This window comes from Arachis hypogaea, chromosome 3, assembly GCF_003086295.3.
Source record: "Arachis hypogaea cultivar Tifrunner chromosome 3, arahy.Tifrunner.gnm2.J5K5, whole genome shotgun sequence".
In the NCBI taxonomy this organism is placed as follows: Eukaryota; Viridiplantae; Streptophyta; class Magnoliopsida; order Fabales; family Fabaceae; genus Arachis; species Arachis hypogaea.
In genome coordinates this window covers 138,133,942-138,205,591 of record NC_092038.1, presented here as the reverse complement: position 1 = coordinate 138,205,591, position 71,650 = coordinate 138,133,942, and the positions used below count along the sequence as shown (strand labels likewise).

The 71,650-nt window shown below is 31.0% G+C and overlaps 7 protein-coding genes across 22 annotated transcripts; 3 read left to right on the top strand and 4 right to left on the bottom strand.

The window, feature by feature from the left end:
- The first annotated feature begins 9,909 nt into the window (after positions 1–9,909).
- On the top strand, positions 9,910–15,006 carry LOC112734412 (ABC transporter G family member 1). Its single transcript, XM_025783716.2, has 8 exons — positions 9,910–10,346; positions 11,688–11,767; positions 11,848–12,318; positions 12,401–12,487; positions 12,563–12,700; positions 12,776–12,970; positions 13,938–14,024; positions 14,100–15,006. The coding sequence occupies exons 1-8, from the start codon at positions 10,022–10,024 to the stop codon at positions 14,784–14,786; spliced, it is 2,070 nt and encodes a 689-aa protein (XP_025639501.1). The 5' UTR covers positions 9,910–10,021; the 3' UTR covers positions 14,787–15,006.
- Positions 15,007–28,527: 13,521 nt separating this feature from the next.
- LOC112734408 (ABC transporter G family member 1) lies at positions 28,528–34,299 on the top strand. Its single transcript, XM_025783712.2, has 7 exons — positions 28,528–28,954; positions 31,310–31,389; positions 31,499–31,969; positions 32,045–32,131; positions 32,216–32,353; positions 32,433–32,627; positions 33,435–34,299. The coding sequence occupies exons 1-7, from the start codon at positions 28,627–28,629 to the stop codon at positions 34,200–34,202; spliced, it is 2,067 nt and encodes a 688-aa protein (XP_025639497.1). The 5' UTR covers positions 28,528–28,626; the 3' UTR covers positions 34,203–34,299.
- Positions 34,300–46,883: 12,584 nt separating this feature from the next.
- On the top strand, positions 46,884–51,347 carry LOC112734411 (ABC transporter G family member 1). The gene is made up of 7 exons (XM_025783715.3): positions 46,884–47,310; positions 48,613–48,692; positions 48,993–49,463; positions 49,545–49,631; positions 49,715–49,846; positions 49,929–50,213; positions 50,379–51,347. Exons 1-7 carry the CDS (start codon positions 47,049–47,051, stop codon positions 51,060–51,062), a joined length of 2,001 nt encoding a protein of 666 aa, XP_025639500.1. The 5' UTR covers positions 46,884–47,048; the 3' UTR covers positions 51,063–51,347.
- A 2-nt stretch (positions 51,348–51,349) lies between these two features.
- LOC112734407 (pentatricopeptide repeat-containing protein At4g13650) lies at positions 51,350–59,797 on the bottom strand. 16 transcript variants are annotated; one of them, XM_029291816.2, is made up of 9 exons: positions 59,338–59,797; positions 58,622–58,681; positions 57,367–58,148; positions 57,154–57,207; positions 53,155–56,142; positions 52,907–53,038; positions 52,628–52,819; positions 52,418–52,504; positions 51,350–52,170 (listed from the first exon to the last, which is right to left on the bottom strand). In XM_029291816.2, the coding sequence occupies exon 5, from the start codon at positions 55,796–55,798 to the stop codon at positions 53,648–53,650; it is 2,151 nt and encodes a 716-aa protein (XP_029147649.1). In that variant the 5' UTR covers positions 55,799–56,142; positions 57,154–57,207; positions 57,367–58,148; positions 58,622–58,681; positions 59,338–59,797; the 3' UTR covers positions 51,350–52,170; positions 52,418–52,504; positions 52,628–52,819; positions 52,907–53,038; positions 53,155–53,647. The 16 variants fall into 16 exon arrangements, with proteins under 16 accessions (XP_029147649.1, XP_072084641.1, XP_072084640.1 ...); XM_072228540.1 differs by lacking the exon at positions 57,367–58,148 and having other exon boundaries at positions 53,155–55,825; positions 56,062–56,142; XM_072228539.1 differs by lacking the exon at positions 57,367–58,148 and having other exon boundaries at positions 53,155–55,825; positions 56,086–56,142.
- Positions 51,490–52,666, bottom strand: LOC112735612 (ABC transporter G family member 1). The gene is made up of 3 exons (XM_025785139.1): positions 52,628–52,666; positions 52,418–52,504; positions 51,490–52,170 (listed from the first exon to the last, which is right to left on the bottom strand). Exons 1-3 carry the CDS (start codon positions 52,664–52,666, stop codon positions 51,490–51,492), a joined length of 807 nt encoding a protein of 268 aa, XP_025640924.1.
- A 514-nt stretch (positions 59,798–60,311) lies between the features above and the next one.
- On the bottom strand, positions 60,312–64,380 carry LOC112734409 (ABC transporter G family member 1). The gene is made up of 8 exons (XM_025783713.3): positions 63,956–64,380; positions 62,809–62,888; positions 62,216–62,686; positions 62,048–62,134; positions 61,801–61,932; positions 61,524–61,715; positions 61,360–61,446; positions 60,312–61,218 (listed from the first exon to the last, which is right to left on the bottom strand). The coding sequence occupies exons 1-8, from the start codon at positions 64,245–64,247 to the stop codon at positions 60,538–60,540; spliced, it is 2,022 nt and encodes a 673-aa protein (XP_025639498.1). The 5' UTR covers positions 64,248–64,380; the 3' UTR covers positions 60,312–60,537.
- Positions 64,381–66,557: 2,177 nt separating this feature from the next.
- LOC112734406 (ABC transporter G family member 1-like) lies at positions 66,558–69,579 on the bottom strand. Its single transcript, XM_025783705.3, has 8 exons — positions 69,345–69,579; positions 69,188–69,267; positions 68,312–68,782; positions 68,141–68,227; positions 67,892–68,017; positions 67,625–67,819; positions 67,448–67,537; positions 66,558–67,369 (listed from the first exon to the last, which is right to left on the bottom strand). The coding sequence occupies exons 1-8, from the start codon at positions 69,529–69,531 to the stop codon at positions 66,668–66,670; spliced, it is 1,938 nt and encodes a 645-aa protein (XP_025639490.1). The 5' UTR covers positions 69,532–69,579; the 3' UTR covers positions 66,558–66,667.
- Between the last annotated feature and the right edge of the window lie 2,071 nt (positions 69,580–71,650).

Sequence of the window (71,650 nt, the reverse complement as noted above, 5' to 3'; positions counted from 1 at the left end):
ATATGAAAAGTTGAATGCATTCATTTGCAACAACTATGTTCCATGTTCATACCTTGATGACGAATAAAGAGAGGCCGCGCCGAAATGATGTGTAGTGTAGGAGGTGCAAATTATTTCGAAGATAGACATGCATTACTTTATCGTACACCTAGTTGATGTCACAACAATTTGATTGGCCATATTATATTCGTGTCTCTGTAATCACTGATGATTACTTTCTCCAGCAGTGTTGTTGCCATTCATCTTAAATGTTCCAACTTTTAAAAATGTTATGAACACAGAAACCACTTAATTATATATTTGAAGTACCAGTTGTGCAATCTAAAAATATATTATTAGAGTCACTACTGTCTAATTCATTAAGCTTGCTTATGTCATTATAATTCAATAAGTGTGCCAGTAACCCTTAATTATTTATCAGCTAGTTTATGTCTATCTACTTGTGTATTAACTACATGCATGTCCCAGCATTCATGTTGATTATATTTATTGTTGAGCCCCACCCTGTACTATGTGATTGAATTTTCTGTTCACCGTGCTTGTCTCAATATTAATAGCTTTCTGAGCAATCAATCAATTGGTTTTAAGTTTTGATTGGTTTTAAGTTTTGTATATTTTTCTAAGAGAAAATGACAAATAGCTCCCTGATTTTTTTTCTGAGAATATTTTTGCTCTCAAAAATTGAAAAATACATTCATGTCCTTGATTCTTTAAAAATGTAGACAAATCTACCTCCCGTTAAACTCAGTTTGTAGCTAACGTCGAAAAACGTTAACGTGACGCTGACCTGACCGTTTCGGAATTGTGGGCTAGACCTGGCCTGGAGACTAATGCGTCCTCATCCCGTAACGATCAGGTCAGCGCCACGAGAGCCAGCGTTTTTCGACGGGGCTAACGAACTGAGTTTAACGGAGAGCCAGAGGCAGGGGCGGAGCTTAGTTCAGACAAGGGGGGCCATGGCCCCCCAAACTTTTTATAAAAAACTTAGTAGTATTTTTTCAAAAGAAAAAAATAGTTTAATTGACTTAAATACTTTACTATGACTTAAAGTACTCAATAAATTCAATAAGCAACACTCTTCTATCTTCAAGTTCAAATATAAAAGTTAGATATTTTTTATTTATTTAATTTAATATTATTTTATATTTTACTGTTTATTTAATTTAATTTTTTATATGATAAAAAATAATAGAATATTCAATAAGTATTAATATTATTGTATTTGTATAAATTGATAAAAAAAATCAATAAATATTATAAATTTTAATATTTGTCCTTCTAACTTCTTTATATATTTTACAGGATATATATTCAAATTTTATATAAAATAATAATAAAAAATAAAAAAATTGATGCATTTTTTAAGAAGAAGACTAATATTTAAGAAGGAGAACATATAACTTTTACAATATCAACACCTGTAGATAGTTCTTCTACCTTAATGAATCACGAAAAAAGTTAAATACAACCTTTAAAAGTTCAAAAATTTACATCTGATGAGTTTGACCTTAATTTTTTGGAACGAAGACCCTGGAAAATGACTTTAAATTTGGCAATATCACCCAAACTAGAGAGATGAGATTAGACAAGCTTATCTTAAATGAGGTCCATATCAAAAACATCTTGACAATTATCTTATATCTAGCCTCCAAAATTTTGTTTCAAGTTCTGCCACTTACAGAGGGTAGATTTATCCACATTTTTAAAGGGTCAGAGACATAAACGTATTTTCTAATTTTCAGAAACGAAAATATCCTTAAAAAAAAGTCAAAAATTTATTTATTTTTTTTTTAAATACTATTATTTAAGAGTATTTGTCTGCTATACCAAGAAGGTGCATTTTTCTAAATACTATTACTTTTAGAGTCGTCTTTAATCATACGGAAATCAGAGAACAAAAGTGCATTTTAGTTTGCAATGTCATGCCTACATTTACAAGAGTATTTTAATTTGGAAAACACATTCGGTGATTGAGCAAGCAAGAATTCAATTTTTCTTCTTCTTACTAGACTATTTCTGATTCAAGCTCTTCTAAAAAACCAAGATTGATAAAATAAAAAAAATAAGACTCCAATTACAAATTAATTAATGTGTAAGCTTTTACTTTTCACTTTATCTATCTTCTCAATTTATAATCTTTCTCCTGTAAAGATAAAATGCAAATTCTGCCAATTGCAGTGAAGTAGTTGCGCAATAGACTGTAAAATCTTTAATGCAAATCACGCGTATTGTTGGAGCCGTACGTTGACAGGTCTTATTACTTAATGTTGATTTTTAAGGAGTTAGGCTCCGGATTTAAATATATAATTAACTATGATGTATGTATAATTATATTATTCTCATCGTTGTTCATTATATATTGTCTTAACCCAAATTTTATCAAGAGATGTTGGTCTTGTGGAGATTTTTTTAAGAAAAAGTATCGGGGCAACTATACCATCAAACAATTTGAAAATTTTATTAAAAAAAATATTAAATAATTAAGATTAGTGCCATCAAATTAAAATTAGTAAAATAATTTTTTACTGACTATCATCGTGTAATTGCTGAGTAAAGTACTAATTCGGTCCTTGTCCATTTTCCAAAATGACAAGACGATCTTAACCAAAAACACGTTTCATTACGGTCCCTAACCCTGTACTTCGTTTGCCAATCCAGTTCTTCTGTCAATTTTTTGACGAAAACTTGACGGAAATTACTGACGTGTCAGGTTAAAAAATGGACAGGGACCTAGTTGTCTCTAAATTTAAATTGGTTAAGGGTTTATTTGTCCGTATTATTCTTTAAATAATATTTTTTAATTATTTTTTTATTCATTATATTAATATTTTTTTAATAAATAAGTACAAACTAATTAATAAATTATTCAAATTTAAAAATATCATTTATTATAAAACCAAATAAATAATTTTTAAATATATAAATAATAAACATTAAAATTCAGTTAATACATTAATAATAATAACCCTATGATATACTATTAGTATTATGATCTAGCTAATTTTTACAATAAAGTGAAAACTAATGAACACATTATTTAATATATAGTAAACTTTTTTTGACTAATAACAAATTTAATTTTTTATCTCTTTAAACTAAATTAATAATTCTATTTGATATCTTTACACTAAAATACACTATGAGTAGGCTACTAATACTAAATGAAATAAAACATAATAGAATTATTAATTTAGTTTAAAGAGATAAAAAATTAAATTTGTTACTAGTAAAAAAAAGTTTACTATATATCAAATAATGTGCTCATTATTTATAATACTAATAGTATATCATAGGGTTATTATCACCAATGGATCCACTCCTATAGGTGTGGGGGCAAGCGCCCCACTACAGTTTGAAATTTTATTGAGTAGTATATAATAATAATATTTATTTGCCTCCATTAAATTATTAAATTTGACCCCACAATAATTTTTTATTCAACTTTCGACACTTGATAATCAATTTGAGAACTTCATATTAGATTTCCATTATAATAATCAATTTTTAAATTTAAATAAGATTGGTGTTCTTTTTTAGAAATCGGCTCAAAAGAATATTATCTATCCATTTGTGTTTCTCCTTTTGAAATTAGCTTTAGTTTTTTTTCATAATAACTACACTAATTGAATGAATTTTTTCAACTATAAATATCATCAAGAGCTAATTGTATGAAAGTTGAGTTTTAAATGATTGTTTAACGACATATACAAAAAAGACAATTTTTTTTGTGACTAAAAAATGGACATTTTGATTATATTGTCAAGGTTTCAAAATATGAAATATAAAAAATTAAATTTTAAATTATGTGTTATTATTTAAATTACTATTTTCGTATTTTAATTTGTAATTAGATATCTTGAAACCTAATCATATTTTATAATAATAAAATATAATTATAACAACAATTATGCTACGTAAATATAAAATAATCACTTGTACAGAATAAATCTTAAAATACAAATTTTGAAATACAAAATACACATTAAAAATAAGTTAATATATTTATTTATACTCAAATTTATAGTAGATAATTTGATAGCTAATTTTTTTATGTAAACGTAATATTTTTATTATAAAAATTATTATCATGTTATATATATTTTGCCCTCACTATCAAATTTTTTTGGATCCGTCACTAGTTATTATTATTAATGTATTAACTGAATTTTAATGTTTATTATTTATATATTTAAAAATTATATTTAAAATTATTTATTTGGTTTCATAATAAATGATATTTTTAAATTTGAATAATTTATTAATTAGTTTGTACTTTTTTATTAAAAAAGAATATTAATATAATGAATAAAAATATAATTAAAAATATTGTTTAAAGAATAATAAAGACAAATAAACCCCTAACCAATTTAAATTTAGAGACAACTAGGTTCCTGTCCATTTTTTAACCTGACACGTCAGCAATTTCCGTCGAGTTTTCGCCGAAAAACTGACAGAAGGATCGGGTTGACAGACGGAGTACAGGGTTAGGGACCGTAATGGAACGTGTTTTTGGTTAAGGATCGTCTTGTCATTTTGGAAAATGGACAGGGACTGGGTTGGTACTTTACTCTGTAATTGCTTGTCAACGTAAAATTCCCTCTCATCGCGTCGCCGGTATCCCATTTTCAACCGTCTATCATGCTACCGTTGTGCCCTCCACTGCTACTTCTCTGTGTGTCGCGTTGGGTCGACCTACATCGAACAAAATAAACATTCTAAATATAAGAAAAGAAACATTCAAAGTTTAACAAAAAAAAAAACATCTCAAACTTAATAATAGAAACATTTCAAATTTTACAAAAGAAATATTTTGAAGGTTTTTGTTGGCCTAGAGAAGGGAGGTTGAATTTATGGCCTTCTTTTAAACTTGATTAATTTTGCCTCAAACCAAAAAATGTAACTTAGCTTCTGTTCTGTCTGCGAGATGAATTATGTAGGAGACAATTTCATTTTGTCTCATAAATCATGAAAATTAGAATCAATACAAGGAAAAAAAAGATGACACAGCCATGTATCCTGGTTCAGTTGCCTCGTGCAATACAACCTACATCCAGTCTCCACCACAACAGCAGTGGAATTTTCACGATCATATCAAATATTACATACACCAATTTCTTAGGATTTAACCTAATCCTATCTGGGATATATCAAGTTTCTACCTAAACTTCACTTGGCTAAGCAACTTCTTAGACTCTCAACATACTAAGTGCTTACCCAACTTAGTAAGGGATACAACTCAAATACCAGAAACAAAATAGAAATATAATCAAAGGAGATCTGAAATAAATCTTGACTTTTTTTTTTCTCCAAGTTCCTCTCTTTGTCTTTTCTCCTAATGCCTTTTTCTTATTGTCTCTCTTTTATGCCTTTTACCTCTAAATAGAAACAAAGAAAGACATAACATACAAACAGAATACTCAAAGATAAACCATGAAGGAGATTATGATTTACAGCTCAAACTCTATATGCTGAACCCAAATTCTGAACTCTTAAATGTTATTCTTCATCTTGGTGGAAATGCTCCCTTTAATGTAGGTGCAATGCTTCCAAAACTTCAAACTTAATTTGTGAGGTTTCATTCTTCTCTGTTTTCGATTTCTCTCTCCTTCACCAGAAATGAAGATTATTTTTCTTTTTATATAAGCTATATTTCCTCAGCTAGAGCTTGTTCACAATGTCAACTTCTTGAATTTTGAGCTAGCTGAAATTTTTCTTTCTTTTTCTGCCATCAATCCAAAAAATTAGGAATTAGACATCAGTGTTAAGCACGGCAGCAGAAAAAGGAGCAGCAGTGATTAGCTTTTTCAGAGAGCTTGACAAAATCCAAACCTTTAATCTTGTGCTTTGTCTCTAAGTTTCATCATCAATTGATTTACAGCAGAGCAAAATAGTCTCCACTTTTTTTAACTTACTCTAAATAGTGGTTCAGAGGAAAGGAGAAAATAGCAAGCAATTGACTTGCATGTAAATGAAAACAAATTATCTTTAACCCTTCTGATTGAGCTTAACTTGCTTTTATTAATATTGATTTGACATAGCCTCCTTGATTAATTTTTCTTTCTTCTTCTTTGGCTCTTAATAAGAGAAAACTGAACTTTCTTTTCTTCTCTAAGTATTTTCCGAAATAAACTTAGCAGAAGCTTATGATTGCTTTCTTTTTGCTTAAAAGGTAAAGAACTGGGTTATGGGTTCAATTTCCTTCAGCAGCTTTGGAAGAACTTTGTTCTCTCTAGTTAGGCTCCTTGGCTTCATTAATTGGGCTGCTTTATGAATCATGGACTTGCAACATCAAACACTTTATCAAAGCACACTTGGGTTATCAACCCAAATAATACTATGTTTGTCATCATCAAAATGTAATTATTTGTTTGCTAAACTTAACATATCTCATATTTAACAAAAGAAACTCTCTAAGTTTAATAAAAGAAACATCTGAATTTTAACAAAAGAAACATCTCACAGTTACCTTTAAATGTATTCATTGTAATCGACTGCGAGGAGTTCTTTGTCGACCTTTCACGACAATCGACTCACCGGGAAAGGGTCGGATTAGGGTTGATGGACGGTGTGGTTGGATACAGCACAGCGACGGACAACTGGAAGAGACGTGGTTATTGACACAAGTAAAGTGAGGAGACGTGAATAGTTGCTTCGTCGGGAGAACAGTCGTCACCGGGTCGAAGGTGAACAGTTGGATTGCGCGGGACAGCGATGGCGCGGGACTCTCTTCGTGGGGATTGTGATCGTTGTCATCGCCAGCGATATGACAAGCGGTCTTGCTGTTGCGGTCAGAGAGTTGTTGCCATCGGTTGGGAGGTGACGGTGCAATCGTACGAACGAGAGCGACAACATGAGTAGGAGTGAAAAGGAAGGAGAGTGGGTGTGTGGTTGTTTTTTGAATTTTATTGTGTGTAAAAGTAAAAAGTGAAACTAGAGTTAGGTTTGGGTAAGGGTATGGGATGTTTTTTCAAGTTATTGGGCTTTTTTTTAATTGCGGTCTATATGTAGTTGGTAGAGTTATCTGATATCTAAGTTGCTTACTTAGTAAAGTTATTTTTTTCAATAGAAATTAAAGTAAAACCAATTCCTAATTAACTTGGATTGGTTGAGTGATCAGCTCACTTGTCCACTTAAGCAAATGTTGGGGGTTCGAATTGCTTTGTGTATGCAGAAATTCATTGGCTAACGACAGACCCTTAAATGGAGCTCAGATCCGTAACGGATTAGTCTTTGATATGTCAGACTTGGAGATACCGTGGACAATAAAAAAAACAACAATTCTATTTTTTTTCATTAAATTAGTGTATTTTGTGTTTATCCTAACTGAAAAAATATAAAAACACTAACAAATAACACAATTTATTTTTTATTTATTTTTTTGTTATTTTTATTAATTATATTTTTATTATTTTTTTATTTTTAAATAAAAAATTTAAATTTTAATAATTTATTCTAATTATCACTAAATAAAATATAAAAATATTAATTTTTATTATTTATATCTTATTTTTAATATTTTATCTTATTCTATTGTGAAAATGAAAGGCAACCCTTCGCACGAATGCCGTCACAACTCACAACCATGTATGTAAAGTAATTTTTGTTTTTAATTCGTATAAATAATTAAATATCACTACTATCTGGTTGCTAGTTGCTACAGAATTATGTCATCCATATCTATATAATCTATATCTATATATATTTATATAAAAATGATTGAGAGTATAGTTTAAGATGATTACGATAAAGATATCGATAACCATTTAAAATTGTTTTATTTATTATTTAAAATTTTTATATATAATATTTTAGTTACATATCTATTGTATTTAATATTATCTAATTATTACATTGACAAATAAAGTGTTTAAAATAAGATAATTTTAAACTGTTTTAATTGATTTTTTTATTTTTAATTACTTTTTATTTTAATATTAAAAAATTATTTTAATTAATTTTATATTAATTGACCTTTTACATATATATACCACTTTATGTATGTCTTTTTATTTTAATATTTAAAATAAAAAATAAGAAGATATGGAATAAAATGAAAAAAAAAATTGTCTTTTTTTTGTAATAAATAAATACAGTATAAAATGATTACTAATTACTCACGTAAAAATATTTTTGCATAAAAATAATAACTATAATATAAAATTACTATATATGTTAAATAGTTAGTCAAATATATTTTAAATTATTCAATAAATATAAATACATGTCATATTAAAAAATTCAATCAAATATATTAAATTATCTAATAATATTGTCACTTGAGCCCGTACCCACTCTGTCCGTGAGTTATTGTTATAGTTGGTTAATGATGGTTATGTTGATGTGCGTATGTGACAGGGTTGTTAGTTTGTAGTGAAAGTTAGTTGGCTTGCCAAATTAGGAAATTAGTTCTGTTAGTGCTATTTATAGTTAGTTAGCACATGATTGTAATTTAAGCATTTAACAGATTCAACTTACTGAATTTATGATGACTTGGAGCAAGAAGTAACAAAACTTCAAGTCACATATTCTCCGTTCTTTCTCAGCTTCATGAAGCTCTTCTCCTTTGTCTCTCTAAACTCACTCATTTAACAAGTATAAACCAAAACGAAGGCAATAATGATAGTGGTTCGGTTAGAAATGATGGACGAATGACTTGTAATAAAAAATTCAAAAATACTATTTATATATTAAAATTAGGTGCTAAAATTAATTACTGTTTATTTATTTTTATATATATATATATATATAATTTAACTAATTTTTAATATGTAGCAAGAATGCAAAAGAGAGCCTCTTGGACGTTTCTATTCTTATTAACTAGTACAATTAGTGGCGGAGCTTAGTTGAGACAAATGGTCTCCCAAATTTTTGTTAAAAAAATTAGTAGTATTTTTTTAAAAAATAAAAAATAATTCAGTTGGCTCAAATATTTTATTATGACTTAAAATACCAAAGTTTAATTTTCATCTTTATTCAATAAGTAATACTCCTTCTACCTTTGAGTTCAAATATAAAAAATTAGGTCTTTTTTATTTATGTAATTTAATATTATTTTATATTTTACTGTTTATTTAATTTAATTTTTTATATGATAAAAAATATTAGAATATTCAATAAGTATTGATATTATTGTATTTGTATAAATTGATAAAAAAATTCAATAAATATTATAGATTTTAATATTTGTTCTTCTAACTTCTTTTTTACATATTTTACAGGATATATATTCAAATTTTTATATAAAATAATCGTGAAAAACTAAAGAATTGATATAATTTTTTAGAGGAAGTCTAATATTCAAGAAGGAGAATATATAACTTTTATATCAACACTTGTAGATAGTTCTTCTACTTTAATAAATCATGAACAAAGTGAGATATAACCTTCAAAAGTTTAAAGAGTTGCATCTGATGAGTTTGACCTTAATTCTTTGGAATGAGACCTTGAAAAATGGTTTTAAATTTGGCAATATCACCCAAATCAGAGAAATGAGATTAGACAAACTTATCTTCAATGGAATTCATATCAAAAGCATCTTAACAATTATCTTTTATCTGGCCCCTCCAAAATTTTGTTTCAAGATCCACCACTGAGCACAATAAATGTTATATGTGGCAACAAATTAGCAAATAACAATTGTAGTTGCAATAGTAAGAGCAATATAAATATTAAAAAAAAAAAAGAAAAAATATATAAAAGTACGAAAAAATTGAACAAACATATTTAATAAAGATGTTAGCATCTATTAATTAAAGTTTTCTTATTTTTATTTGCTATTTTAAGTAATTTGTTTTGCTGTAAGAATACCTGCGGTTCTTTCTTCTTAAGTAGTTGTCGTTATTGTCCGTCTTTATTACTCTTGAAACCCAGAGTAGTATATATATTGCACGACATTGATATGAAAAGAATAAAGAAGTACTAAAATGAATGGTTTAGGGTTAGTTGAATGAGTGAATAGTGAGGCATTATTCCTTCCACTTATTATCACCTATCCCTATCTTATTATTGTGACAAGCTAAAAATGGATTCCCATCATGAAGCAATTCCACATGCTTCTACTAGGAGTGATTCTGATGATGATGTCATAGAGATTAATAATGTTGATGAGAGCAACAGAGAAGGAGTAGTAGCGGTGATGGAAGGTTTGAACATTTCAAGAAGTAGTAATAGTGGTGGGAGAGAAGAAGAGGTTCCAATATACATGACATGGAAGGATGTATGGGTGGGAAAGAATGAGAGCAAATCGATCCTGGAGGGTCTGACTGGTTATGCCAAGCCAGGCCAGCTTTTGGCCATTATGGGTCCTTCTGGATCTGGCAAGTCTACTCTTCTTGATGCTTTGGGAGGTATCTATCTATATTTTTATGTATGTCTCCCTTCACATATCATCTCAATAATTTCTTTCGAAAAAAAGTTTTTAGTGATCAGTAGAGATGGTAATATCTACCCTATTTGTGGGTATATAACTCCAACCGATCAGGTAGAATTGCCAACTCAATTCGCAGCGGGTAGGGCAGGGTTTTTGTGCGGGTCGGGTAGAATGCGGGTTGACATTCAATCCTACTTACTAAAAGATCTCTCACTAAATGCAAAAGATTTGTAGTTATTAAAAGAAAATCATTAATTGATAATTTAAAAGTTTTTTATATAAAAGTCAACTCTATTTTAATTTATCATAAAGTTATATAATAATGTTATATTTTTTGTAACCCGCGGGTAAGATCGGATACCCGCGGGTTAAGATCGGGGCAGAGTTAGAGTTGGAATCTTCTCAACCTGCGAGTAAGGTAGGATTGAGTTTATATAAAAATCTCAACCCGCAGATAGGATTAGAATTAGATCCAAAACTTACCCTATCCTACCCATTGCCACCCCTAGGATATTCTTCTTAAGTCATGTTAAATGTACACTCAAATTCGTCCCTAAAATCAGTTAAAAATATACATTTAAAATAAAATAAATTATATATATTATTTTTTGAAGTATTATAATAATAAGTTATTTTTACTTTATTTATGTCACCATTTGTTACAACTCACAAGTTTTATTAAGTAGTTTTCTTTGTACTTCTACCATTTAAAAACACTAATTTTAAATTTTTATTAAATATGAGGAGACGAAATATATATATAGAGCGCTCTTTTACTTAAATTATAATAATAATATATTAATATTTTGTTAAAATTAAAATATACACTTTTTTTTTAATTGTATAAAGTATTTTAGATATTTTTATTAATAATTACTAATATATATTATTCTCAAGAATAAATTTATATATATAATATATAATTATATTCGGGTGTATTTATATCTATTCATTTACACATGAATTGAATAACCCCTAATCTTAGACATTACATGATATACTCACACTCACATTTAAAAATTCTATCTATTACTTGGTTATTGCCAAAATTTGAATGTGGGTGCAATGTATTAAGAGACAATATATTTAGACATTTAGTCACTCAACCAAAGTCTCAATTGCTATTTGTTTGAAAAAATATATTTGTAATTTTTTTTATTAAACCACGATACAGGAAACTAGAAAAACCCAAAACAAAACGTTTGTTGTATTTGAAATGTGAATGATATCCCGTCCAAAAAAAAAAGTGATCGATACGTGTACATCATATATGTGATTCATAGTAATCAAATTATGCCTATATGAACTCCAATTTCAGGGAGATTAAGTTCAAACACAAGACAAACAGGGAAGATTCTAATCAATGGTCGCAAGCAATCATTGGCTTATGGAACCACGGTACAAAATCTTATATAATCTTTATATCCTTTAACAAAAAATTCAAGTTCTAATTGTTATTTCCATGTATGTGACTGCAGGCATATGTGACACAAGATGATAGCTTAATAACATCATTAACAGTGAGAGAAGCAGTGTACTATTCAGCTCAGCTTCAGTTGCCTGATTCCATGTCAAAGGCAGAGAAGAAAGAGAGAGCAGAGTTCACAATTAGAGAGATGGGTTTGCAAGATGCCATCAACACTAGAATTGGTGGCTGGGGTTGCAAAGGAATCAGCGGTGGTCAGAAGAGACGTGTAAGCATCTGCATTGAGATATTAACACGCCCAAGGCTCTTGTTTCTTGATGAACCAACAAGTGGACTTGACAGTGCTGCCTCTTACTATGTCATGAAAAGAATTAAATCTCTTGATCATAAAGATGGTATTCAAAGGACTATCATAGCTTCAATTCATCAGCCAAGTGCTGAAGTTTTTCAATTCTTTGATAATCTCTGTTTGCTCTCTGCTGGCAAAACAGTTTACTTTGGACCTGCTTCTGATGCAATTCAGGTTACTAACTAACTAACTAGTTCATATTTTCAATGCCCATCAATTCTATAATACTATCATAAGAACATTATGTTGTATGTAGTTTTTCGCTTCCAATGGTTTTCCTTGTCCTGCTCTTCAAAACCCCTCAGATCATATGCTAAAAACTATAAACAAGGACTTCGATCAGGTAATAAGCTTTCCCATGCCTCTTTTCTTTTCTTTAACAATTCAGTTGTTCTAAATGAGAAACTTGTTGTGCAAGGAAAATGAGCTGGCTCCTGATGATGGTGGGAATGGAATCATACCAACAGAAGAAGTAATCCGGATTCTTGTAAACTCATATAACTCATCTGAGATGAACCAACAAGTTCAAGCTGAAGTAGCAATGCTTTCTGAAACGGTATAAATTATTTCATAACTTAAATGAGATATTCTTTGTTTTATGTACAAATGAGATTTGAATGAGTTGGTGCAGGAAAGTATTTGCCAAGACAAGAAGAGAAGTCATGGTGGGTTTATTAGTCAGTGCATTGTTCTGAGCAAAAGATCATTCCTAAACATGTCTCGTGATTTAGGCTATTACTGGATACGCCTTGTCGCATATATGGGGATGGCTATTTGTTTAGGAACTGTCTTCTATGATATAAGCACCACCAATAACTCAATTAAGGTAACATTATTTCTCTCTTTATATAATTATAAACTGCATCACTAGCTCTATGTGTTACATTTTAATAAATTTGTATTAAGAGTAACAATATCAATACAATACAATATAGATCCAAAATATATACAAAATATACATTAAAAATGAGTTAAATTACACATATATTTATATATAAATAGCTAATTTTGGTGTAATAACATTTTCGATATAGATTAATAATAATGCATATTTGTTGCAACTTATGATCGATTAGTGTTATGGATGAGTTCAAATGCGGTGCTTCACGGATATTAGTAGTTGAAAACACTATCTAATCTCTTCAAAAGTGACACTTTTTGAATTTCTTAGCCGTCAAGAAAAGTAAATAGGAATATGGAACATAATTAATAGTTCAAGTAAGTCTTGAATGAGCTCCAAAAGCTTGATATAAATAAACAAATTTTTGTCCTATATTTTTGAGTTATATACTCTCATTTAATTCTGGTCATTGAGTAAATGATACGTTGATGAATAATAATTTCTTTTTTTTTTTGTCTAGTCTATTAATAACAAAAATGGATTCTTCCGATGTATAAAGTAAGAATTTCAATAGCTTTTACTACTATAACCTTTTTTATCACCATTTTTTTCTCTTTTTTATATAAAAGTGTTTAATCTATTCATATGAGTATTGAATTGAGGAAGGAATAGATCGCTTTATTTATATGACTTAGATGTCGTATTTTTCGAAAAACCAATTCGATTGATGAAATTTTATATGATACTTATAAGATCGAAGAGATTCCAATATTTTTTATTATTATATACATTACTTAATTTAGGTTCTAAAGCCCAATAATATATGTCCAAAATTCAAAGTACATTATTTAGTCACTTTTTTGAGTTTAAAGTCTTATCGGAGTCAAACATTCAACTCATTTAGAAGTAAACTAAAAAAATTGTTACATACCTTCACTTTTGATTATTACAGGACAGAGGTTCATTTCTTACATTTGTGTCTACATTCATGACTTTCATGAGCATCGGTGGATTCCCTTCCTTTGTAGAAGACATGAAGGTACTTTAAAGATATGTGTTTCTAATTTCAAAAAAAAAAAAAAGCCTAACTAATAATTGTTACGGCAAATTAAAGGTATTTGAACGAGAAAGGCTAAATGGGCATTATGGTGTGTGCGCCTTTGTAATTGGAAACACATTATCCGGCATCCCATTCGTATTACTAGTTTCATTGATTCCGGGAACAATTGCATATTACCTAGCTGGCCTTCAAAATGGATGCAAGCAAGTTGTTTACTTCTTGAGCGTGTTGTTATCTTGTGTTATGTTAGTGGAAAGCCTCATGATGATAATTGCTGCCATAGTCCCAAACTACCTATTGGGAATCATGACAGGTTCTGCAATCCAAGGACTCATGATTCTGCTTGCTGGCTTCTTTAAATTGCCCAGTGACATTCCTAGGCCACTTTGGAAATACCCTTTGCACTACATGGCTTTCCATCGATATGCCTTTCAAGGATTGTTCAAGAACGAATTTCAAGGCCTAAAGTTTGCTACCAAAAACAACAATATTATTGTTACTGGTGAGGAGATTCTGAGGGACACATTTGAAGTGGACAACAGTTACTCAAAGTGGCTTGATCTATTAGTGTTGGTGGGGATGCTTGTTTTGTATCGAGTTCTATTTTTGGTTATCATTAAGGGTACGGAGAAGGTTAAGCCTTTTGTTGCATCCTTCAAACTGGTGTCTCCCAAGAAAACAATACATGTCATGGAAAATCCAAATGCCACCCCTCCTACTCATGGACACTACCTTGTATAAGTATAATCATATACAACAATGCTAGGAACCAAGAGGGTATCAGCCAAAAACCAGCCAAATGCCTTGGGTGAATCCAAAATCTCTATGTGGATGGTGTTTATACTAGGCATTAGGATGTTTCTTCTACTAAGTATTAGAATGTTTCTTTTTCATACTAAATGGATGTTCTTTTATATATTTTATAAATTTTTTTATATACTAATAATTGGGATTGTTGAAAGTTCCATGATTCCTGCTCCTATTTTTCCAACGTATCATTCAGAATTTTAATTTGGGGTGAGAAGCAATTAATATCAAATATTATAAATTAAAAATAAATAAAATTAATTAAATATAATTATAAATTAATTAAATTGTTTATTTTTTGACTCATCACCTCTTAATTCTGTATACCTTTTCAATCATATATATATGAAGACGATCATTTAAAATTAAACTACTGGTTAGCGTTTTTGAAACCCTTTTAAATTTTTAATGTGAATTATTTAAAACTTACATACTCACTAATAATATTTCTCATATATGAATCCAAGTTTTTGTAAATTCTGTGGTTTATGAATCCGAACCTCGATCAGCCCCTATATCTTTTGATGAATGGCATGCAGAGTAGAGTAGGGAGTAATAATGTTAGGTAAATAATATTCTAAAATTATCTTATTTAATTTAATATCTATAATTTTATATATAACATGTATCTAAAATTATATATTTATTATATTTAATATTATATATTTATTTTAAAGATAATTATTGGCCACGTATAAAAGTACAAAAATGAGTTGTTCAATAATATGACATGTTGATATAGATAATTGTGTTACATGTCATAATATTATTCATTTACGTGTCATTCGCATTATTGTATATGCACTTTGGTCTTTGACTTTGCATTAAATAATTCATTTTAACTCTTGAAATTGAATGTTGTACACTAACTTAATCAATTTACCCTTTTTCTTTTGTAAATTTAAAATTCTTAATATATTTAAATTTATTAATTTTAATTCTATTTTTTTACATATCTTTTAAAAATAAGTACTTTTATCATATATTTTTAAGATTTTAGTTTTAATTATATAATTTTTTTACAATAATTTAACATGATAAATTTTATAATATACAAGTATATTATTTTCAAAAAGAATTATATGACTGATTAAACATATTTTTTTTTTAAAGTTTAAACTGGCTTATATAAAAATTGAGTTGAGAAATACCTAAGTTTGTTAAAATATTTTAAAAAAGATGAGTCATACAAGTTAGTGATCTTATCTAGAGTGAGTGTGTAATTTTTTCATTATTTCAAGATAAGTTAATTAGTCTATTTTGTATAGTTATCAGTATTAAAATATTATAAAAAATTTATATGATTAAAACTAAATTTTTTAAAATATTTATTAAAAATACTTAAATTTAAATAATATATGAAAAAAAAAATTAGAACATCTAAAAAATTAAAAATTTTAAATTTATAAAAAAATGAGAAAAATTAGTCAAAGGATTAATTTAATGCACAACATTCAATTTTATAAACTAAAATGAGCCACTTACTACAAGTTTAGGGACTAATTTAGTGCATTTGCAATAATGATATAGTTGATCATACGTGGACAAACAATATTGTGACATGTGGCACAAGATGACACATAACCAAATAGTATTATAACACATGGCACAATCGTCTATGTCAAAATGTCATGTATTGCTAAAAATATGGCACAATTGACTAATCATCATACTATTATACGTGGTCAAACTATAAAGTGACACATGTCACTAATGCTCTACATCATCAAATAATGTAAGTACACCGTTAGTAGAAAATAAGTTAAGGACTAACGCAGTGCACTTCTGTCAATCTTACTATTAGAGTATAATTAGGATTAGATCAATTAGCATCAATTATAATTATTTGGCATATCTATATATTTATTACGCTTGTATTGCTTTGATTCTTCTAGCATCTATATACAACTTTGTATATTGTATTATTCTTCAACTCACTCAATAATAGACAACCCTTTCTTTAGATTACTGTTTTGTTTCTAATATGGTATCAAGAGTATAAGTTTTTATTTTCTCTATAGAAATTAGTTCATATCCGTTTTGTTTTTTCTTCTGGCAATGTTCTTTGCCCTTGATTTTCGATACTTTTTCGACGTTTTGGTTCGTCACTACCCTTCCTATCTTGTTCGTCTCGTCGTCACGAGTCTAACGAACCCAACCCCATCTTTGGAGACCTCCAAACGTGTCGCCGCAAGTCCTTGCCGCTGCTATTTTCTTCCCCTCTCCAAACGCATTGATTGCTGTTGGATTCGACGCCTAATCAATAGCACAGAAGTCTCCACGTGTTACAACTCACACATCCCACAGATCCGCATCCAACCCGCGTCTAGATCCGCATGTTGACCCAAACCGGCCCGTTTGTTGACCCACGTATTAGCCCCACTGAGTTAGCATTGCCGTATTTTTCCTCCTCCACTCAGATGCTGCCACGTGTCCTTCATTGCTGATGTGGCTTTTGACATGTCTGTTGGCGTGGCATGCAGTGGGATCCTCCCTAAATTTTTTAGTGAGCTTTTTGTGCCCTCTTTTTTCAATTTTTGTCCCGATTTTGCAGTTTTTTCTGTTTTTGTCTCTGTTATTATAAAAAAAAAATTAGATATTTTCTAGGCTACAGATAGGAAGGGTAATTTGCCAAAACTGTCATCGTTTTGGTCACATACTCCCAAATTATCTCTCTATTGAATGTCGAAAATGCAAGCAGAAAGGATACATTAGCTTCAATTGCCCAATATTATTTTGTCATTATTGTAAGCTTTCAGGATATTTGATTACTTCCTGTCGCACCACGTCTTGATCAGACCAAGCATCATTCTCGTCCCAACATCTCCAAGAATATGCCTGCTTTTGTTACTGCTGCTGCTATTGAATCTACCAACTCTGCTTCTCTCAACCCGTCTCCTGTCTATCTATCTGATATTGAGTTTCTTCTTAAGTAACTTCTCTCCTTTTCTAGTAATACTACCACTCCTATTGTCATGCTTTCTCCCTCCAATTGTTCTTTTAGGGTAAGAAATTCACCTCCTCATATTCTTAATTATCATTGTTTTTCTCCTATTCTTCATCACCATGAACCTAAGTTATTCCGAGAAGCCGCCAAAAATTCAAATTGGCAGCAAATAATGCAGGAAAAAATTCAGATACTTGAAAAAACACACACTTGAAACTTGGTTGATCCTCTTTTTGATAACAACATTGTGGGTAGTATATGGGTATATAAGATCAAGACTCACTTTGATGGTTCTATTGACCGTTATAAGGTGCGATTGGTTGCTCAAAGATGTACTCAAGAGTATGGTATTGATTATGAAGAGACTTTTGCTCCTGTTGCTCGTCTCACATATGCTTGCGTTCTCCTTGCCATTGCTGCGGTCAGAAAATAGTCTCTCAGTCAGATAGATGTGATGAATGTATTTCTTTATGGAGATTTGGAAAAGAAGGTCTATATAAAACCACCTCTGGAATATCCTTGTCCTTCTAGCAAAGTTAGTCTCTTTCATAAGGTACTTTATGGTCTTAAGCAAGCTCCTCGTGAATGGTTCGAAAAGTTCAGCACCACTATATGCAATCTCGGTTTCACTTGCAACCCTTATGAGAATATTCTCTTTATTCGTAGAAGTGAACGTGGGTTGTTCTTTTATTTTTGTATGTCGATGACATGATCATTACTAGAGATGATATTAATGGTATCTCTTATCTTAAAGTATCCCTTCACCACACTTTTGAGATAAAAGATCTTGGTTCTGTCAGTTGTTTTCTTGGCCTTGAAGTTATATCCACCGATGACGACATCTATCTCTCTCTAGTTTAGTATGCTTCTAATCTTCTTGCTCGAGTCGAAGTTACACATAGTCGCACTGAGTCTACTTCTCTTGAACCTAATGTTCAGTTTACTCCTATGTATGGCACTATTTTAGGTAATCCTACTCTTTACGATAGTTAGTTAGAGGTCTCGTCTACTTGACTGTCACACGACTAAACATCGCATATCCAGTTCATGTTCTTAGCCAGTTCTTGTTAGCTCCTCGTACTACTCACTATGATGTAGTTCTTCGCATTCTTCAGTACATCAAAAGCACTATATTTCATGGTCTTCATTTTTCTGCCCATTCATCCTTAACTCTTCAAGCGTACTCAGATGCTAATTGAGCTGGTGATCCCACTGAACGTCATTCTACTACTGGTTATTGTTTATTTCTTGGTGACTCTCATTTTCTGGCGAGCTAAGAAACAAACGTTCACTGCTCGATCAAGCACCAAAATTGAATACCGTGCTCTCGCTGACACCACTGCTAAGGTTGTCTTGGTTCGTTGGCTTCTCAAAGACTTGGGTGCCCCTCAGTTGTCCTCAACTGGTGTTTATTGCGACAATTGCAGTGCTATTCAGATTGCTCATAATGATTTTTTCATGAATGCACCAAACACATTAAGATTGATTGTCATTTTGTTCGGCAACATCTTCTTATTGATGTTGTTTGTCTTGTAACTATTGGGACTCTGGTTCAGATTGCGATATCTTCACAAAGGCTCATATTCTTACTTGTTTTCAGACTCTAGTGTCCAAATTCAATATGGTATCTTTAGCTCCCATTTGAGTTTGAGGGAGGATGTTAGAATATAATTAGGATTAGATCAATTAACATCAATTATAATTATTTAGCATATCTATATATTTATAACGCTTTTATTATTTTGATTTTTTAGTATCTATATATAGCTTTGTATGTTGTATTATTTTTTAACTCATTTAATAATAGATAAATATTTTTTTAAATTATTGTCTTGTTTTTAATATTTACAGATATAATTAATGTAATTAGAATCTCAAAAAACGATTTTGATGTATGACACCAATTTTAAATATCATTTTAAAATTTAACTTAAATATAAAATAAAATATCTTTTTGTTGTGATAAGAATGAATATGTGGATGTCATTTATTATGGGCGGCTCATGTTCTCAAGTATGAATGCATTAAAGAAATTTGAAAATGTAAATCTTCCTTCACCTATAAATAGAGAAGCAACTGACGAATAATTACACACACATGAATAATAAACTTCTCTCTCTTTATACAAAATTTTTCTCCTCTTTCTTTATATGTTCCTAATATATATAATAGTAGTAAATATATAAGTTATTTCTATTATAGTGAGATTATTATATTGGTAAATACTAATACTAGAGTCTTCTATTTATACTTCTTTAGTTTATATATCGTCTTTATTTATTCTACAACACGTTATCAGCACGAGACTCTAACCAAATTTTAGAAGACTCTAGGTAACAAATTTTTATTATGTCGAAGATCTCTCATCTTGAATTTAATGCTCTTGATATATCTGGAAATAATTATTTATCATAGATACTTGATGCTAAAATCCATCTTGATTCAATGGATCTTGGAGATACCATTAAGGCTGAAAATAATACATCCCAAAAGGATAAAGCCAAGCCATGATTTTCCTTCGCTGTCATCTTGATGAAGGATTGAAAAACGAATATCTCACATTAAAAGATCCTACAGATCTGTGGAAAGACCTTGAAGAAAGGTACAATCATCAAAAGACGGTGATACTTCCTCAAGCCCGATATGAATAGACGCACTTGCGTCTACAAGATTTTAAATCCACTTCAGCAATGTTTTGAATTACCTCACGAATAAAATTATGTGGAAAAAATATATCTGATAATGATATGTTAGAGAAAACTTTCTCGACCTTCCATGCCTCGAATGTGCTCCTGCAGCAGCAGTATCGAGAAAAATGATTTAAAAATATTCTGAGCTAATTTCTTACCTTCTTGTTGTTGAGCGCAACAATGAGTTACTTTTAAAAAATCATGAAGTGCATCTAGCTGGCGCCGCCCCATTTCCTGAAGCAAATGTGGCAAATCCTAACCCCAGAAGAGGTAAATGGCAAGGCTTTGGTAGCAAGAAAAATTATGGAAGGAAAATGAATTATGTTCACAAGAAAGGATCTCACCAGAAGTGGGATAAAGAAAGAAACTTTGGGCAAAATAAATCAACAGAGAATAAGTGTTTCCGTTGTGGTGGAAAGGGCCATTGGTCGCATACCTGTCATACCCCATGGCACCTAGTTGACCTTTATCAAGCACCTTTGAAAAAGGATGATAAAAGAAAAGAAACAAGTTTTGTTTCAAATGATGCTGAAAATTCCACCACTCATTATGATGTATCTAATTTCTTTGAGGATCCTGAAAGAAATATTGGCCATTTGATCAATGATGGAATAGTTTAATATGTGTGTATTCATGTGAATAAATAATGTAAGAAACTTGTAAAATTTTATGCATTTGAATTTCAAAATTACTGAATGTACCAAGATAATAATAATGAAATTTTTAGTATATACTATACTTCTTAGAAAAATATTTTCAATCAAGGAAATAATTTTACTGCGTAAATATTTCTACTCATTTTATTATTATTATTTGTCTTTGAAAAGAATAGCAAGGACATATAATGAAGATGTTTGCCTTGCAGATAGTGCAAGTTCACACACTATTCTCAAAAGTGATATATATTTTACCAATCTTGTACCAAAAGAAGAATATGTTAATACTATTATTGGCTGAGGTAATATGATTGAAGGCTCCGGAAGAGCTATAATTTTGTTTCTTCGAGGAACAAAATTCATAATAAATAATGCACTATTGTCTACCAAGTCTCTAAGAAACTTGTTAAGCTTTAAAGATATTCGCTGAAATGAATGTCATATTGAAACAATGAATGAGGAAAATCATGAGTATTTATGTATCACAACTCATGATTTAAATAAAAATGTTATATTGAAAACTCCTATGGACATTCACTAAAGAATCAGAAGATTCTTAAATCTAGTGAATTTTGTTGTGATGCATGTTCTCAAGGGAAGTTAATTTTAAGGCCATCACCAGTAAAGATTGAATTTGAGTCCCTGAATTCCTAGAAAGGATTCAAGGTGATATATGTGGACCTATTCATCCACCATGTGGATCTTTTAAATATTTTATGGTCCTGATAGACGCATCTTCGAGATGGTCACATGTGTGCTTATTGTCTTCTCATAACCTAGCGTTTGCGAGATTACTGGCTCAAATTATTCGGTTAAAAGCACAATTTCCAGAAAATTCAATCAAAGCAATTTGTCTTGATAATGCTGGTGAATTTACTTCCTAAGTTTTTGATGCTTATTGTATGGCTAATGGAATAAGTGTTGAACATCCAGTAACTTATGTTCACACACAAAATGGGTTAGCAGAATCACTTATTAAACGCCTCCAATTAATTGCTAGACCCCTTACTTATGAGAACAAATCTCCCAACCTCGGTTTGGGGGTATGCTATTTTACATGTTGCAGCACTTATTCGTTTAAGGCCAACGAGTTACCATTAGTTCTCTCCTATGCAATTAGCCTTTGGCTAGTAGCCAACTGTTTTCCTTTAAGAATATTTGGGTGTGCAATATATGTTCCCATTGCACCACCTTCTCGCACCAAAATGGGACCCCAAAGAAAATTGGGGATATATGTTGGATATGATTCTCCCTCTATAGTGGATTGATTGATCCAATATATTATGTCATCATGTGGATTGATTGATCAGAAGATAGCTCCAACTATCCTGTTTGAAGATAATACAGCATGCATTGCTCAATTTAAGGGCGGATATATCAAAGATGATAGAACAAAACATATTTCTCCCAAATTCTTTTTCACTCATGATCTTCAAAATCAAGGGACAATTGATGTCCAACAGATCCGCTCAAATGACAATCTGGCAGATTTATTCACAAAGTCACTCAAAAAATCTTCCTTTGAAAGATTGGTACATAAGATTGGGATGCGCTGATTTCAAGACATTAAATGATGTCGACAAGAGGAGGAGACTGTACTCTTTATTCCTTGATCAGGTTTTTTTCTCACTGGATTATTCTTGACAAGGTTTTTAACGAGGCAGTCCCCATCAAAGGATATTATACTCTTTTTCCTTCACTAAAGTTTTTCCCATTGAATTTTTCTTTAGTAAGGTTTTAATGAGTCATAATCCTAAATGGGCATCCAAGAAAGAGTGTTGTGATAAGAATAAGTATGTAGATGTCATTTATTATGGGCGGCTCATATTCTCAAAGATGAATATATTAAAGAAATTTAAAAATATAAATCTTTCTTCGCCTATAAATAATAGAGAAGCAATTGAGGAACAATTACACACACATAAATAATAAACTTCTTTCTCTTTATACAAACTTTTCTCCTCTTTCTTTATATGTTCCTAATATATATAATAGTAGTAAATATATAAGTTATTTCTATTATAGTAAAATTATTATATTAATAAATATTAATACTAGAGTCTTCTATTTATACTTCTTTAATTTATATATCGTCTTTATTTATTCTACAATTTTAACTGATTTTTATTGTCTCCTATTCGAGTAGGTGCGTACTAGGTGGTGCAATTGATTTCTTATTTTTATCGTGGTTATTACTTATTAGATTTATCGCGTATAATTAATGGTATGTCCCTAGATGAGTAGATGGCAATCCATAGATGCCATTTCAAGTTGTATCATTGATAAAGTGGCAACGCGTTTAATTATCCACCAATTTCGTATATTATGTATTTTTGTATGGGTTATGCTATGTGTACACAAAAATCAGTTATTAATATAAAATATATATTAAAATATAAATATATATCAAAAATAAATTAAATCACACATGCATTTATGCATAAATATATTTGTAGTTGATTTTAGTGGCTAATTTTAGTAATTAATTTTAATATACAAATAATATTTCTCTTTCTATATTAATATATTAACAATGATAGATATACATTAAAATAAATTAAATTAATATAAAATAATTAATTTTAATATATAAATTATATTTTATAAATATATATTATTTTACATATTTTACATATTTATTTTATATTTTAATATATATTTTATATAAATTTAAAATGATTTTATGATTTTAGGTGAGGCGAAAAAAGTGTTTTTAAGATATGCTACTACAAATAAACAATTTTTTATTTTTCATTTGTTACGAGTTATAAATTAATTTAATATAGAATTTATTTGGGTGAATTTTTTTAAAAAGATCTTTTTGATGATATATATTTTTTTAAATACTAGAGAGTCATCGTCAGAATTTATTATTTTTGCTAATTAATTAGTTATCAATATTTAAAAGTATGGGTTAATATAGTATGATGTTGAATTACTAACTATGAAACACAAACATTTTTTTTATTTGTCGTGTCTGCATATCAGACACGACACTCACTGACAAGTGTGTCTTTTGTTTCCAATCGTATTTTAATAAAAGATAAAAATTCTTATCCGAACATGTTTGGACACATCTAAATACTATCACTACCATCACGTGTCAGTGAGTCCAACCTTATTCTCAATATGTATTTTTGAGATGAGTTTAGAAATAGTATATATTATTAATTATTAAAACAAAAATATTTTAAATACTTTATATAATTAAAAAAATATTAAAAATAAATAAAAATTAATTTAATTTTTAATATCGATAAAATATCAAAATATAACTACAATTTATCTAAACAATACTTTATATTTTATATATATATGTATTTTGTGTTCCCATATCTTATAAAAATTTTAAATTTGTGTGTCTGTGTATCCGTATCATGTCGTATCCTGTATTAGTGTCAGTGTCCATACATCATAGATTATTACACTAAAAAAATTAAATTAATGACTAAAAGTGATGGTTAAAAATAATAAATTCTAATTATACTTAAATATTTATCTTTTTTAACTTAGTTTTTAAAAACATAATTTATTTATTTATGGATGAATTTTTACAAATAAAAATCTCTTAAAAAAATAAAAATAATTTTATCTTTAAATATCTCATATAGAAATATCTTTTTATATATCTAATAATTATATTTGAATACAATAATATAATAAATATTTTTAAGTAAAAAATATAAATTATATAGCTTATAACAAAAAAATAGTATTTTTATTTTTATTATCAAAATTTTATCAAATACATTAAAAAGAATCTCATTACATTTTTTTTAATAATTTAGTCACATTCAAACAAATTCTTAACTCTATTTAAATATACCAACTTTAAATAATGAAGGAACGAGAAATTCACAAAATAAGAAGAACAATGATTATTTATTAAAACAAAATAATAATATTAAAGAGACAAAAAATTTAAATTTATTTTATTTAATATTTATTAATTATTATAATAATTAATAAATATTTTTAAATAAAATAAATTTTGACTATTTTTAATTAGGTAATTCTTTTTTATTATCCAACCTTTCCGAATACATTAACAGAAACTTTCTTAAGTGAGAACGCAACCCTTTATCCCTCTAAAGTCTAAAGTCTCTAACAACTTTTAATGGAACTTTCAATGAAAAATTCAGCAACCTCTCTTGTGTAGTTGGGTGCAATTAATTTCAATGTCCTTTTAGATTTGTACAAATCGTATGCTACATCACTATACTTGAAGACGTCTTCAACGGGTCATGTCTGTGTTTATTATATATTATATGAAAAAGTACAGACAGATAATAAAAATACTAAAGAATTATGAATAATAAATATATTGGATATTCATTTCACTAAGTGTGTAAATAATTATTCTAATATTAAAACTTTGGATAAATAATTTAAAAATATAGTATATTTTAATTTGATTAATAATTATTCATATTATTCAAAAAAATTATTGGTTACCTAATATTATCCATATTATATATACGGAGACATATAGTGTTGATTAAATTTAGTCTTTAACTTTATATGACTGTGAAGGTGATCTTTCCCATATACTCAGAGATAATCAGCAGGGGTTTGGATATCCCTTTTATTTTTGTGTTCCACAAAATATACTCTGTATTAGAAATTTGCCATATAAATAGTTATGTATGGTCTTATTTTTTCTTTTGAAATTATGTGTTCCACAATTTGGTCTTATTTTCACCAACCTGCTTAGTGTTTGATACTGTTAACAGACTATTAATATCAATATCATTATATCAACTATTAATATCACTAGTCTGATTAAATAAGTATCAAATATTCGAATTTTATTTTATATATATATTAATTTATTAGTCAACAATAAATTTTTAAATAAAATTTCGACTTGCAATTTGAATTAAACAAGTTTTCGAAGTTGGAATCTCATTTTGTACATGCTAAAAAAAACATAACACTAACTCAATTTGATATTTGAAAAAACTAAACTCAAGATGCACTACGTCTTCATTCTTCCTCCTCTACTTCTTTGAGCATACCACCTCCATATCATATCCACATGCCGACAAAGTAAGGGTTGTTTAATAGTTAATACTGTAATTGTCACGTTGCGCTGATAACGATGACTTTGGATTTTAGAAACTTCAATTTGGATACGTGGCTCCCCTATATGACTATATCAATAAATATATAAAAATATAATATGAATTAAATTTAAAGATACAAATAATAGTCGTTTTTTATTTTTAATATTAAAAAGAAGATGGTATTTTACAATGCTATTGACATCAGGATGTGAAGAACAAAAATTAGAATATTAGATTTATCACTTAAAATATAAATTTAATTCTTAGATTTATATATTTTAATTTTTTTTAATTTTTAATACACAAATGATAAATCTGATTCTTAAATTTATGTATCTTACCAAAATCAAATTTTTAGATTTAATTATTTTTTTAATAAATTTGACCGTTCGATTTGTTTAGTAACCATTTTTAAAAAAATCAATTTCATATTAAAAAAAATACCAACTTTTTCAGTAAGTATGCATTCCCCGCCAATTTCCTGCACATATATAAAAAAATTTAGCCAAATATAGTATCATATATATATGTGGAAGACACCAGTTTCCATTTAACAGCCACAGAATACGGTTTGGGTCTCCTTTTCTTCATAATAAATGCTGATTATTATATAGTTTTGTGCATGCATGTTACATGTGACATAATTTAATCTCAAAGAACGTCAGCAACATGCACGAGATAAATATGTTCCCAACCTCCTCTCCTCCATCTCAGTCTCCTTCCTTTTGCATACAGAATTAAAACTGGACCCGAAGGAAGAAAGGAATTAAAAGAGGAGGGCGTTTATATGGACCCGAAGGCATATGTTTTTTGTTTTTTGTTTTTTGTTTTTTTTCTTCGAAATAATAACTATTTGAGAATGTGATATATATATTTGGCTATTTGGATTTTGTCATAAGTTAATGAAAAGATAAAACCAACTACAGTATCTTTACATGAAATTGATAGTTGATAATTGTTAGATAATAATAATTTAATCAAATTATATAACTAACCATTTTCGACTATTAACCTTATATAAAAATATCTGTATGCACGTAAGTTTTCATTACCAAAGATAGATTTAAAAATCTGAGAGTGAAGAAGTCAAAAATTAAAACATTGTATAATTAAATATAATAAGATCATATATTTGATAATAGATATAATTATAATTAATTTTTTAATTAAAAAAATTAATAAATACTTGTCAAATAAAAGAATTATCTCAATCTTTATAATTTTTTCATAATTTTTTTATGATTTTACATCTAATAAAATATAAAATGATCTATTTTAAATATTTTGTTAATTAATATACTTAATTAAGTATTTATGTGATAATGAATTATATTTTTATGTTTTATATTATTAAAAAATATAACATAAAATAATATAAATTAGTTACACTAGTAATTTTGTTATGTGAATTTAAAATATTTTAAAATATTTTTATATAATAATAGGAGTAAAAATTAATAGAAAAATAATAAAAAAACAACTAAATATTTTTTATATAGTTATAGATGTTAAAATTAATTTTAAAAAATGTAAAAAAAAAATTTAAATCAAATTAAAAAATACAAATGATATAAATATATGTAGAAAATTTTAAACCCTAATACATAAAGAATACCAACTCTTTTTACTATTACTATACTATTAAATTTTACTCAATACAATATATTTATTATAATAGTATATGAGTTTAAAATTTGTTGCCAATAAATTATAATTCAAATGACATAATCTTTCTATACTCACCTAAGAGATCGCGAATTTAAGTCTCTTTATTTTTGGTAAAAAAAAAATTAAAATTTGTTAGGGAACAAGACCACTACTTGCCGCTTGAGTCCGTCCGTGTTCACCACAAGAAAAAATATTTCTACATACATCAATCATTTTCACCAAAATTTTATAAATCTCACTTGTTAAAAAATTAATAATAATTGTAAAAGAAATACTTACATAATTATGGAACTTGTTAAAAGTATTTATAACATTTTAAAAATATTATGAAAAAATATTTTATTTAAAATAGTTTAATTTGAATGTACCAACAAAATTATACATTTTATTAATATATTTGTTTAATTATATTCTTTTTTTATAATTATTTACTCATTTAATATAAAAAATAATTGCTTTAATTAACGTAATATTACATAATTAGATGTACGTATAAAAATATTTTGTAATAACACTATCAAAAATAAATTTTATTAAAAATTATTGAAAATATTTTTTTATATTTACACTACTGAATACATAAAAAAAAAAAAAGTAAAAACTTTTTATTATATATTATAAAGTGAAACCACGTACGAAGAGTCTCTATATAAGTTGTTACGATTCCATACAAATTATTATGCAGAGATCCGAGCCATTCTTACTACTATTATTTTTAGTTCCTATTTTACTCTCAAATAATAGTTGATGGCTTCTCTTCATCATCACCCTCTTCCATATTCTGAAGCCAAACCCAACAATTCAATTGTTCTAGAGATTCATCATGATGAGACCATCACTACTACTAGTAGTGCTGTGGCACATATGGAGGAGGCTTCAAGAAAGAGCAATGGAGAAGAGAAGAGCAATCCTATCTGTTTGACATGGAAGGATCTTTGGGTGAGGGCTTCCATGGGGAAGAGAGGGACCAAAGCTATCCTTCAGGGGCTAACCGGTTATGCCAAACCGGGTCAGCTCTTGGCCATTATGGGTCCTTCTGGTTGTGGCAAGTCAACACTTCTTGATACTTTAGCAGGTATATATATCAAATTAGTTAAGAGTAGTGATACCCTTCAACTCACTAATAAGAAATTTTTAATCAACATATTTTAATTTTAAATAAATTTTAATCAATAAATTACTTACCAAATTTTGAATTTTTTATTTAAATTAAATAAATATAAAATTTATAAAAATACATAAAATATAGCATAATTACATAAATACACAATTTGTTACATTTCAGTTATTGAAAGAGAATTTTAAAAATTGAATACATTTTAAGTATTGAGACCCAATCTGTATCAGAAGAGCTAAATGCCGTCTCAGTATCGAGATATACACAATACGCAAATTGATAACTTATTAATAACACGGGGGTATAAACTTGATCATGGTATTACAACAATTAGTTAGTTAGTTATGGTACAAATAAAACTGGTACTAATTATTAGATTGTTAAAAACTCACAAGGTAATGAATGGACGGAGTGAGGGAGGGTGCATAAGAATGAAAAGAGGCATATGTGCTGGTTTTGAATTATGTAAGATCGCCATGGATGTTTCTTATCCAACTCCATATATGTGCTGGTTTTGAATTATGTGAAATCGCTATGGATGTTTCTTATCCTATTGCATAATTATTTTTGGTAAATTTAAATTTGTCTGACGAGTTGTTATTTTTAAGGTTCTAATGGTATTTATAAATAAAAATTTTAAGCTTTTATTTTAATAATAAATAATAAATCAATTAAAAATTATTTTTTTAATAAAAAAAAAGTAAGATATTTTTGATAAATAATGAATAGGTATATTTATTTTTATTAAAATAAATTAAATTATTAATTAAATATATTCGTATTATTATACTGGTTATTTTTTAGTATTGGCAAATTATTATATTTAATTATTTATACTCGCATATTTGATTATTGTATTGGTATATTTGATTATTTATAATTAAATTATTTATGATTATTTTAAAAGAGTATTATAATTAATAAAATCATTGTCTTTTAGATATTATTGTGTGATATTATTAGATTAATTTTATATTGTATAAATATTATCTTACCATACTAAGATAGAAGATGGTGTTATTAGATTAAATATGCGTGTAGAGTGTAGTCAATTTATTTTTATACGCGCATGACTTAATTTAGTAATGTCATTTTTAAAATTAATTTTGCAGTACTTATAAATAACTAGTAGAACAATATAAGTATATTTGTTTTTATTGAATTAAATTAAATTATTAATTTAAATTATAATCATCTAAATTTTAAATAAAATATTTTTTTAATTTTAAAATTTAAAATTAATTTAGTTAAATTGGATGAGAACATCTCGGGTACTTAAAAATATGTTTCAAGTGGATGTTAAATCAAAGACCTCTCACTAAATATAAAATATTCTTAGTCACTAAAAAAATCATTAATTGATAATTTAATTTTTTTTACATAAAAGTCAGTTCAATTTTAAATCATCATCAAGTTATATAATAATGTTGTATCTTTTTTTGTAACCCGCGGGTAGGATTGGGTACCCTTGGATTAAGAACGGATAGGATTAGAGTTAAGGTATTCTCAACCCGCGAGTAGGGTTAGGGATGACTTCAAATCCTACCCTACCTTACTCATTCAGAACTCCTTAATGGCCAATTGTGTATTTATGTAATTATACTATACTTTATGTATTTTTTTTTAAATTTTATATTTATTTAATTTAAATAAAAAATCTCTAAATTTTTATTTTATTAAACAAATCAATTTGTTGGTTTATATATACAAATAATTATTTGTCTGAAATTTTAAAATTCTAAAAAATTAATGCATCTTTATTACATAGTTATACAGATAGATTTATCTAATTTTATACTACATTTTTAAGATGTGAGTTGATTTGTATAATAAAATAAAATATTAAAAATTAATTTTATGATTAAAGTTATATTAAGAATTAAAATTTAAACCAAAACTAAAAATTTTTTGAAAATAGATTTGAGTTATTAATTATTACTCATTAATTAATTATATATCTTCATAAATTCTTTTACTCATCATCTTTACTTTAATTAAACAAGGAAACTTTTTCACTAAAAATTTTAAGTCATTGATAAAATATATTTACATTTTTCACATGAATTAGTTTTATATGTATTGAGAGCGTAAAATTCTATATTATTATTAACTAATAAAATAGCCCCATCAATTTCAATAATAGAACCATAACACTATTATATAAATAAAGAAAATTCATTTTTCTTTTGTCAAAGATAGTATTTATTTATAAGAAAAATGAATGACTACTAAATCTCATGATTTTTTGAAAAAAAAAACACTAAAGGTATGTTTTTACACTTGATCCACATCTTGAAATTCACAATAATTCAGGTAGATTGGGTTCAAACACAAGACAAACCGGAGAGATTCTTGTCAATGGTCACAAACAATCACTGGCTTATGGAAGCACGGTACAAAATCTTAAATCCTTATTAGTTTCAACAGCATGATTAAATTCAGCTTCTTCTAATTATTATTAGTCATCACATGCATGACTGTTACTTGTGTGCATTTATATAGGCATACGTGACACAAGACGATACCTTAATAACATCATTAACAGTGAGAGAAGCAGTGTACTATTCAGCTCAGCTTCAGTTACCTGATTCCATGTCAAAGGCAGAGAAGAAAGAGAGAGCAGAGTTCACAATCAGAGAGATGGGTTTGCAAGATGCCATCAACACTAGAATTGGTGGCTGGGGTTGCAAAGGAATCAGCGGTGGTCAGAAGAGACGTGTAAGCATCTGCATTGAGATATTAACACGCCCAAGGCTCTTGTTTCTTGATGAACCAACAAGTGGACTTGACAGTGCTGCCTCTTACTATGTCATGAAAAGAATTAAATCTCTTGATCATAAAGATGGTATTCAAAGGACTATCATAGCGTCAATTCATCAGCCAAGTGCTGAAGTTTTCCAATTCTTTGATAATCTCTGTTTGCTCTCTGCTGGAAAAACAGTTTACTTTGGACCTGCTTCTGATGCAATTCAGGTTACTAATAAACTAACTAACTAAACCACTATAATGTTTGTTTTTGTAATAACTATTGATTTTGAGTGAGTGCAGTTCTTCGCTTCAAATGGTTTTCCTTGTCCCGCTCTTCAAAATCCATCTGATCACTTATTGAAAACTATAAACAAGGACTTTGATCAGGTAAATGCTAATTACTTTTTATTTTAAGTTTGTTATTATTGTTTTAATTTTCTTAATGAGATACTTAATTATATAATATGGTAGGAAATGGAGGTAGGTGTAGCCGGGACGAGTGGAGGAGCATTACCGGCAGAAGCAGCAATCGGAATCCTTGTGAACGCATACAAAGCCTCAGAAATAAACGAACAAGTTCAAACGGAAGTAACTGCCATATCTAAAATGGTATTGTTCAATCCAAGTGATGAATAGATGTTTTATTGTGCAATAATATATAGTACCAACCAATGCTTATTGATTTCAGGAAACTAGCTCCGTAGAGAAGAAGAGAGGACATGCTAGCTTCCTTAGGCAGTGCATTGTTCTTACAAAAAGATCATTTGTGAACATGTCCCGCGATCTAGGCTATTATTGGCTACGCCTTGCTATATATATTGCCTTGGCTATAAGTTTAGCCACTATCTTCTATCATTTAGACACAAGTTATGCTTCAATTAAGGTAAGAGCAACATTAGCTACGGTAAGTTTGTTTACAGGCAAGGAACATTGCAACACAGAAATACAAAATCATTTTTTGTGTAATTACACGAAATTGTATTTGACAGATAAGACATGTATAGATATAGTGTCTATAAATATTGAATTAATATATTTTGTATTTATTCTGATAAAAAAAAACACAGAGTTATTAATAAAAAATATAATTTATTTATTATTTTATTATTTTTATAATTATTGAAGGATATTTTAGAAAAAAATAATTGAATTATTAAAAAATTTTAAAAAGAATATTTTGATAAAAATACAATTTAACTAATAGAAAAATAATTTGTTAAAGAATATTTTAGGAAATAAAATTTAATCACAAAAAAAATTATTTTTTTATTAAAAGATATTTTTGTAAAAAATAAGTTATTTTTTCTTAAAAAATAGATAAAGTTAATGTTAGTTAATACAAAATATTTAAAATAGATTAAAGAGGAGGTTTTTTAAAAGTTATAATAGAGGGGAGTATACGTTTCTCAAATAGAAGAGAAGTGATTGTTATTTTAGCAGGAGAAATTTTTTTTTCTTTTTATTATTATTATATTTTTTTCTAAATTTTTTGATAAAAAAATTAAATTTTTATAATTTATTTTAGTTTATGACCAAACAAAATATAAATATATCTCTATGTTTTGTATTTTGTTCTCAGTATTTTATTTTATTCTCGGAACTAAACGTAGACTTAAAGTTTACCTTTATGTAATGTTTCAAGGATTAATTTTGCCTCCACTTTTGATATAACTATTAATTATTATTTCAGGATAGAGGGTCACTTCTTGCATTTGTATCCACTTTCATAACTTTCATGAGCATTGGTGGATTCCCTTCCTTTGTGGAAGATATGAAGGTATTCGAAAGAGAAAGGCTAAATGGGCATTATGGTGTGAGTGCGTTTGTGATAGGAAATACCTTATCAGCCATCCCATTTGTGTTGATAGTTTCTTTCATTCCGGGAGCTATAGCATACTACCTCCCTGGTCTCCAGAGTGGATACGACCACTTCCTTTACTTCATTTGTGTTCTATTTTCTTGCCTCATGTTAGTGGAGAGCCTCATGATGATAGTTGCAAGCGTGGTTCCAAACTACCTCATGGGAATCATACTCGGCTCTGGAATACAAGGCATCATGATCTTAGTTGCTGGCTTCTTCAAACTGCCAAGCACCATTCCTAAGCCATTTTGGAGATACCCTTTGCATTACATAGCATTCCACACTTATGCGTTCCAAGGATTGTTCAAGAACGAATATCAAGGCTTGAAATTCCATGGAGGCTCATCACACAAGTACATTACGGGTGAAGAGATTATGAGGGACACGTGGCAAACAGACATGAGTTACTCAAAGTGGGTTGATCTTGCAATATTAGCAGGGATGATTGGTGTGTATCGTGTTATGTTTTTGGTTATCATAAAGATTACTGAGAAGGTGAAGCCTATTGTTGGATCCTTCAAGCTCATGTCTCCCAAACAAACAATTCATGTCGTCGAAAATCCCAATGCTACTCCTTTGCATGTGGAGTTTGTATGACACCTTTCAAAATTATGTGGAATTTAATTTTAAATTATATGTAACTGTTAACAATATTAACAAAAATCTAGCCCAAGCCTATTGTAGTTCGGTTTAATGTCGCTTCTTCTATTCCTTTTTTTTGTCAAAATCTAATATTCTTTCTTTTGGACTCTGGCCCATTGTAATACCAAGAGAAAAAGAAGATGGTTTTTAGTTTTTTAATAATGCAACAAGGTAAATGCTTGGAGAGTGTTTGATTTACATAATTAAACAAATAAAAAAATGAAAAAAAAAAAAGAAAAAGTTTTCTTTTTTCTTTAATTTTTTGGTCTTTGGTCCAACCTGAATGGCCTCACCCGCCCTAAACTCATATCGCTTTCTGATCTTAATTTTATCTATAGATCTGCCTTGGAGAAAGTTGTTGCTCTAATCAGTAGTCATAGCCACCTAATCGGAACTTGATTGCCTGAGTTATCTTCGTCTGGTTCTGTTCTCTCCCAGTGAATGCCTCCGCATCACTCTCATCAAACCTCCAAATAGAAAAGGACAAGTTAATATTTAAATTAGTTTCTGGAATTTGACCCGCGATTTAATTTAACTCTCGAATTTTTAATTAACCTAAATTGTATCTTGAAATTTTAACACGTGCTTCAAATTGGCTCTTTCGTCCATTTTCATCACAAAAAAAAGTGATATTACAAATTTAGTTGACACCTAACACAGTGACACAAGAAAAAACGTTATTTTACAAAATTTCAATTCTCTGTTCCTTCATCACTGAAAGGGAAGTCAAATTTTTATGGTGTCAAATCCAAACAAACCAACAAGAAGCTCCTGTAACATCCTTCCACCACCGCCGTATTCGTGATCGTTACCACCTTTTCTTTGATCGTGCAACCTTGGCCACTGTACCGACATACACCATTCGCCGCCCCCTCCTTCTCCTCCTCCTCCTTATACTGTATCTTCTTGTTCTTTTTCTTATCCATTTTGTCTTGGCTGGAATAATCAACCACTTCAATCACATGAAAATCTTTCTTATTTTCTATTTGTGAATGCAATGCAGAGAAAGTGAAGAAAAGTGGAGCCGCACTCACAACGGTAGCGGCAGAATCATATGTGCCGGGGTCTGAGGTAGGGTGGCGATGTGGTCAATGGGGGAGGGGGTAGTGGTTATGGCATCAACGGCTTTGAAAACATGGAGGGAACTCTCGATGAAGGAAGAGGGTGAGTTGAGGTTGTAGTGTTGCATTGGAACCCTATCTCCCACTTTGTATTTTCTTTTTCAATAATAATAATAATAATAATGATAATTAAGAATCAATTTGAAGTGAAATGGAGAAAGTAGAAGAGGTTGTGGTTGTGGTTGTGGTTGTTGTTGTGAATGAAGCAGTTGCTCATGCGTGCATAAATGAAGGAGATGATGATTACTTGATCACTGAAAATGGGTTAGAGAGAAGCTATGGAGAAAAGGAGAGACTGTGAGTGATGGATTTAACGGCTATACGGAGGGAGAATGAAAAAAGAAGAAGAGATGACTATTTTGTATTATAAAAGGTCTTTTAACTCTTCTGTTTATGTAAGGACCGATACAATTGGTCTTACCAGGTTCAGTTAGCACAAGAGGCGAAAGCTTTGGAAGTCGCTCGAGAGATGGAGATAGGCGAAACACTTGACTTTACAGAGTACGATCGATGGTGGACGGAGGGTCTAAAGAGATCTTACAGAGGAGAGTGGAGATATCAGGGATATACTTCCTAAACAATGAATCTAAAGCTGAGGATGAGACCATACTTGAGATTTCTGAAGCTCGAAGTAGTACCCGAGCCATGGCTGCTTATGGAGGAGGAAGAAGAAAAGGGAAAGAAAAACGACGTCGTTTTGGAACAAATAGCAAAATGACGTCATTTGATTGTGCCAGGTCAGCTTTTCGGTGATGAAAATGGATGGAAGGGCCAACTCGAGGCACGAGTTAAAATTTCAGAGTACAATTTAGGTCAATTGAAAATTCGAGGGTTAAATTAAATCGAATGTCAAATTTCAGGGGTCATTTTTAACTATTAACTCAGGAAAGGACCGAACAGGTTCTCTTAGGTCTTTACCGCAAACAACGTCCCCGAGGGAGGCTCAAATGCTGGAAGGATGACCCTCGAACAAGGCGGACAAAGAAGAGGCATGGAAGTGCTCAAAGTTGTGGATGACAGAAGACGACAGAGAATGTATCGGGATTGAAGACCAGAAGCAGAAGGTGGGAAGTGGCATGCGATGTAATATCGGAAGAACTCAGGAACTGACAAATCCTTCTCCTCATTAACGATGACGGCGATACACATTGAAGGAAGATTTGAAGTTGGCAAGTTCTAGTCCTTGGAGGAGACATCCTAGAAGCCAATTTGCAGCATCATCCTTGTTGGGTACTCCTCATTGATGTCAATTAGTCTCGATGACAAAGTTGAATTTCAAACCAGGGTGGGAGCAATGATGGCTTAAAACCAGATGAAAAACATTTAGTTGTTATCGAGGGGTCTCTGTCCAGGCCAATTCCAGTCGAGCTTAGTTCCAAGAAATGGTAAAGATACAATCTAAGTTGACAACTCTTTACAAGGGAGGACTTACTTTTGCATGTAAGAACCTAAAATTTAATTAACCGTTTAAATAAGAATAAAATAATAATTTGATTGTTCGGAATAGGTTCAAAGATTTAGAAATATTAATTAGAAAAATTAAAGGTAAAATTTGGATTTAGTGAATTTTTTTGAGTGAGAAAATATAGTTTTCTGTGGGAAAATGCATAAAAATATGTACCGGCTTAAATTAGGCCGGTGTTGTGAGTAAGGAAAAAATTAAATTATGAGTTAATAAATTTAGGAAATTGAATTTATTAACTTGAAAAGATAAAAATAATTTAGAATTAAAAACTGGACGTTAATTTTAAAGGTTTTGGCCTGAAATTAGACTAAACAAACCTAAAATACTAACGAATTAGGCCTAAGGTCCAACATATATATACCCTTTTAATGAGTTTCAAGCTCATTTCCACCCAAAAACAAGAAGGGGACGCTGGGATAAGAAGAGATGAGAAGAGGGATTGTTACTATTCACTTCCACCTTGTTTCGCTCATAACTTGAGCTACGGTGCTCTGATTTGTGTGTCATTTACGGTCATGTGAAACTCTTGTCGAGCTATTTGATTCTATCTAAATTAAGTGATAAGAATCTTGAAAATCCATGCACTAGTTTTTTGCCCTAAGAGTTTCGCATTTTTAGGTTTGATTTTTAAATAGATTTTGTGATTTTTGTTGTTTAGGGATGATCTAGCATTGTAATATTATTGGATTTTGCTCCTAATACCATTGGGTAAGGTAAGTCTCTTTGAAATCCTTGAGGTTTGATGTTTTGGTTAGCCATAATGTTGATTTTGGTATATTATATGATGTTAGATTGAGGTTTGGTGATTTTTGGAGTTGTTTTGGCTACTTGGAGTATTGAGACTGAGTTTGAAGCTTTTGGATTAAGCTTTGTGGTATTGTTTCGGTGTTTTGAATGTGTTGGGAATCAACCAATGTATGGTTTTCGTTTTCTTTAGGTAATATGCAATGTTTTGTAAAACTTAGGCTAATGGACCTTAGGATAGGATTGAATTGATTGTTGATAATTATTAAATTGATGATGTATATTGTTGATCATTAATGTGGTGATGAATTTGGATGAAAATGGATGTTAAAGAGGATTGGTGATGATAGATGATGAATGATGTTTATGAAAAGTTGAAATGAGCAAAATTGTTGATATTGTAATCTTGATTTGGAAATTGTTGATTTTGTTGAACTATGAAGAGAAGAGATGGAAAGTTGAGTGAAATAGGTGTGAAAAAAATTGAGATGTAATGAAATAGTAAATTGTAGTGTGTGATAGTGATTTGATGATGATTTTGAGTATGTTTAAGTTTGGTTTGAATTGAAGTTTTGGAAAATTAGAGAACTTTGTTAAATTTTGTAAAACCTTATTTTTATGAACTTTGACGAGGTATAACTTGGTTTCAGGACCTTTATTTTTTATGAAATTTGATTTAAATGAAAGTTGGGTCCAAGAGCTAAAAGACGTTCAAAGAACGAGTGAAAAATATTTTAGAACAAAAAAGTTATGCGGGTTTGAAGTTTGACACTAAAATCTAAATTTTGCAGCTTTTTAAAGTTTCTAAATTTTTCAACCATGCATGCTCGGACAGTGCATGCGACACGGGGATTGGCTGTCGCCAAGCACCCATGCGTACGCGAAAATATCTCTTTTACTGGCATGCGTATGTGGCATATTGCACGCGACGCGAGCCTCCCTTGCTGTTTTGAGGATTTGCATACGCGAGTGTAGCATGCGTACGCGACATGGAAATTTTGACACCCATGCGTACGCGGATAGGGGCATGCGTACGCATGGTCCCTGTTTTGCCGAAAGCTTGTTTTTCTTCATTTCAATGGTTCTTCTAGCTTTCTAAATTTCCTTAAATACTATTTAAGACTTATAACTATTGATTAGGTCTTAAGACTAGTGAGGGTGAGTTAGGTAGCTTAAATTAGATATTCTCTGTTAATAACATTAAAAGACTGTGACTTAGCCTTGGAAAGTTCTATGAATGGTATGACTTGAGTGAATTGGTGGAGTGTTAAGTTATTGATGAATTGAGGAAACGGGAGAAACTGAAGTTGCTGAGATTGAATACAATGTTAATGATATGCTGAAATTTGGTAAGTTGGCATAGGAGTTGTGGCAGTCTCCCGCCTATGATCGGATATGAGGGCTATGACAGTCTCACACTCACATAACATGCATTGTTTTGGTAAGTCGCTATGTGCCTGGTAAGGACGGTGGTGAATTCCGCTTGTCGAGGTAGCGGTGCCGGTGTAGGGGTCGTGGTAGTCTTCCACTTACGTTCAGATGTGAAGGGTGTAGCAGTCTCCCACTCACATAACCTTCTCTGTCGCCAGAGTGAACTCAGGCACTATAACCCTAAAAGAGTGGGTCGTGCACTATATCCATGGGGGCGCAAGAAAAAGTACTAGACATTATACACCAGGAAGCGCCAAGAAATAGTGAGTAGGGCACTATATCCCTGGTCGTGGTAGAAAGGCTACATCCAAAAGGATGTGTCGCGTTGGCAGTTGAACCGACAAGTGATATCACGAGGCAAATAGGATAGACATTCATCATATGCATTTATTACATGCTTGCTTAGCTTGCTTTGATTACTTAAGTTATGCCTAATTGAATTACTTGCTATACATGTACATTACTTGTGTTTTACCTGTTTGCATCTACTTGTGTTTTCTACTGGGATTGAGGAGGCTCGGTAGGCGGTGATAATGGGATCGCATGTATGGTAGGTTGGTGAAGGCTGTGGGACAACGATGATTAGTATTAGTTAGAAATTTCTTAAGTTTAAAATACCCTATTTATGGTTTAAATTGTATATTTCGGTAAGCTTGAATATTTGTATTGATGTGAAGTTCTAGGATTGCATTTGGCTTCTCGGAACCTTATATCTTATTTATTGAGCGTTGTTACCATACTAAGAACCTCTAGTTTTCATATCATATATTGTTATTGTTTTTCAAATGCAGGTTGCAACCCACTTTGGTGAGTTTGCAGATGGTGACAGAGCGGATGGTGATAGAGCGGATGATGGTTTTTTTTTTTTTTTTACTTTGTTTATCTTGATGTAGTATTCTCTCACTTTTGGATTATTGTATTTTGTTGCCTTAGAGGCCTAACTTTGGAAGATAGAATGTTGCTGTTTTAAACTTCCAAGTTCTGTTGTTTTTTAGTTTGAGCTGGCCGGCCTAAACTCCGCAGGTTGTTATTAGTTCATTTTTGTATATTATATATATATATATATTGTTTACTTTAATTATTACCTTGTGTATCCTAGAGCTATCTATAAGATTTTATATATTATGCTTTGTGCTTTTTGTGCCAATGCGTTTAGTTATCGTGTGTGAACTTTTTGTGCTCTGTATCTCTACTCTATGAGTTTCTGATCCTTTATTCCTTTCATCGAACTTCTAGTTATACTATTTCTTGACTATATACTATTATATAGAGGTTTAGAACTATCGTGACACTTTATTATCATTCGCTTTACGGCTAGAGGTAAGATTTGAAGTGTTAAAATGTTACATTGCACCTCTATTTTATCAATTTCAAAAATACCTATGTATTTAAAACTTTTTATTTTTTCACAACCAAATTTATTAGTAGTATAATGTACAATAACTATAACATTAAGCAATGCCACATGTCTTCTCTTCATTAGTTAGTCAATTTTTAGCTATCAATAATTACAATAAATGTAGCTACTAGACATAACCTTTTGAAATAGTAGTATTAAGAGGCCAGCATATTTGGTAATTTGTAGTCATTAATTAATCAATATTAATATTTTTAATAATGTAATATTACATTTAATAGTATGAGATTACACATTTTTTTATAATCAAATACTAATTAAATTTTAGTAAAAGTGTTGGCTCGGACACTTTTTCTCTTTTAAAATATATGTACCACTTTATGCAGGGCAAATTACATAAATAATTCAATTGAGACTTAAAATTACAGTATTACAACAAATTAAGAATGCTTTATATACGAGTGTAATTCTCTTTTTATATAAACCGCTAGAATTGGCAGGATTTTTCAAATTTTCATGTAAAGCACTGCAAGTACATTACAGCTGAAGAGATTATGAGGGACACTTGACAAAACAGACATGAGTTACTCAAAGTGAGTTGATCTTGCAATCTTAGTAAGGATGATTGTTGTGTATCGTGCTATGTTTTTTATTATCATAAAGACTACCGAAAAGGTGAAGCCTATTGTTGGATCCTTCAAGCTATTCTCTTCCGAACAAATGAAACAATTTATGACATCAAAAATCCCAATGCTACTCCTTTGCATGTGGAGCTTGTATAAAACCTTTCAAAATTATGCTTAATTTAATTTAAAATTATATGTAACTATAAGAATATAAAAAAAATCCATCCTTGGCCTATTTTAGAACAAATTATATAAATAAATCAATTGACACTCAAAATTATACGATTACAATAATTGAAAATATTTTATATGTGAGTGTAATTCTCTTTTTATATAAATCGCTACAACTTGCCATTTTTTAATTTGAATATGGAAGTAAAAAAATTGAAAACAATAAATAATTCGGAGAGTCCGTTTTTCTAGCTTTCGAAATTCACATTTGTCCAACCACAAGTCGGACCATGCGATTTCTTAAGCAAAATTTTAAAATCAAACAACTCGCATGGTCCGATTTGTTTACTATGAGTTTTTTCAATTTTTAACACAAATCGGACCCTCCGATTTGTGTGCTCTGAATTTTTTTCAACTTTTTAAATCGGATGGTCCGATTTGTGTACTCCCACAATTTTAAAAAACATCAAAAATTATCATATTAAAGTATAGCACTCATTTTGCTTCCATATCAAAATTTTTTAGCCACAACTTGCAGGATTTTACATTTTTTTTTATGTAAACCACTACAAATATATTACAGGTGAAGAGATTATGAGGGACCCGCGACAAACAGACATGAGTTATTCAAAGAGGGTTGATCTTTCAATCTTAGTAGGGATGATTGTTGTGTGTATCGTGTTATGTTTTTTGTTATCATAAAGACTACCCAAAATGTGAAGCCTATTCTTGGATCCTTCAAACTGTTGTCTCCCAAACAAACAATTTAAGACATCGAAAATCCCAATAATACTCTTTTGCACGCGGAGCTTGCATGACACTTTTTAAAATGTTCAATTTAATTTTAAATTATATGTAATTATAAGAATATTTCCAAACAAGAATCTTGCTTAGGCCTATTGTAGTTCGGTTTAATGTGCATCTTTTTTTTTTTTTTTTCAAAATCTAATGTTCTTTCTTTTGGACTCCGGCCATTGTAATACAAAGAGGAAAAAAAAAGATAATTTTGAACTTTTTATTAATATTAAAGTAAGAAAAAAGATAATTAAATCCAATTGGTCCTGTGGTTATTTATTAGTCTGTTTAAATAAATAATAAGGTTTAAATTTTATTTTGTGTATGAAGTAATTTATTGGCCAACAATAAATCTTTAAATGAAACTCAAATCTACGAAAAATTAATTCTTAGCCTACTAAACTGAAGATACCGTAGAAAAAAAAGGATTAAATTGTTATTATTTTTATTGTAAAATAATTTATAAATTTTATACTATATATAGATATATATTGACGATCTCATCAAATACTTATATGCCTTTTAATATAAGAAGTATTTATTTACTATAATTTAATATCACAAAACAAAATTTTGCTATTAGTGAACAAAGATATAAACCATGAAAAAGGAAAATCATTTATTAGCTGCTAGTTCTAAAATTGCATTCCACCAATCAACGCACAAGAGGAAATGCACAAGTTCATGATGAAATATATCTACATAAATATTATTATATTAAGCTACTTTCATGTTCAATCTTGCTATTCCTTAATTTTATTTTAATTTGTGAGACTCGGTTATTACTCATATATACATCCAAGGGTAAGATTGGTCAACTTCTTTCCATGGTTGACTTTCTCAGATGATATCTCAAAGTTGAAATTTCAACTCGCTCACCTAACGCTTTGTTTGTATCGTTGATCGTCCTGTTAGCGTACTTCAATTTACCAATGAAATGGATTAATATATATTTTTTTTTATCAAAAATAAGAGACTCAAATCCGCAACCTCTTAATTGAGTATGAAGAGACTATGTCATTTGAGCTATTACTCATTGGCAATGAATTAATATATATTAGGAATTACAATATAAGGAATGATAACATAAGGGATTTTTAAAAAATAATTTAAATATTTTATGCACAGATATATGTATTTTGGAATAAGAGTTATTATGGATCCAATTGGTTTGAGTTTGAGAAAGAATAACAACCGAATTGATTAAATTTTAATGGGTTTGGATTGTTTGAATTTAAAATTTTTTACGAGTAGATCCAAACCATTTCAAATTTATAAAATCCGGATTGGATTTGTTCGGATTATTATTAGATACCCAATTAAAAATAAAAAAAATTAAAAAATATAAAAAAATGAAAAAAATATTTGGAAATAATATATAATTGTAAAAAGATAAAGAGTAATACATCATCAAAATTACACTTTAATAAAGATCATAATTTGGTATAGAGGATAAAGTTACATATATATTATTTTATTTTATTCTTTTAAATTAACATAAATTTAATCAAAAAACCAGATTGATTCGGGTGGCCCAAAACTGATATTTGACTTCGCTTTTAACTGGGTTTAATTCGATCGTACTCGATGTCTCGATTATCTATTTAATAGAATTAGCCCAGTTTGGGTAACTAATTTAATTAAGCTCATTTTGATAAAATAACTTAAACAATAAATAACTCTGTTAAAAGTAACTTATAAATAAGTTATTTTGTGTTTGGATTTTTAACTCTAAAAGTGCTTATTTTAAAGAAATGTAATGAAAAGTAGAAGTATTATGAGAGAAGTAATTTTTTTTAACTTCTCTATAAGCTCCAAAATAGCTTCTTAGAAAGTTGTAATTTAGTTTTGAAAATTGCACCCGACATTAATACTACTACTTTTCATAAGTTAAAAATTAAAAAAAGCTACTTCTAGAGTTTCCCAAACGGATCCTTAATATGATTAGATTAGATCAATTTTGATCAATTAATCGAATTATTTGTATCTATAAACGTTCCCATTTTATAAGATATAGCTATCAATTAATTATGTTAGGTGTACACTAAAATCAACTATTAGTATAAAATTTATGTGAAATACAAAATACATATTGAAAATGAAATATACAATACATGTATTTATACACAATTATATAGTAATTGATTTTGGTGTACAAATAGCATTTTTGTTTACCAATTTATATCCTATTACTTGGCACCGGATTCGATGGTCCCAGAACGTTTGGACTACAAAATATGTTTTTTAAATTTTTTAATAATTACTAAATAATCCTTTTCTAATTTTAATTATAAATTAATCCCATATATTTTATTTAATTATAAAAATTATTTTTTATTTTATAAATTATTATTTTATCATTCATTTATTATGTTCATTAACAATCAAAAACAAAAACAATAACGAATTAGATCTTCCATTGATCGTAATAACTTTTTGACAATCTCAATCGATTAAAAGTTTATCTTTGATCCATTACATCTATCGAAGGTTGTAAAATCGTGTTTCTTAGAAAATTAATCGATTGGATTAACAAAACAATCGATTGAATTTCAGGTTCCCATAACTCAATCGATTTGACTTCAGATTATCACAAAATAATCGATTGAAAGTTACAAGACATTATGGTTTGCCCAAAAATCAATTGATTGGTCATATTACCCAATCGATTGAATTCATTAAAGCAATTTAGGTTTGTTTAATCCAATCGATTAAAATATAAAATGACCAAATAATTATATGTATAATCAAATTTTACAAATAATATAGTCAAACATTTATGTTTGGAGGGGACTTTAACGCGCCATAGCCAGCCAAAAAGAAAAGGAAGGGGAGCCTAAAATCAACCATGCTTGAAAACTCCGAAGCCAAAGAGAAAACCAATGGCAATCACCACAAGAATCAGGCACGCGCATAGCATGCATATTCTCGCCCCCACAATACATCTCTCACCAGCAAGCTCTGAAATCACCAAACTTTGAATTTTTTCCTTCTCGGTATTTTGGATCTGAGAAAATTCTCGGATGGATTGATTAAAAAAATTTGTTAGAAGATCAATCTATTGAAATTATTAAAAAGTTATTATGATCAATAGAAGATCTAATTTGTTATTGTTTTTAGTTTTGATTGTTAATAAATATAATAGATGAATGATAAAATAATAATTTATAAAATAAAAAATAGTTTTTATAATTAAATAAAATATATGAGATTAATTTATAATTAAAATTAGAAAATAACTATTTAACAATTATTAAATTTAAAAAAATATGTTTTGTTATGAGACCATTTAATGGTCCAAACGTTCTGAGACCATCGAATTCACTGCCCTATTACTTATCCTATTTACAATGCAAACGAGTTAATTAAATATACATATCTCATTTATACAGTAAACTCGATAAAACACAAATTTTATGAACCAAAAATAGATACAAACAAGATACATAATGAATATTAAAGTGTACATATCTCATTTATAATTAAACGAAATATATGTGCTATAATTTTATTTATAATGTAAATAAGATATATGTTTAATAATCAACTTGTTTTCAATATAAACGTGATGTGAAACAACAATTTTTTGCATCTATATAAGGAGGTTCATTTAGTAGCTTCCCTCACATAAATTTCAGTCTTTCTTCTAAACTCTTTCAATAATTTTCTTAAGAATGGCGGATAATAAATATGTATTTGTGAGTGTGTATCCTAATCTCACATCAAGAACAGTGATAAAGGGATTTTGTTTGAGTGCGATCCCAATCTTTTTGTTTGAACAGTGATAAAAACAGATATTTGATTAACTAATAGTAAAGTAAATCCTTAAAAATAGCTAGCACCAATTACAAACCTAATAAGTTAGGCCTTTAAATTATGTTCTTAGTACAACAATAATCCTAATTTTACATACTAAAATAATATCAATAAAAGATACTTTAAAATTTGTATTTAAATAAAATAAAATAAAATTAACAACACTAACCTACAAGTCAAGGGCCTAACAATATGTCACATGTCATTTATTTTTTGATACATATTTTGTTTTTTGAATAACTTTTTCTATGTTGTAATACAATATTGCAGTACATCAATAATTAAAATTAATATTTATCAAAAGCTGATATAATTAATAGCATTATATGAAATAAAATTAAAACCATTCAAAAATTTATGTAATATTTTTGTAGTATCCCTTTCTCGGGTTTAGAGTATTTCTTGCATTCGCACATATAGCTTATTTGACACAAACTCTTTTTGCAAATAATCCAAATATTATTTAAGGAAAAAAAATTCAACAGTCAAAATTTTAATTATATTGACTAATATTTTTAGTTTAATAACCTAATTTTATATTTTTATTTTACACTTTTAAATATTAATAATTAATTATTAATTAAAATAATAAATTATACTGAAATTATACCCACCGTTTTGTATGATAAGGCATTAAGGCCGCGGGGCGATATTAAATTTATATTTAAAAAATTTGGATTCATATAACGTGGACTACGGCGGCTTTTGAGCCTCTTGTTCCTTTTTTAATAAAATTATTATAATGTTCAAAGAAAAAGTAAACGATATATCAATAATGAATAAAATATATTTATTACTTTAATAATGATACAGTAAAATTAAAACAAAAAAACCCCTGACAAAAAAAAACCCAACCCGGCCCTGACAAAAAAAATAAATTCAACCCGGCCCTGACAATTACTTCGAAAAGACAACGAGGCCCCTGTGCCAAAAATAAATCAATGTTATTTTTTTGGCACAGGGGCTAATCTGTCCTAAAAAAAATTTATCAGAGGCCGGATTGGGTGTTTTTTTTTTTTGGGACCTCGTTGTCCTTTCGAAATAATTGTCAAGGGCGAATGGGGTATTCACTCTAAAATAAATGAAAGTGGGTAAGAATTAGTTATAGTTGTCTATTAAAACACGTTGAAATTTATTACGGCGATTGAAGTTAGACCTTGAACAACTAATTAAGAAGTGGAAGTCTTAATTAAAGACATTCAAGAAAAACGACACATACATTGCGTGTATAAATAAGATGGAACGAAGTAGAAGCTGAAATTGGCACGCATAATAATGGCATCTGAAAGCATGGTGATAGAGATTGAGCATGATGATAATGAAGATGAGAAGGGGAATAAGAGAAACGAAGAGAAAGAGAAGGAGGGTATGTGTATGTGTATGACATGGAAGGATGTGTGGGTGACTGCATCAATGGGAAACAAAGGAAGCAAACCAATTCTTTCCGGTCTAACCGGTTATGCCAAACCGGGCCAGCTATTGGCCATAATGGGTCCTTCTGGTTCTGGCAAGTCTACCCTTCTTGATGCCTTAGCAGGTATTTCATATTTCCCTATCTATCTACTCATATACCTTTTTCATTTTTTTTTTTTACCAAAGATAGGAGACTCGAACCTGCAACCTATTAATTGAGTATGGAAAAACTATGTCATTTGAGTTATAACTCATTGGCATACCTTTTTCATTTCATTCAAAAAATCGGGATACATTTTAATTTACACTTGTCTTCTTATAAAATTAATACTTAAAAATTGTTACATAATGATTTAATCGTTACGTGAGGTTTACTTTTTAATTTACCCATTAATATCACTACGTATGTTAAACTTGATTCAACGGAAGGGTAAACATTATTATTATTATTATTATTATTATTATTATTATTATTATTATTATTATTATTATTATTATTTATTTATTTATTTTTTGATAAAATCTTAATATTGTTATATTTATAAAAATAATTATTTTTTGATTCACTATTTAAATGATTAACAAAAATAATAAACTCAAATAAATTATTTTAATTGTCCGTATTTAAAAGATTTATTTTAAGAATTTAAATAAAAAATTAATTAATTTTGATACCTATTAGTATCCAAAAAAATTTACACAAATATAAAATGATTTAATATATATGAAAAAATATTTAATTAATAACTCATATATGATTTTAAAAAATACTTAAAAATAGGCGTGCAACGATATGTATTTAATTTCGTATTTTTAGGTACATGAATCTAAGATGTTATAAAATAAAGATGAAAATTTTTATGTAAAATTAATAATTGATAATTGTCAGATGATAATTTAATCGAATTTTTTAAATTATCTGAACGTTTTTTAACTATTAACTTCACACGAAAATAATTAGAAATAATTGAACTATAATGAACCCATCATTGAAACTCCTGGTTGATATTTTTATTGACATTAATTATTTAAGATAAACTAAGAACAAATTTTAACACCTTTCCATTTTTTTTTAAAAATTATGTGTTATCCCTCGATCGAGTGACATTATTTAAAGAAGATTACATGATGGGATATCAAATAGAAAATACAACACACACGTAACCATAGAATACATTTAAATTTATCTTAGAAATATTAATTAAGAATTAATAATACAAAGTTTTACATTGTGATCATTTAATAAAATGTCTGTACTTATTAAAAGAATGTAATATTGTAAATAACCGAGTTATATACCTTTTCTAATGCAAATATGCAATCATATATACTTAATAATATATATATTTGTCAAAAGAATTTTAATATTAAGATATATGTAAATGCATTATTAATAATGAGCTATATGTTTGAACTCATATTTCAGGTAGATTAGATTCAAACACAAGACAAACAGGAGAGATTCTCATCAACGGTCGCAAAGAAGCGCTGGCCTATGGAATCTCGGTACAAAACCATACACTATAATATTTACGTATTCATATTTACATGAATTTTACATACAAGAAGCATATAATTTGCACTTATATTTATCAGAATTTATACACAAAAATTAATACTATTTGTAATCATATTTTTTAAAATTTGTACACATGAATTAGTAAAATTTATTTGTTAAAAACACTTTAATATTGGTGCTGATTAAATGATGGTGAAAAATACTAAAAATTACCATGTCACAATAATGATTAAGTAGTAGTCTTAATTAATTTGAATAATTAGCAAGAGTTTAAATGTATGGCATAGGCATATGTGACACAAGATGATACCTTATTAACAACCTTAACGGTGAGGGAAGCAGTGCACTACTCAGCTCAACTCCAACTACCTGATTCCATGTCCAAGGCAGAGAAAAGAGAGAGAGCAGAGATTACAATAAGAGAAATGGGTCTGCAAGATGCCATTAACACAAGAATTGGAGGTTGGGGCATTAAAGGAATCAGTGGTGGTCAGAAGAGACGTGTGAGCATCTGCATTGAGATCCTAACACGCCCAAGGCTCTTGTTTCTTGATGAACCAACAAGTGGACTTGACAGTGCTGCTTCCTATTATGTCATGAAAAGAATTGCAAACCTTGTTCAGAAAGATGGCATTCAAAGAACCGTTATTGCTTCAATACATCAACCAAGCACTGAAGTCTTTCAACTTTTCCATAACCTTTGTCTTCTCTCTTCTGGTACAACTGTTTACTTTGGACCTGCCTCAACTGCTACTCAGGTTCCTATCTTTTTTTTCTTCTTTTAATTCATTTAATTTTAGTCATAATATTAAATTCTGGTTTTGTTTCAATGTATGTAGTTTTTTGCTTCCAATGGTTTTCCATGTCCTGCACTCCAAAACCCTTCTGATCATTTACTGAAAACAATAAACAAGGATTTTGATCAGGTAACTAAGCTTAGCTTCACTTGAAGATACATGAGAGCATTCAGAAATAATTTGATGGTATTTTGAATTAACTACTATTTCAGGATACTGACATGGGTTTATCTGGCACTAGAACAGTGCCTACAGAAGAAGCAATTAGAATCCTTATAAGCGCATATGAATCATCTGAAATTAACCAACAAGTTCAACAAGAAGTTGCAATGCTATCTAACCAGGTTTCTTTCATTTCATGTCTATTGCGTGTGCATTCATAAGCTATAATAAAAGCATTGATCCATAACTCAATTTATGTTTCAGGAGACTAGATCAGTAGATCATAAGAAGAGAAGGCGTGCTGGTTTCCTTAATCAGTGCATTGTTCTAACCAAAATATCATGCGTGAACATGTTTCGTGATCTAGGCTATTATTGGTTACGTCTTGGAATATACATTGCATTGGCCATAGCCACTGCCACAGTTTTCTATGATCTAGGTACAAGTTTCAGCACAATTCAGGACAGAGGAGCACTTCTTATGTTTGAATCTTCATTCATAACTTTCATGACCATTGGTGGATTCCCTTCCTTTGTGGAGGTCATGAAGGTAATTTAAAGAATTATTCATCACAATATAGAATTTAATTTTGATGCACTATTGGTGTAAAACTATTTTTCGTATGCACCCAATCAGACAACGTCATGTTAGCAAAAATAACTATTTTTTACATTGACTGCTTGAGAATTGAATTGTTGTTATATATATACGTAGGTATTTGAACGAGAAAGATTGAATGGGCATTATGGTGTTGTGGCATTTGTAATTGGGAACACAGTATCTAGTGTGCCATACTTGGTTCTAGTATCAGTGATTCCAGGAGCCATAGCTTATTACCTTCCTCATCTTCAAAGAGGATTCGACCATTTTGTTTACTTCATATGTGTTCTGTTTTCTTGCCTCATGTTGGTTGAAAGCCTAATGATGATAGTTGCAAGCGTAGTCCCAAACTATCTAATGGGAATCATAAGCGGCGCCGGAATCCAAGGAATCATGATGCTGGCCGGAGGGTTCTTCAGATTGCCCAATGATCTTCCCAAACCATTTTGGAGATACCCAATGTTCTATGTTGCATTTCATAGATTTGCATTCCAAGGATTGTACAAGAACGAGTTTCAGGGGCTAAGCTTTGCAACAAATGATGGAAATGGCTCCTACATTAGTGGTGACCAGATTCTGAGGGACACGTGGCAAGTTGACATGAGTTACTCCAAGTGGGTCGATCTCGGAATCTTGCTTGGGATGATTTTGGTGTATCGAGTGTTGTTCTTCTTGATCATCAAGATTACGGAGAAGTTGAAGCCATTTTTTGTGTCATTCATTTCAGGGTCTCCCAAGCGAGCAACACTAGTGATGGAGAATAATGATGATAACTCTGCACTAAGTCATGAAGCATAAACCCAAACATAAATCTAACTCTATGGTTATAATTATTTTCAAATTAAAGCTATAGTAGCTAGGTTTGTGATTTATTTTGGTGATTTTAATTTGTATATATATTATTGTTGATTGGTACATAAGTATTGTCTTGTAAACCAATTTAAATTGGTCGAGTAATCAGTCCCCTCATCCCATTAGTTCAGTTATTATGCTTGAGTGTTGAAGGCAAGCTTCAGATTTATTCATCCAAGGGCAATGCAATCTTGTAATCCATACGATAATCATAACCACTATTACTCAGTATCTGATCTCCTTAAAAAGAAAATAATTATATACGGTTCTTCTCAAGTATTATAATAACCTCAGTTCACACATTAATATACTAAGCAAATATATGATTATATTATATGTTATTATGGTTCTGCAAGGCAAGCAAGCAAATGAATCATGCCATTGCTCCTAGTCTAGTCACCTTAGTGAACCTGAACTTTGCTTGCGGGCAATTATTCATTGCTGTCACAACAATAGGCTTCACTTTCTCAAAGCTCTTGATGATTACCAAGAACCAAATTCTGTATGTCACTGCCATTCCTATCAATATAACAACATCATTCCATTTTGAGTAACCAATTTTCACTTGCCACAAGTTTCTAAGTATCTCTTCCCCACTAATGTTTATCATAGATCCTCCATCTTGATTATTGCCGGTGAATGTTAGGCCTTGAAACGCGTTCTTGAACAATCCTTGGTATGCATACTTGTGGAATGAAATGTAATGCAAAGGATATCTCCAAAACGGTTTAGGGATATCACTTGGAAGCCTATAGAATCCACCATCCAACATCATCACTCCCAATATTCCGGTGCCGAAGATTATGCCTAGCAGAAAATTGGGGACAATGCTTGCAACAATCATCATGAGACCCTCAACCAAAAAGACAGAAACAAAAAGTATAGATGTAAAGTAGATGAATTCTTGGTGTCCTTGGTGAAGTCCAACTAGGTAATAAACCACTGCTCCAGGGATCAGTGACATCAATAGCAAGAATGGAACTAAAGATAATGTGTTGCAAATGGTGTATGCAGTTACCCCATAATGTCCATTCAGTCTTTTTCTTTCAAACACCTAATTATGGATCATTTCACCAACATATTCAGTAATTTGACATGATCATATTTAGAATGTTTCTTGAATACAGTCATTATTGTGCTCTCTGCCTAAATATTGTTCATCCACGTTGGATGGGGCGTGAGTTTCAATCTAGGCAGAGCTCACGCCCCATTCAATAGTGGATGAATAGTACGTAAGTGCGCATAACAGGGTGGTGATAATTATGTCACATAGTTTGTTCTTAACAGAAATAGTAGTTTACCTTAATATCTTCCACAAAAGAAGGGAATGCACCAACAGTAATGAAGGTAAGGAATGTAACAACAAATACAAGTAGTGAAGCTCTGGCCTGACATCAAATAAATTAAGATTTAAGCCTTTAACATTAGGTTTATCAAAATTTTTGCTGCAAATAATGTTGCTATGATTGCTGAATTTTGTGCATTATGTGTCTCAAGGTTGATTTGTGTACCTGAATTGATTCACTGCTTGAGCCAATGTCAAAGAACATGGTACCAAGACTTAAAGTCAGAGCACCATAGATAAGTAGGCGCAACCAGTGATAGCCTACTTTACTTTACATGTTCACAAAAGATCCCCTAGTAAGGACCATGCACTGTTATAAAAAATCAGCATGACTTTTCTTCTCCATTGCATCTGAGTCCTGCATCCATTATTAAGACCTTCAGCAATTGTACAATTTCTACTGCATATGGATATTAAATCAATTTTTTCAACAAGTAGTACTCACCTTTTTTTTTTTTTGAACTATTTCTTTATGAACTTGGTGACTAATTTCAGATCAATCATTTGATTCAACAAGTATATGAATGGATTCTTCTGTGGTTAGCCCTCTAGCTAATCCTTTCTCAGGGTCCTCCTCCTGAAACAAAGAGGTGAATCAGTTGAGTTTCTTTGCAATCTAGCATTGTAGCATTGAAAAATAAATTAAATTCATATAACTCAAAAGTAATAATGTTATCTTGCCAATGTTCTTACTTCGAAAAGTTCCATGTTAATTAAGCAAAACTGAGAAGTCAGTCTTCAAATTAAAATGTGAATACCTACAAATAATACATTTGCTGTAGATAAAGAAATATCAGATAGTATTCATAGAAGTTAAAAGGAAATCACAGGCCCCGTGCTGGATTTTTCCAATTGCTGTCTTTCATATTGAGGTGATAAAGAACCCTATGAGGCAATGAGATTCAGCAGTAATACGTTTAACGGTAGCTGGTTAGTTCTCCGTCACTCACATCAGCTACTTCTGATGAAAGCATAAAATATGTTAAATGATTAACACAATCAAGTAATTTCATTATTGATTTAGAGGCAAACCATGATGATATATTGATCCTTCGCATGATCGATGCTAAAATAGTTAAAGCTCAATGGTCTCTCAAGAGAAATATTCAGTTCAGTGACCAAATCTGAAGTAACATAGGATCTGCAGTTTGCAACTTTGCATTATCCATGATGTTTGCCATTGCTGCTATAGAGATAATTGAGGTATGCTAGAATTAATGCTTGCTGCCAAATGCTCTACAGTTGCATAAATAACATCAGAATAAGGATGTGTTTTATCCTCGACCGAGAACAGATGAATATTGTTTAATTCAATCCAGCTGCACCCTGGATCTTTTCTAAATTTTACACTCTGCAATCTCTTCCTAAGAATTGACTTCTGCCCCCATCTACCTAGCACCGCATACATATTTGACAGAATTACCAAAGGCACTGTTGGGTTCGGATCCAAGCTAAACAACTTTTCAGCAGCTTTCTCCCCTACTTCCATGTCCTTCCAGAACCAACATGCATGCAGTAAAGCTCCCCAAATCACCCTATCTGCTTCAATAGGCATCTGTCTAATAAACTCTTCAGCTTCTCTTACATGGCCTGATCGACCAAGAAGATCCACCACACATGTGTAATGTTCTATGCTTGGCGTTACTTTGTAAAGTTCCTCCATCGAGTGGAAGATTTTCAAACCTTCATCAACTAGACCAGCATGGGAGCAGGCAGAAAGAATGCCAACAAAAGTAGCTGCATTTGGCACAACTCCTTGAACTAACATTGAGTGGAAGAGTAAAATTGCCTTGGATCCAAGTCCATGATATGCATACCCATTGATAAGAGCTGTCCATGCTGCTACATTGGGTGAAAAAATGCTGAGGAATGACCTTTGAGCATCAGCCAAGCGACCACATTTGGAGTAGAAGTCTATAAGGGCAGTCCCAACATAAACATTTGCTTGGAACGGTGTCTTGGTTAAGTGGCCATGAAGCAACCGTCCTTGCTGAAAAGAACCTAGAGATGAACATGCACGAAATAAAACAGAGAACGTCGATCTGCTATAATCAACTGATAACCTACGCATCTTCACGTATAATTTTAATGCCTTCACGTATTGGCCATTTTGAATACAACCAGACATCATCGAATTCCATGTCACAGGGTTTTTCTCATCTTTAGTTTTGTCAAAAAGCTTCACAGCTTCATCAAGTTCACCGTTTTTGGAGTACACAGATATCATGGTATTTAAGGAAGTTAAATCCTTGAGACTCATTTGATTGAATAATTTCTTTGACTTCTCAAAATGACCAATCATAGCATAACCTTTAATCATCAAATTATATGATACGTGATTCGTCTCTCTCAACCTGTAAAATATCATCTCAGCTTCTTCAATCTTCCCCGTGGAGATAAGGCAACCAATCAACAAGTTAGTCACATTCAAATAAGTTTCTCCTCTCATGCTCTCATGAACTCTCTTGGCATCACCTATGGCTTCACAATCACAATAAAACTCAATCAACCCGCCACCAATCGCATTATCAAAAGCAAACCCTTCCTTGATGCAATGCCCATGAACAACCTTCCCCTGCCATAGAGCCCTCAGTCTAGTGCAAACTCTCACAACAGAGCACAACGTGACCTCATTAGGCAACACTCCAGAACTCCTCATACACCAAAACAAATCTAAAGCCCTCTCACACCCATCTTCCCTCTTCGCATACCCAGAGATCAACATGGTCCAAGCCACAATATCACGATCAGGCATCTTTTCAAACATGTCCAGAGCCTCACCCATATTGTCATGCTGCACATAACCCGCAAGCATCAAGCTCCATAACACATCATTCCCGCCATGAAGCTCCTCAAAAACTACCTTAGCTTCTCCAATTCCACAACACTGAACGTAAAAATACAACAAAGCACTCCCCACAAGGCCAAATCTTTCGTATCCAGACCTCAAAAGCAATGAATGAACTTGCTTCCCATGAACAAGTGACCCATAACGTGAGCATGCGCTCAACACCGAAGAGAAAGAGACCTCGTCAAGCTTGACGCAAGAGTGGTGCATGAGGGAAGCAAGGGCCAGAGCTTCAACGTAGCAGCCCCATTGCGAATATCCGGAAATCATAGTATTCCAAGTGGAAACAGTTCGAAGCGGCATATCGTCGAACAGGTGGCGTGCTAATTCAGGTTCGCCGTATCTAACTCTCCTGCTAATGGAAATGTTGGTGGCGATCACGTGACGGAGACGAGGGGTATCCAAATCTTCCAAAAGGGTGGTGAAAAGTCGGAACCTTTGCTTCCAGCAGTTGCACTTCCAGGTGCCAAGGAGGAACAGCTTCTTCATGGTGTGGAAAAGATGGTGGTGTTTGGGCTTTGGGGAGTAAAACTTGTGTTATTGTTCTCTCATCAATCAGAATAGACATTAAAATAACTAAAATGAGACCCGCGCGATGCGCAGACGGTAAATTAATGATAGCATATAATAAATATTAAAAATGGCTATGTTTTGTAGAATTAAATTAAATATGGGTAAACTAAAGTTAAATTTAAAAGGTATTTTGTTTAAAATAATTTATAGTACAAAAGATTTGGATATTGGAGTTGTACAAAGAAAGGTTTTGAGAATCGAACCGGTCATCGAACCGCTCTAGTTACTGGTTCACTGGTTTATTAGTCCAACCGGTCCAACTGTAATTCAACCAGAAAAACCGTTTTAGAATAAAATAATAAATAAATTATAAATATACATACTAAAATATAATTATAGTCTAATATAAATCTAAAAATATCTTCCAAATTTAAAACACTACATGAAATGTCATAAATCAAAACCATATGATCTTATCAAAATACAAACTCAAGTTTTTTTTTAAACAATTCACAACCCTAATTCTCTATGATTTCTTTTGGAAAAATAAAATCCCATCCAAGAAGGAAACCACAGCTGTAAGTAATTGAGAATATTTGTCAAACTCAGCACTAAGACATAGAACAACTATACATATAGAATCAATAAACAAAAGGATGTCTAAAATATCCATAGAATCAATCAAATTCAGCATTAAAAAATATTAAAAACCAAATTTTGCAGTTAAACAGAATAAAGTAAAGATGGGATTTATACTCAAATTCTCCTTAATCTTAAACCATGTCTCAGCACATACTTTGTGAGCAGCAACAAAATCATCTTTACAAGCACAACCCAATTCAATTGGAACACCAGACTCAGAACTATCACTCTCCAAACCTATGTGACAAATTCTACAATCCCTCTCCACTTTGTGCTTAGTATTATTATTAATATTATTAATAATATTAACATTGCCAACTAATAAATGGATATTGAAGCTTTAAACTTTATTTAACAACAATCTGTAACATGGCTCAAATAACAAATTAACCAATTTAATTAATACACAACTCCAAACACAGCAAGTAATCTACTTCATACACTCCTCAAAAGCAGTCCCAAATCATTTGCAATAACAGTGAACTATGCTTCATAAACTACTCAAATTATCAAAATCAGAAACATGAAATGCACTATTTAGAATCTACAGAGGCATACCAATTTCAAGAAATGCATAATTGGCACAATTTATCAAGCATAGCAAAGCTAAGTTCTCAAAGAAAAATTTTAATTGAACACAAAAACACAGCACACAGTCAACAGAGCACAGCAGCACAAAACAGGCATACCCCACGTGCAACACTTAATTTCAAAGGATTCAAGCCTGAAGACCCCATCACCTTCTGCAGATGAATTATCAGAATCATTAACAATGGAGTAATTTACAGTAAAAACAGCAAGATTCACAGATTAATTAACACTTATTCAACAATTATTTAACCCATAACAAGTTCACAAATTAACTAACAACAATTATTCAATAATTATTATTAAAAAAATACCTAGAAGCTAGAAGCCCTAGAACAGAGCAGAGCAGATCCTGAGCAAGAGGGGGACAAGGGAACGACAGAAGGGATGACAGGTGGAACAGAGATAGCGCCGGCGACGATGGAACAGAGCTGTGCGACGGTGCTTTCAAAGCTGAAACAGTAGCTGCACGATGGTGGAACAGAGCTGCACGATAACGACGGTGGCTTCGAAGCTCGTTTCGGCGACGGCGGCGGGAGATGGACGTTGGTGAGGGAGTGAGATCAATGACGGTGAGAGGAAGGAGGAGCTCGAGGGTGATGGGAGGGATGGGTTCGCGTTTAGCCGTTGTGTGGAGCTAAGGTTGCTGGGTTGGGTAATTGGCTAGGGCATCCCAGCAAAACGATGGCGTTTTGCAAAATTTAAAAAATCGGCCGGATCCCGGTTCGGTTCGACCGGCCGGTTTCTGGCCGGTTCGACGATCCAACGTCGGTTTTTCAAAACTTCTGTTTCAACGTCTATCCGAACCGCTATTCCCTTCGGTTCTCAGGGACACGTGGCAAGTTGACATGAGTTACTCCAAGTGGGTCGATCTTAGAATCTTGCTTGGAATGATTTTGGTGTATCGATTCGCGGTGCGGTTTGGTTCGGTTTTTTAGAGAAAAGTCATCCGATCCAATAGTTTAATTAAACTGCGGTTTGGTTTGGTTCAGTTTTTTTCTCAAGACCATCCGAACCAAACCGAACCAATTAAAATCGGTTTGGTTTGGTTCGGTTTGTTCGGTTTTTCAATCAACTCAAAGAAAAGCCTGCCATACTATTTCACAAAAATTATAACATTAAAATCATCTAACACAAATACGCAATAACTAACAAAAGTCTTGATTCAATGAAATTCAATGACAAAAGAAATTAAAATAAATGAAACTCAGAATCACAATTTCACAAACATGTCGAGGAATTCCTAAATGTAGTAAAATAAATGAACTAACTCTATTAAATGACACAAAATAACACAAGACTAACAGAAGTGTCATTGCATTGTGCAAGAAAATAACACATCTAAAGGTATATTACAAACAATAAAATTCTTCCTTTCTATTTTTAATACCATTATATCAATATATTTAGAATGTTGAAGACATCTTTCATAGTACAAAGAACTTCATAACTTGCAATTGAAATGCACTTTCTCACAAAAAATGCAGGCAATACATAAATACATTGTGCCCACCTAGTTCTCTTGAAACTAAAAGCCGCAACCGAGACATGTGTAGAAAGACCAATTACCTTAGGCAATTGCACCTTCTGTTCATCAATTATATTGATTCCAAGTTCTTTTCTTATATCCTGCCAAAGACCAATACCAGATAATGAACAACAAATACTAGGAATCAACAACAATGAACAATGAACAAATAATTAAAAAAACAGAAACAGAAACATAACAAATGAACAAAATAAACAATTACTAGCATTAAGCAACAATGAGCAATGAACAACAATCAGTAACAATGAACAAATATATTGAACAGAAATTGAATACAAATAAATCACAAAATCAACTCAAAACAAGCAAAAATAAATTAAACCCAACAGCTCAGAATCACAGAATTAGAATTATTAATAAATTAAATCACAAAATCAACTCAAAACAAACAACTCAAATTAACAAAATCATTAAACAAGCACAGTAATTATTAGTATTATTAACAAAATTCCAAAACAAGCAAAATAAGTGCAGAAAACCAAAGATCAATTCAGAATCACATAATCACAGAATCAGAATCACAGAACTTGAACTAAGCAAATCAAGCAAATTTCAACCCAGCAACTCAGAAGCACAGAATCAGAGTTATTAACAAGAAATTAACAAAACCCTAAACAAATCTAGCAACTCAGAATCATAGAAATTATAATTAACAAAATCAAACCCTAACTATTTCATAATTATAAACCCAATATGTCTAATTGCTTCAGATACATAGAAGGAGAGAAAATCAAACCTGAAGTCAAGTGGATGGGAAGGAGGAAGAGCACTGGAAGAAGGCCAACCGGTGGCTACTGTGTTGTGGGTGGCCAGGCCAGAAACGCAGCAGTACTGCTATGGGTGGCCACAAACGGTGCTGCGGGTGGCCAGATCGGTCCTGTTGGTGGCGCTGGGGTGCCGCTGGATGGTGCTGGACTGCTGGGTGGTGTAGTGTCTACGACCGCGAGGGTGGTACTGGCTGGGGCTGGGTGGTGCTGTCCGCGAGTAGGGGCTGGGAAGAAAGCTCCGGTGGCGCTGGGAGAAAGGCTTCGACGGCGCTACGTGGTGGTGGGAGGAAGGGGTTCGCCAGCTGGGGAGGTGCTGCAAGAAGATGGGCTCGCCGCCGGCCTTGGGTTTCTTCGAGTGAGACTGAGAATGAGTGCAGAAAGTGAAATTGAGAGTGAGAGTAGAGAGCGGCTAGATTTACGTTTGGGGGTGGGGGGTTTGGTTTTTAGGATTTTGTATAATATCGGTTCGGTTTTCATTGTCAGAGTCGAAAACCGAACTGAACCGCAATAAAAAGTAAAAACAGAAAAATATGTTTTTTCGATTTTTTTGGTTTTTTATTTATTCGATTTTCAATTTTTTCGGTTTGATTGATCGATTTAATTCAATTCCAATCGGTTTTGAACACGCTAGTATCGAGTGTTGTTCTTCTTGATCATCAAGATTACGGAGAAGTCGAAGCCATTTTTTATGTCATTCATTTCAGGGTCACCCACGCGAGCAACACTAGTGATGGAGAATAATGATGATAACTCTGCACTAAGTCATCAAGCATAAACCCAAAATTAAATCTAACTGTATGCTTATAATTATTTTCAAATTAAATCTATAGTAGCTAGGTTTGTGATTTATTTGGTGATTTTAATTTGTATATATATTATTGTTGATTGGTACATAAGTATTGAGTAATCAGTTCCTCATTAGATCAGGAATTATGCTTGAGTGTTGAAGGCAAGTTTCAGATTTATTCATCCAAGGGTAATGCAATCTTGTAATCCATACGATAATCATAACCACTATTACTCAGTATCTGATCTCCTTAAAAAAGAAATAATTATATACAGTTCTTCTCAAGTATTATAATAACCTCAGTTCACACATTAATATACTAAGCAAATATATAATTATATTATATATTATTATGGTTCTGCAAGGCAAGCAAGCAAATGAATCATGCCATTGCTCCTAGTCTAGTCACCTTAGTGAACCTGAACTTTGCTTGCGGGCAATTATTCATTGCTGTCACAATAATAGGCTTCACTTTCTCAAAGCTCTTGATGATCACCAAGAACAACAATCTGTATGTCACTGCCATTCCTATCAATATAGCAACATCATTCCATTTTGAGTAATCAATTTCCACTTGCCACAAGTTTCTAAGTATCTCTTCCCCACTAATGTCTATCATAGCTCCTCCATCTTGATTATTGCCGGTGAATGTTAGGCCTTGAAACTCGTTCTTGAACAATCCTTGGTATGCATACTTGTGGAATGAAATGTAATGCAAAGGGTATCTCCAAAACGGTTTAGGGATATCGCTTGGAAGCCTATAGAATCCACCATCCAACATCATCACTCCCAATATTCCGGTGCCGAAGATTATGCCTAGCAGGAAATTGGGGACAATGCTTGCAACAATCATCATGAGACCCTCAACCAAAAAGACAGAAACAAAGAGTATAGATGTAAAGTAGATGAATTCTTGGTGTCCTTGGTGAAGTCCAACCAAGTAATAAACCACTGCTCCAGGGATGAGTGACATCAATAGCAAGAATGGAACTGAAGATAATGTGTTACCAATGGTGTATGCAGTTACCCCATAATGTCCATTCAGTCTTTCTCTTTCAAACACCTAATTATGGATCATTTCACCAACATATTCAGTAATTTGACATGATCATATTCAATAGTGGATAAATAGTATGTAAGTGTGCATAATAAGGTGGTGATAATTATGTTACATAGTTTGTTTTTAACAGAAATAGTACTTTACCTTCATATCTTCCACAAAAGAAGGGAATGCACCAACAGTAATGAAGGTAAGGAATGTAACAACAAACACAAGCAGTGAAGCTCTGGCCTGACATCAAATAAATTAAGATTTAGCTATGATTGCTGAATTTTGTGCATTATGTGTCTCAAAGTTGATTTGTGTACCTGAATTGATTCACTGCTTGAGCCAATGTCAAAAAACATGGTACCAAGACTTAAAGCCAGAGCACCATAGATAAGTAGGCGCAACCAGTGGTAGCCTACTTCACGATACATGTTCACAAAAGATCTCCTAGTAAGGACCATGCACTGTGTTAAAAAATCAGCATGACTTTTCTTCTCCATTGCATCTGAGTCCTGCATCCATTATTAAGACTTTCAGCACTTGTACAATTTGTACTGCATATGGACATCAGATCAATTTTCAAAAAATTGTACTCACCCTTTTTTTCATTTGAGCTATTTCTTTATGAACTTGGTGACTAATTTCAGATGAATCATATGATTCAACAAGTATATGAATTGCTTCTTCTGTGGTTAGCCCTCTAGCTAATCCTTTCTCAGGGTCCTCCTCCTGAAACAAAGAGATAAATTGGTTAAGTTTCTTTGTAATCTATCATTGTAACCTTTAAAATAAATTGTTGTTCAATGTTCAGTAAAGATCTTAGAATGATTCATATTCTACCTACCTGTTCAAAATCCTTGTTAATAATTTTTACAAAGTGATCAGGAGGATTCTGGAGACTTGGGCAAGGAAAACCATTTGATGAGAAAAACTGCAGCCAAAAACAGAATTCAATAAGCCATTGATTTGCAGCAACAAATACATACATGGACAAACGATACTGATTTCTAACCTTATTGGCAGCTGAGACAGGTCCGAAGTAGACTGTTTTACCAGAAGAGAGGAGACAGAGATTGTTGAAAAGCTGAAAGATTTCATTACTTGGTTGATGGATTGATGCAATAATAGTCATTTGAATTCCATTTTTTTTATTTAAGCTTGCAATTCTACTCATAACATAATAAGAGGCTGCACTATCAAGTCCACTTGTTGGTTCATCAAGAAACAAGAGTCTTGGATGTGTTAAGATCTCAATGCAAATGCTAACTCTCCTCTTTTGTCCACCACTAATTCCCTTAGATCCCCACCCTCCAATTCTTGTGTTGATGGCATCTTGCAGGCCCATTTCTCTTATTGTGAACTCTGCTCTCTCCTTCTTCTCTGATTTGGACATGGAATCTGGTAATTGGAGCTGGGCTGAGTAGTATACAGCTTCTCCAACTGTCAGTGTTGTCAAGATAGTATCATCTTCTGTGACATATGCCTGATTTGATTTCATATAGTTAGAGTAAAAACAAAAGATTAATATATATAGATATTTCTTTAATAGTATGTATAAAAAAATAAGTTTATATTGTCTAACAAAGACTAGAAAATTATTCTTACAGATGTTCCATATGCCAGTGCTTGTTTGCGGCCATTGATTAGGATCATCCCAGTTTGCTTTGACTTTGAACCTAATCTCCCTGCAACACATGAGGATACTTTAGTTAATTTCATTTTGAGGTAAATACAAATTGGTATCCGAAAGATTCTAACGCTGTCAAAATAGTACCTGACTTTTGTTATTGACAAAATAGTCCCTGAAAAATTTTTAAATTTGACAAAATCACCAAACCATAAAAAGATGACGTCACAATGAACAAAAAACGCTGGCCGTCAGAAGAGAGCTCTGACGATGATGGCAGAGAGCTCTGGCGACATTTTCAATTTCTTCTTGGTGGTTTGGCAGAAGGGGACGCGAAAGGAGACGCAGCGGCATGTTAAAGAAGAAGCGGCGAACACAAAGAATGCGACGAGGTGCAGTGGCGTACCATTATAGTCTTCTTTTTCAGCTGCCATAGCAGAAGGGGACGCAGCGGCGTGTTCATGAAGAAGAAGCAGCAAACACGAAGAAGAAGAAGGTCGCCGGAAACATCGCCATCATCGGAGCTTTCTTCGGGCTGCCACATCAGCGTTTTCTGTTCATTGTGACCTCATCGTTTCACGTTAGGTGATTTTGTCAAATTTTAAAATTTTTCAGGGGCTATTTTGCCAATAACAAAAGTTAGCTATCATTTTGTTAGTATCAGAAGCTTTCGAATACTGATTTAGTATTTACCACTTTCATTTTATAACTGGAACTTAAGGAAAAAAAAAGGGAAAAATGCTAAAAGTGAAAGATTTTGAGTGGCTTTGAAAGTGTTATATGTGACTGACTGACTGTGACATCAGCATGCTAAAAGTGTCATTAGTTGTGGACAATTATAGTATATTTGACTTAAGAATGTCAACCATTTAAGGCTTCATGATGAATAGTAGTAGCATGTTATAATTTCACAATCAAATGACTCATATAATATCAAAGTCTGATATTTAGTTTGGTTTGGTAGTAAACTATGAAAGAGTCATGTTATTTGTATACTCAAAAGTAAGTATTAACTAGATACTTAACTTGATTTAAAAGTGAAAAATAAGATTTTAGATGTTAGAGTGGAAATGATTTAAAATATTAAAGGCACAAAACCAAATGTTGATATGAAAAAAGGATTACCTGCTAAGGCATCAAGAAGAGTAGACTTTCCACAACCAGAAGGACCCATTATAGCCAAGAGTTGCCCTGGTTTGGCATAACCTTTTAGGCCCTGAAGTATTGCTTTCCTTCCATTCTTGCCATCTGAGACTGTCACCCATAGATCCTCCCATGTTATGAAAACCCCCTTCTCCTCTTGATGATCCACCTCATTCATGGCTTCCACCTCAAATGTGGTCTCATATTCCAAAACGGGTAGCATGTTGTTTGGTAATTCACAATCACTAACATGAGGCTGAAGAATAGAGCTCATTGTGAGATCAGAGTAATATGCAAGTGTGAGAGTGATGAAGAGTGTGCACTAGTAGGGGAAGGTAGGAGAATTTGGTACACTGAATCTGCCAAGGCTACCTACTATATAGTAACATGTTTTGTCTATTATGTAGTAATTGCTAGTAGGAAAGTGAAAATATGACAATGGAGATCAGAGCTAGCTTAGAAGGTCAAAGAAATCAATGTTCTTTCACTATATACTTGGATTCCTTATTGTCATATGTGAATTGGAGAATTCTCTTACTTCCTGGTCATGTTTTGTTTAAGAAAATTATTATTATATATTGTTTTATATATTGAGATTAATCACTATGCACTAATTACCATGCAATAAAATGCTTCATAAAAAAATGTATACAAAGATGATATATGTATATATAACATTTCTTAGTAACTGAGAATATATCGTTATATACTACCAACTTTTGTTGTTGTTTGGTAAGAGTAATAAGTGATGAAGACCAGCATATATAGTCACGTCATAAGCACGTCATGAAGCAACCAATTTTTTCTCTTTTTTCGGTTTTATTTCCTGATTAATAAACTTGGGTTAATTAACAAATAACAACTAGTATAATGTATGTGTACTATGAAACACGGACATTTTGTTCGGTTGTCGTGTCCGCCTATTGGACACATTTCGGACACGACACTCATCGACACTCGTCGACACGCGTATCTACCGTGTCTAACCGTGTCATAATAAAAAATAAAAAAAAAATTTGCTAGACATACTTGAACACACCTAAATACCGTCACATATTAGCATGTCCAGCATTATTCTTAACATGTATTTTTGAAATAAATTTAAAAATAGTATATATTATTATTTATTAAAGCAAAAAAAATTTAAATACTTTATATAATTAAAATAAGACTTTAAAAATAATTAAAAAAATTAATTTATATTTTAATATCAATAAAATATCAAAATATTATTATGATTTATCTAAAAAATACTTTATATTTTATATATAAGTGTGTCCCCGTATCTTGTAAAATTTTAAAATTCGTGTGTTGACATGTCCGTGTCCTATTGTGTCCCGTGTCCGTGTTCTATCCGTGCATGATAGTGTATGTATCTACTATATGTTTCCGAAAACATTCTAATACTCTCTCCTTTAATTTCATTTTCCTCAAACATATTTGTCTCACGTATTTTCAATGAAACATATTGTCTTGACTTAAAACTACATATGGTTAGGTAAATGGGGATCTTTAAATAAGTTTGATAATGATAACAACTTAGTACAGGTGATAAGCGTATACAAATTGATTCATATTGTAACACTATATAGATTAATGGAATTACTTTTATTATTAAATTATTAATTAGAAAACAATAAAGGTAACAACGTATCTCCATCTCATTTTTTCATATCTACTACTCCTACCTAACACATATAGGGATAGGGATAGGGATAGGCCTCCTTAGTTGAAAGTTTGTAGTGATGTAGAAGGGTCCAACTTATTGACATACCGTTACTTCATTCATACAAGGAATGGAGTGGAGACACATCATTTACAGCTTGTATTATAACCGGGAGTGATTTATAGCCAGAAAACCTACCTGATTGGGGTGGGTGTTCATTCACACGGCCCAAATACAAAGAGCCATTAATGATGAAAGCCAACAGTAGCTCATCAAGTTTGGTTGTATTTGAATCCACACTTAATTCTGGGCCACACCCCAAACCCACTCCTCACTTAACAAACTTTCAATAAGAGAGACTTTGATCCCAAAAAAACAAGTTTAATACATAAGAAATCAACCACCTTGAATTGATCTAGTAGTCAATTCATTATCTTTTTAAACAAATATTTAGATTTTAAATCTATTGATTTGTCAGGCTGAAAAAATAGAGTTTTATATCCAAAAAGTATAAAGTTAGATTCTTGGTGAATCCAAAAATAAAAAAATAGCATAAAAAAAATAAAATAAAAAAAGAAGGTTTATACAAAAAAATTAAATAAATTTAAAAGAGATTCATGTTTAAAAAAAATTCACATTCTAATTGTTTAAATATGAGAAAAAAATTGCTCAGTTTTCAGTGCTGTCCAAAAAAAAAAAATTACCTAAAAGAAGATTTTGTACAAATTTTATTTATTTATTTTATTTTTTTTAATTAAATTACGACATCTAGTGCTCATTAAATGAAAGGTAGGGTTTTCATTGATTAGGTTAGGGCAAAAGCGAAAAAAAAAAATAGCTAACAACAAAACGGGGGACGAATCCGATTTTTTGAAGAACGTGTTTAGAGTGTAATTTAGTCATGAATTAAGAGAAAGAGAAGCTAAATCGTTGTTATGTTGACAAAAATATGATATAACATAATGAAACATTGAGAACGAAAGGCTTATTTACTTGAGCAAGATAGGTTGAACTCAAGCACAAGTAGCTTATTCTAAGATAGCATGGTTTTCAGATACAGGGCTTGCTCTATCATTAATTCTAATCTCTCTCGTGAAAACTTTTGTTGGGTGATTGTTAATGGAAGCAGCAAGAGGTTTCAACTTCTCCTTGCTTTTTGTAATAGCCAAATACACAACCCTATAAACAAGAATCATCCCAAACATGATGGCAAGATCAACCCACTTGGAATGCCCCATTTCCACCTGCCATGTGTTTGTCAAAATGTCTCTACCACTAACAATGGTTTTTGCACTTCCACCTTGTTCCATGGAAAATTTTAAGCCTTCAAATTCATTCTTGAAAGATCCTTGGAAAGCATACTTAAGGAATGAAAGGTAGTAAAAGGGGTATTTCCAAAATGGTTTTGGAAGATCGTTTGGCAGCCTGTAGAATCCACCAGTTAAGATGGTTAGTCCTTGAATTCCGCCGGCAATGCTCATGCCGGTTACGAAATTGGGGAACATACTCCCCACAACCATCATGAGGCTCTCAACCCAAAGCACAATGGCAAACAGAACAGAAGCAAAGTACACAAAGTGTTCTAAACCTCTCTGCAGCCCTGAGAGGTAATATATTATTCCTCCAGGAATTAGACAAATCATTAGCATATATGGAAGTGCTGAGAATATTTTGCCTGTGAGAAAAGCAATAATACCATAGTGACCATTTAGTCTCTCTCTTTCAAATACCTACAACAATCAGAGAAAATATTTTCAGTTAGTTAATTTATACAAGAAAGTACAGGAACAGGAGCATAGCAATCTTACCCTCATTTCCTCCATTAATGGAGCGAATCCACCAATAAGAGCCATGAAAGCCAGAGTTGATATCAAAAAAGTAAGCAGAGACCCTCTTCCCTGAACCATGCATGAAGATATTATATTAACTTGTTAACCTTGTGCATTACAAGTCATAATGTTAATTGCTTTTCATAGTTTACTTACTTGAATTGATCCATTACTTGAGCCAATGTTATAGAACATGGAACCCATGCTAATAGCTACTGCAATAAAGACAACAAGAAGCAACCAGTAATTGCTCAAGTCGCGAAACAATCGCAGCGAAGATCTTCTCATAAGAACGAGGCACTGAGTGAGGAATGTGGCATTGACCCTCTTCTTCCCAACTGCTCCTGAATTCTGTAGGTATGCAAAGGTTAGTTTTTCATATTTGGCATAGAGATATAGGTAAGGAATGTAACATGAACTTACACTTTCAGTTATTGTTGCCACTACATTATTAACTTGGTTTTTAATCTCAGATGACCCATAAGACTTTACAAGGATGTCAATTGCTACTTCAGCAGTAACTCCGAATCCAAAACCTTCTTCAACATCCTGAATAAATAACAAGAAATTTTTATCTCTCTTCCTTTTTCAAACCCATGTAATATCTTTAAGAAGGACAAGAGTTGAGTAGAATGATGAGGTAAAAGTCAGAAGTAAAGGTTACTTGCTTACTTGGTCAAAATCTTTGTTTATGATCCTTAAGTAATGATCAGAGGGATTGTGGAGAGCTGGGCAAGGAAAGCCATTTGAAGAAAAAAACTGCGCTTGGATAAAAAAAGAATTCTCATTATATAATATTAATATCTATCTGGTTGGTTCTGCATAAGAATTTTGGTGGCTAACCTGATTAGCATGAGACGCTTGACCAAAATATACTGCTTGACCAGAAGACAGAAGACAGAGATCATGGAAGAGTTCAAAGACTTCACTACTAGGTTGATGGATTGAAGCAACAATAGTTCTTTGGATGCCATCCCTTAGGCTTAGGCTTGCAATTCTTTTCATGACATAATAGGAAGCTGCACTATCAAGTCCACTTGTTGGTTCATCAAGAAACAGAAGCTTTGGGCGTGTTAGGATCTCAATGCAGATGCTGAGTCTCCTCTTTTGTCCACCACTTAGGCCTTTAGAACCCCATCCTCCAACCCTTGTGTCAATGGCATCTTGGAGTCCCATTTCCCTCAGTGTTATATCAGCTCGTTCCTTCTTCTCAGAAGTGGACATGGAATCTGGAAACTGGAGCTGAGCTGAGTAGTATAAAGTTTCCCCAGCGGTCAAAGTTGACAGCATAGCATCATCTTGTGTTACATATCCCTGATTCATACAAATATATAAACTAGTAAATTGCCAAAAATTGATTTCTTAAATTTCTTCTATGGCGGACAAAAAACAACAAATAAACACTTGTAGTGATAAAATTAAAGTAACTAATTTTTTTTAACTAAAATTCAGCTAGCTGTGTTTTTTCTCTAGCTTTTACTTATTCTGCCTCTCTCTTGTTGGATTAAAAACATTATGTTTGAATGATTAATTATAAGTGTTGATTTCTTCTATATATAGTAATTTTGTTGTTGAAATTAAAAAGGTTTAGAAACTAATTTCTCATAAATTAAACAACAATTTGTTAACTTTCTCGATAGCTATTGTTTCTCTAACAATTTGAACTCTTAACTAGTTATAATTTTATATATGGGAAGGGGAAATTGTAGTTTGGTTTACCGAAGTTCCATAAGCCAGTGCTTGTTTGTGGCCATTGATTAAAATTTTACCGGTCTGTTTGACGCTAGAGCTTAATCTCCCTGGAAGAGATAAAAGAAAGTTATTATGCACAGCAGCAGATGATCCTAATATATTTGCTAATCAATAAAATAATAACCTGATAAGGCATCAAGAAGTGTGGATTTGCCACAGCCAGAAGGACCCATTATGGCCAAAAGCTTCCCCGGTTGAGCATAACCGGTGAGACCCTGCAGAATTGGTTTCCTTTTGTTTCCATCTGCAACAGTAACCCACAAATTCTGCCATGTCACTGTTACGTCTTCCTTTTCTTCTCCCTCTCCCATTGCTACTCTACTACTACTCTAGTTGTAGGGATATAAATATATGAAAGAGCATGGGCTTATATAACGTACGTACTAGATGCCATGCATGAAGGAACTTTAAATGTTGGATCGGAGTTTGATAGATGTGGAAGCAGTTAATGCTCGCTGGGACAAAGAGTTATAGCTAGGTTGAACATGCATGCATGCATATGCACTGGAACTCTCCACTTCCACCGCTGCAAACTAATTTATGACCAACCAAACACTGTCTCCTTTACACCATGTTTTATTTTAACAAGCAAAAGTCAAACCCAAGTACAAAAAAAAAAAGTTTTTTTTATCTTATTCTTTTAAAATATGTTTCAAATTTTTATCATTTATACCAACTTTCTTTAGCTTTAATATATTTATACTCACCATCATTATTATTATTATTATTATTATTATTATTATTATTATTATTATTTGATATATACATATAAGATAACTACTCACATAAAAATTATAATCTATCTATTTATTTTTATTATATAAAAGTTGATACCAATTCTTTGTACATTATATTTAAGCCATATTTCTTCTTTTAATGATGCTGAAAAATCGAACAAATTACATACAATAAAAAAGAGGGGAGACCGATTTTTCCGATTTTTTTCCATAGAAATTCAAAAATTAAGTTAAACAACAAAGTTCTTTTTTATTATTATAATTTTAATTATTTTATTAATATTTTTTTTAATTCTTTATTTTAAATTATTAAATATTTCGAAATAGAACTGAATAAATATTCTATTTTAAAATAGAAAGAAGAAATATAAATATTCTAGAAACTAGAAATAAAAAAATAATTTGAAATTCTTTTTGGATTATTTTACTCAACTTACGAGTTGCATTTTAATTACTTGACAAAATCTTAAAAATTAACCAATCAACTTTTAGTAAATAAAACTATAACTCCCATGCATAATTAATTAATTAACTTATTTCATATTATTTTTCAATAAAAATATAAAGTATTTAATGTAATAAATATCTACATTAAGAGTATCATAATAATAATATTATCATAATAAATTTTAAGTTATAAAATATTTAAATTTCATCCTATTTGACCTACTTATATATCATACATAAAATTTTTAACACTATTATTTCATTTCACAATTCGTGATTTGCCTATGAAAAATATTTACACCAATAAATAAAGAGGAGTCTATGTACCTAAAAATGATTCTATTAGATAATTACAAAATAAAAATATTTATTATATTTTAAAAACAAATTTATAGAAAAAAAACTCTTATTACTTTTATTATTTATAATTTTTTAACTTTTTGTAGTACTTTACATATAATTATATTTTAAGATTCTTATAATTATACTTATTTTAGTATTATTTTGAATTTGTATCACTCGAGACATTATTTGATAGAGTAGATTTAAAAAAATATTAATAGGTATTTTTATTTTATACTATTTAAATTATTCTTATTAAAAATAACTTGTTCAATATATATCACACAAACACAAGCCAATAAATATTCTAAACTTACTATTATAGATATCATTGAAAATCTGTATATACTAGAAAAAAAACAAATAAATGTCAAAGAAAAATCTAAAAAGAATACGAAAAATAACATTTTCGTGCTACAACATAAAAAATTATTATAAATTCAAATTATAAAAAAAATTCTAGGGTAAAGTACTAAATTGGTCCCTTACGTTTGGGTGTAATTCTATTTTGGTTCTTAAAGTTTAAAGTGTTCTATTTGAAATAAAAAAAATTCATTTAACTTCAATTTAGTCCCACCGTGAGGTCAAAATTAAATAATTAACGAAATGTCCTACATGACAGCAGTACAAGAATAAGGTCGATAATCTGGAGAACAAGTATAAGTTCCAAAGGCACAAAATCAATTATTTATCATTCTCCATAGTTCTATAGAAAATATTTCATTTAAATTGTAATAAAAATAATAAATAAAGGTATTGATGCATCCACAATTAATTTTGTACCTCTGGAACTTGTATGTACTTGTTCTCTAAATTATCGATCTTGTTCTTATACTACTGTCATGTAAGTCATTTTGTTAATTATTTAACTTTGACCTCATGGTGGGACTACATTGAAACTAAA

Excerpts from the sequence above, each read along its gene's own strand:
- LOC112734412 (XM_025783716.2), top strand. The coding sequence starts at position 10,022 with ATGGATTCCCATCATGAAGCAATTCCACATGCTTCTACTAGGAGTGAT. Across the intron at positions 12,488-12,562 it reads TAAACAAGGACTTCGATCAG|GAAAATGAGCTGGCTCCTGA; the intron begins GTAATAAGCTTT and ends TTGTTGTGCAAG. Across the intron at positions 12,701-12,775 it reads TAGCAATGCTTTCTGAAACG|GAAAGTATTTGCCAAGACAA; the intron begins GTATAAATTATT and ends GAGTTGGTGCAG.
- LOC112734411 (XM_025783715.3), top strand. The coding sequence starts at position 47,049 with ATGGCATCTGAAAGCATGGTGATAGAGATTGAGCATGATGATAATGAA. Across the intron at positions 47,311-48,612 it reads CCTTCTTGATGCCTTAGCAG|GTAGATTAGATTCAAACACA; the intron begins GTATTTCATATT and ends CTCATATTTCAG. Across the intron at positions 49,847-49,928 it reads TTGCAATGCTATCTAACCAG|GAGACTAGATCAGTAGATCA; the intron begins GTTTCTTTCATT and ends TTTATGTTTCAG.
- LOC112734409 (XM_025783713.3), bottom strand. The coding sequence starts at position 64,247 with ATGAGCTCTATTCTTCAGCCTCATGTTAGTGATTGTGAATTACCAAAC. Across the intron at positions 62,889-63,955 it reads TCTTCTTGATGCCTTAGCAG|GGAGATTAGGTTCAAAGTCA; the intron begins GTAATCCTTTTT and ends CATGTGTTGCAG. Across the intron at positions 61,447-61,523 it reads CAAGCAGTGAATCAATTCAG|GCCAGAGCTTCACTGCTTGT; the intron begins GTACACAAATCA and ends ATTTGATGTCAG.
- LOC112735612 (XM_025785139.1), bottom strand. The coding sequence starts at position 52,666 with ATGTTCTTTGACATTGGCTCAAGCAGTGAATCAATTCAG. Across the intron at positions 52,505-52,627 it reads CAAGCAGTGAATCAATTCAG|GCCAGAGCTTCACTACTTGT; the intron begins GTACACAAATCA and ends ATTTGATGTCAG. Across the intron at positions 52,171-52,417 it reads CTTTTGTGGAAGATATTAAG|GTGTTTGAAAGAAAAAGACT; the intron begins GTAAACTACTAT and ends ATCCATAATTAG.
- LOC112734407 (XM_072228523.1), bottom strand. The coding sequence starts at position 55,798 with ATGAAGAAGCTGTTCCTCCTTGGCACCTGGAAGTGCAACTGCTGGAAG.
- LOC112734406 (XM_025783705.3), bottom strand. The coding sequence starts at position 69,531 with ATGGGAGAGGGAGAAGAAAAGGAAGACGTAACAGTGACATGGCAGAAT. Across the intron at positions 69,268-69,344 it reads ACTTCTTGATGCCTTATCAG|GGAGATTAAGCTCTAGCGTC; the intron begins GTTATTATTTTA and ends TATCTCTTCCAG. Across the intron at positions 67,538-67,624 it reads CAAGTAATGGATCAATTCAA|GGAAGAGGGTCTCTGCTTAC; the intron begins GTAAGTAAACTA and ends TGCATGGTTCAG.
- LOC112734408 (XM_025783712.2), top strand. The coding sequence starts at position 28,627 with ATGGCTTCTCTTCATCATCACCCTCTTCCATATTCTGAAGCCAAACCC. Across the intron at positions 28,955-31,309 it reads ACTTCTTGATACTTTAGCAG|GTAGATTGGGTTCAAACACA; the intron begins GTATATATATCA and ends ACAATAATTCAG. Across the intron at positions 32,628-33,434 it reads CAAGTTATGCTTCAATTAAG|GATAGAGGGTCACTTCTTGC; the intron begins GTAAGAGCAACA and ends TTATTATTTCAG.